Raw genomic sequence first — 72,089 nt, 5'->3', positions numbered from 1 at the left:
CCAAGAGCAAGTCAATTTCAGGTAAGTGTGCGCCTTTTTGGTTGTTTTTCAATGTTGAAGAATAAACGCTTACTAATGCTGCTTCTCCGTTCTCTTTCTTCCCAGGTTGCGGCTTTCAAGATTGAGCAAGCAGTCGCCGAGATGCTGGATGTTCGGGATTCTGGATCGGAGGACAGAAGCAGAATACTAACAGTGTTCTTGTTCTTGCGGGTAATCGGGCCAGGAATGCAGATGAGGATTCCAACAGACAGTGGTGAGCGTCACACTGCGACCAGCCGAGTGGGCCTGGCTTATATAGCCTGCAGGTATCCCAGGTGTCCCCAAGCCTGACCACACCCTAAATGCTAGACCGCATGGCTCAGTTCTGGAACTGCGCCATGCAGGGGCATCCATGTTGTGTAAATGCTATCTCTGACTTCCCATTTGAGCCTGGCACAAAGGAGCCAGGAATGACTCCAAAAGAATCTTGGGGGACATGATGGGGCCTTTGAGGCCATGATGGAAGATTGTGGTGCAGCCCAGATGTCTTGTCTGCCAAGGCCAGGGCCAGGGGTCATGACAGCACTCCCCCCCCAAAGCCCCTCTCACGGTGGTTCTCCCGTTTGGTCCTGGCTTGGTGGGATAATCACGATGGAAACTCTGTATCAAACGTGGTGCATGGATATAGTCACAGGGTTCCCATGTCCTATCGTGCGGGCCATACCCCTTCCAGTCCACTAGATAGTATAGTTTTGCTCTGACGTACATTGTGTCCAGGATGTTCTTGACCTCAAATTCTGGTTTTCCTTTGACCATTACTGGTTCGGGTGGTATGGTTACCCGGGTTCCAGGTTGGACTGGTTTCAAGAGAGACACATTGAACACAGGATGAATATGCATGTTGGCTGGCAAGGCCAGTTTAACTGCTGCTGGGTTTACAATAGATTTGATGGTGAAAGGTCCTAAATATCATGGGCGAAAATGTCGGGGTTCCTTTTATAGGCACATGTTTTGACGTTAACCAAACTTTGTCTCCCACCTGGTAGTTGGGAGCCCTTTCACGACGCTGGTCTGCGTATTTCTTTTGGCGGTCTTTGGCTTGATGTAAATGTTCGACGGCTCTTGTGAAGGCCTGTGAAATTATGGTGTGCAGGGTTTTAATGGCCGGCATTTCCAGAGTCGTGGGCACGTCCAGTTCGGAGGTGCATGGATGTCCTCCGTATATTGTGTAAAATGGGGTCTGTCCCGTACAGCTGTGCAGGGAATTATTATAAGTATACTCGGCAACAGCATTTTCTCCAGAAGTTGGATACGAATTGAGTACCTCGATCAGAGATCAGCACTGACGGGAACCCATGAAGTCGTACAATGTGTTCGAGGAATACCTTTGCCAGGCTGGATGCATTTGGGAGACCATTAAATGGCAGGAAGTGGGCCATTTTAGAAAACAAGTCTACGACCACTAGAATGGTATTGTATCCTTGACTGGACGGTAGGTCGGTGATGAAGCCAAGAGATAAGGTATGCTAGGGCGCCAGTGGAATTTATAGTGGTCTAAGGAGTCCAGCTGGTTTCTGCTTAGACGACTTATTTTGTGCACATACGCCGCAAGGGATGATGAATTGAATAACGTCCTTACACCACGTGGGCCACCAGTAGCTTCGCTTTACCTTGGCTAGAGTCTTAGCAATTCCAGGGTGACCCTCAATTAGGGAGTCATGATACCCTGAGATGACCTGTTCCTTAAGCTCTTTCTTGGGCAAGAATAGACGGTTCCTGAAGTATGGAAGTTGGTCCTTGATCGCATAGTGTTCTCCCCACGAATTCCATTCTTGTAACAACTCGTAAGTCATCACGTGTCGGATCCCTTGCAGTAGTTCGTCCTGAGTCATCGTGGTTGTAATGCCCAGGAGCTTGTCACTCGGGATGATGGCCACAGGATCGGGGGTCGTGTATACCAGTTCATCAGTACCCGTGCGGGAAAGGGCATCGGCTTTTCTGTTTTTTACCCCGGGTCGAAACGTGATCACATAATCATACTACGCAAAGAAAAGGGCCCAACGTAGCTGTCGTGAGGATTGAGCCTTTGCTGTTTTCAGATATTGTATATTTTGATGGTCAGTTATCACAGTGATAGTGTGCCTGGCACCTAGAAGATAGTGTCGCCAGGCCTTAAAGGCTGATTTGATGGCTAGGAGCTCCTTGTCCGTGATAGCGTAATTGAGTTCAGGTGGTTAAAATTTACGTGACCAGAAAGCTACAGGATGTAGCTGGCCGGTTTGTGGGTCCTTTTGTGAGAGCACAGCACCCATCCCCGTGCTGCAGGCGTCTGTTTCCACCACATACGGAGGATCTGGGCGAGGGTGTCGTAAGATCGGGGCAGAAGTGAACCTCAACTTGAGTTCTTGGAAGGCCTTTTCTGCCTCTTCCGTCCACTGGAACTTCTTGTTGCACTTCCTCAATAATGATGTGATTGGATGCACTATTTGAGAAAATCCTGGAATAAACCGGTGGTAAATGTTTGCAAAGCCCAACATGCTCTGGATCCCTTTGAATGAACTTGGGGCTGGACAGTTTAGAATGGCGTCAACCTTGTGCACATCCATTCGGAATCCTTTTGGGGTGAGGATGAAGCCGAGGAACTCTACCTCGGTGATGTGAAATGAACATTTACTGAGTTTGGCATAGAGGTGATGTTGGCGGAGCTTCGTAAGGACGGAACAAACATGCTTGACGTGGTCCTGTTTTGAAGGCGAGTATACTAGGATATCGTCTATATAGACCAGGGCACAGACGTCAATCAGCTCTCTCAAGACATCGTTCATGAAATACTGAAATTCAGCGGGGTAAGTCAATTTCAGGTAAGTGTGCACCTTTTTGGTTGTTTTCCAATGTTGAAGAATAAACGCTTACTAATGCTGCTTCTCCGTTCTCTTTCTTCCCAGGTTGCGGCTTTCAAGATTGAGCGAGCGGTCGCCGAGATGCTGGATGTTCGCGATTCTGGAGTGGAGGACAGAAGCAGGGCTCAATCATAGGTAAGCGAATAATAACAGTGTTCTTGTTCTTGCAGGTAATAGGGCCAGGAATGCAGATGAGGATTCCAACAGACCGTGGTGAGCATCACGCTGCGACCAGCAGAGTAATGAGAAGCGTGTTCCTCAGCTTGGGCGTGGCTTATATAGCCTGCAGGTATCCCCGGTGCCCTCAGGCCTGACCACACCCTAAATGCTAGACCGCATGGCTCAGTTCTGGAACTGAGGCATGCAGGGGCATCCATGTTGTGTAAATGCTATTGTAAGTTCCAGTTCTCTGACTTCCCATATGAGCCTGGCGCCAAAGGCGCCAGGACTGACTCCAAGAGAGTCTTGGGGGACATGATGGGGCCCTTGAGGCCATGATGGAAGATTGTGTGCAGAGCAGCCCAGATGGCTTGTCTGCCAAGGCCAGGGGCAGGGGTCATGACAGCACTCCCCCCAAAGCCCCACTCAGGGTGGTTCTCCCGTTTGGTCCTGGCTTGGTGGGATAATCACGATGGAAACGCTGTATCAAACGTGGTGCATGGATATAGTCACACGGTTCCCATGTCCTATCCTGCGGGCCATACCCCTTCCAGTCCACTAGATAGTATAGTTTCGCTCTTACGTACATTGAGTCCAGGATGTTCTTGACCTCAAATTCTGGTTTTCCATTGACCATTACTGGTTCGGGTGGTATGGTTACCCGGGTTCCAGGTTGGACTGGTTTCAAGAGAGACACATGGAAAACAGGATGAATATGCATGTTGGCTGGCAAGGCCAGTTTAACTGCTGCTGGGTTTACAATAGATTTGATGGTGAAAGGTCCTAAATATCATGGGCGAAATGTCGGGGTTCTTTTTATAGGCACATGTTTTGATGTTAACCAAACTTCGTCTTCCACCTGGTAGTTGGGAGCCCTTTCACGACGCTGGTCTGCATATTCCTTTTGGCGGTCTTTGGCTTGACGTAAATGTTCGACGGCTCTTGTGAGCCTGAGAAATTATGGTGCGCAAGGTTTTAATGGCCGGCATTTTCAGAGTCGTGGGCACGTCCAGTTCGGAGGTGTATGGAAGTCTGCCGTATATTGTGTAAAATTAGGTCTGTCCCATACAGCTGTGCAGGGAATTATTATAAGCATACTCGGCAACAGCATTTTCTCCAGATGTTGGATACGAATTGAGTACCTCGATCAGAGATCAGCACTGACGGGAACCCATGAAGTCGTACAATGTGTTCGAGGAATACCTTTGCTAAGCTGGATGCATTTGGGAGACCTTTAAACGGCAGGAAGTGGGCCATTTTAGAAAACGAGTCTATGACCACTAGAATGGTATTGTATCCTTGACTGGACGGTAGGTCGGTGATGAAGTCAAGAGATAATGTATGCCAGGGCGCCAGTGGAATTTCCAGTGGTCTAAGGAGTCCAGCTGGTTTCTGCTTAGACGACTTATTTTGTGCACATACGCCGCAAGAGATGATGAATTGAATAACGTCCTTACGCCACATGGGCCACCAGTAGCTTCCCTTTACCTTGGCTAGAGCCTTAGCAATTCCAGGGTGACCCTCAATGAGGGAGTCATGATACCCTGAGATGACATGTTCCTTAAGCTCTTTATGGGGAAAGAATAGACGGTTCCTGAAGTATGGTAGTTGGTCCTTGATCGCATAGTGTTCTCCCCGCGAATTCCATTCTTGTAACAACTCGAAAGTCATCACGTGTCGGATCCCTTGCAGTAGTTCGTCCTGAGTCATCGTGGTTGTAATGCCCAGGAGCTTGTCACTCGGGATGATGGCCACAGGATCGGGGGTCGTGTATACCAGTTCATCAGTACCCATGCAGGAACGGGCATTGGCTTTTCCGTTTTTTACCCTGGGTCGAAACGTGATTGCATAATCATACTCCGCAAAGAAAAGGACCCAGCGTAGCTGTCGTGAGGATTGAGCCTTCGCTGTTTTCAGATATTGTAGATTTTGATGGTCAGTTATCACAGTGATAGCGTGCCTGGCACCTAGAAGATAGTGTCGCCAGGCCTTGAAGGCTGATTTGATGGCTAGGAGCTCTTTGTCCGTGATAGTGTAATTGAGTTCAGGCGGTGAAAATTTACATGACCAGAAAGCTACAGGATGTAGCTGGCCGGTTTGTGGGTCCCTTTGTGAGAGCACAGCACCCATCGCCATGCTGGAGGCGTCTGTTTCCACCACATACGGAGGATCTGGGCGAGGGTGTCGTAAGATCAGGGCAGAAGTGAACCTCACCTTGAGTTCTTGGAAGGCCTTTTCTGCCTCTTCCGTCCACTGGAACTTCTTGTTGCACTTCCTCAATAATGATGTGATTGGATGCACTATTTGAGAAAATCCTGGAAAAAACCGGCAGTAAATGTTTGCAAAGCCCAACATGCTCTGGATCCCTTTGAAAGAACTTGGGGCTGGGCAGTTTAGAATGGCGTCAACCTTGTGCACATCCATTCGGATTCCTTTTGGGGTGAGGATGAAGCCGAGGAACTCTACCTCGGTGACGTGAAATGAACATTTCCCGAGTTTGACATAGAGGTGATGTTGACGGAGCTTCGTAAGGACGGAACAAACATGCTTGACGTGGTCCTGTTTTGAAGCCGAGTATACTAGGATATCGTCTATATAGACCAGGGCAGAGACGTCAATCAGCTCTCTCAAGACATTGTTCATGAAATACTGAAATTCAGCGGGGTAAGTCAATTGCAGGTAAGTGTGCACCTTTTTGGTTGTTTTCCAATGTTGAAGAATAAACGCTTACTAATGCTGCTTCTCCGTTCTCTTTCTTCCCAGGTTGCGGCTTTCAAGATTGAGCGAGCGGTCGCCGAGATGCTGGATGTTCGGGATTCTGGAGCGGAGGACAGAAGCAGGGCTTACTCATAGGTAAACGAATACTAACGGTGTTCTTTTTGTCTTGCAGGTAATAGGGCCAGGAATGCAGATGAGGATTCCAACAGACAGTGGTGAGCGTCACGCTGCGACCAGCAGAGTAACACGAAGCGTGTTCCCCAATTTGGGCGTGGCTTATATAGCCTGCAGGTATCCTAGGTGCCCTCAGGCCTGACCACACCCTAAATGCTAGACCACATGGCTCAGTTCTGGAACTGAGCCATGCGGGGGCATCCATGTTGTGTAAATGCTATTGTAAGTTCCAGTTCTCTGACTTCCCATATGAGCCTGGCGCCAAAGGCGCCAGGACTGACTCCAAGAGAGTCTTGGGAGACATGATGGGGCCCTTGAGGCCATGATGGAAGATTGTGGTGCAGCCGAGATGGCTTGTCTGCCAAGGCCAGGGGCAGGAGTCGTGACAATGCCTTGAAGGCAGTACAAATCTTTATTTCTAGAGAAGTTGCAGAACACGATGCCAGGTGTCTCATTCATCTTGCAGCCTGTATGAACAGAGGACAATTTCAGGGGAGTTGGGCCATATTACGATGGAGATCAAAATTGTTGTTTCCATTCTATGATGATTATATCAAGACTGCACAGACGGAAAAGGAACCTGCATGTAAAAGCAAGATGCTCACCTATTCAGCGGCAGGACAGGAAGAGGTAGTCATTGCAGAGTTGAAGAGAATGGACTGCCCTGATAAAGTAGAAATAGCTGGATCGCCTGGATGTTGGGAACAAACACATGTCTTAGTCTATGGACGAGTGAAATCCAAGAAGGGATGGGAAGAGGGACTGATGTCCTTTGCAGTTCATCTATTTAACCCCAAACATGTACAACAGGTACAAAGAGTGAACAATGGATGTTTGAAGTCGTGGGCCAAACATGCCAAGCTGTTGACGTGGGTAGAAGATGTATCAGGTCCTATGGTTGTGATCCCATTGGCGAATGCAACATTGTGCTTCTGGAGACATGGAAAGAAGCATGTGGGAGATAACATAGACTGCAAGACTACAGTTGACGTTACTAGAACAGGAGCAGGGACAGCCGTCCTGATGGGTCGATACTGGGCTTGTGGACCCAGGGCCTACATTAAGCTCCCCAAGGATTGGAGTGGGACGAGTTTCTTAGTGCACATCCATGTTCCAGTGTTAGTGATTCCTCAGAGTGACCTAAACATTGGAGAATTTCCGAAAGTAGATGCCCATTTGAGAAGGAGAAGATTGCTTGAATTTCTCAATCGAGCCAGAAGAGAGAATTACTTCTCAGCTAAATCAATAGACGCATTTGACTCTATTCTGTATGACCACAAGTTCTTTAGCCAGACTGCTGCAATATTCTAGACTATCTTCATGCCTGGGATCCAGACGATGGCCAATGCCAAATGGTTGCAGATTACGAGATGGGAACTTTTGCAGAAGATCAACACCACTATAAAGGGAATCAATGCGATCACAGAAGAATTGAGGGCCATACGACTGATGACCCTGCAGAACAGATATGTCCTTGACATGATCACTGCAATGGAAGCAGGAGTTTGCGCCACAATTGGGCCATCATGTTGCACGTTCACACCGTCTCACGATGAGGAGAACGGGACCTTGGCAGAGGCCATACCGCAGCTGACAAACCTGAATAACAAGATGAAAGATGAGACGGAGGACATTGCAGATGACAGTTGGTTTGTGTCCATCTTCTCAAGTTTCTTGGAGCTCTTTTAGGGGTGGTGATGTTTGGGTTCTTTGTGATCAGGATAATAATCAAACAATGCAAGAAGACAGCAAAGAAGGCAGTAGGAATGAAGATCATGATCGATGTCGAATCAGAGTTTGGACCCAAAGAATTGACTGATAATGATATCAAGAAGTATATAGCAGCCAGCATCGTAGCACCCAAAGGAACAAAGTTCCTGTACCCAAAGAATCACCAAAAGTATGTTAGACGATGAGTCTATTATAATCCGAATGGACAGTGCAACTTCATGACCTAGAGTGTGGATGAACATGTTAAATCACCAGGTTCCCTGAAAGGAGTGATGAAGATGTGGACCCCAAAGAAACACTTCTTCAAAAGGAGATACCAAGATGTGGAGAATGGTGGATGTGTGGTCGATGACTCGACCAGAGGGGGAAGTGTAGAGGAGCAGCTAAGTGCCTCTGCAGGATGTCCCGACCCCTACTACCTATATGCTGGCAGCCTGAAATTGTGCCATGTTTAACACCCTCGAATATGACCATTTCACTGTGAATCTTCGAAGGAGGGTATCCACTAAGAATAGCCTATGAGATGTATTCCCGGAGAGATGACAATCTCATCGAGGAAGTTCCTGAAGAAATATGAAACGAACAAGAGAAGGAATTGGTGACATCATAAGACACGATCATGATCCACGGAGAAGACTGGTAGAAGAAGACAGTGTATGGACCTTATAGAAACTGATGACGAAGTGAGGAAAAGTAAACTTTCATATACAAAATAAAGGTTGCACATGTGAAGAGCCCTGCAGAAAATGCAAATCATTTAATAAACTGTACAGATGCAGAAACGCAAGTAGATCAAGTAATCTTAGAAGCTGGCTATACGTAGTGAATAGGATGCAGGCGAAGCCGCTTTTATATAGAAGTTGGACATCAGTGTGACAACTTTAGTAAGTTCAAACCCATGGAGAGAAGGATAGAAAGCTGTGTCGCAGCAAAGAATTAGCTGGGATCGTGGAAGAGTCGGGAAGGGCTGTCTGGCCTAGTGTCAAGGATGACGCAGCCAAGATTGGTTATCTATTCTTGAAGGCAGTGACCGTGAGACGCTGAATCATCCGTTATTAAGGTGCAAAGAAAGAACATCATGAATGCCAAGTGTTATTCATTTAAAACATTTAAATGCTGCAAAATGGGCCGAATTGTGGTCTCCTGTAATGTGAACCAAAGATGAAAATAGAGTTGGGCATACAGTTCCAGAACTAGGATAAGCATGTGCCCACACTCCCTTATATTCTCAAAGACAAGAATACATTGCAAGGCAAAGTTCAAAGACAATTTTCATGGCAGACGGCAGGGGTGATGAGAGATGTTGGGCTAATTGGGTGGGGAGGTACAGTCCAGTCCACCTCCTGACACCTGGGGTATGAGCTTACATGCTGCTAGTGAGCCGAATGTTCCAGAGTGGCATGAACATGCCAACCAATTGTAGAGGGCCTTATCACAAATATAGTATGAGTTAGTTTATAATTTTGTAAATATATATAGTTTGAGAGCCAATGATGTGCTGTGTATCTAATAAAGGTTGAAGATGACTTGCACTAGGGGTGGACATGAGTTGTCCACTTGACAGTAGATGTCCAATCACAACCCAACCCCTTATAGAAAGTGTACTTAGATGTTCCCCTTGATCCTATCACAACCCCTCATAGGTCTTTCTTATTTTCCACGTAGTATGATGTCACTTATGATGAATTTCTGCTATAAAAGTTTGATTTTTGTATGAAATGCTTTGAGAGAATGCTGTGTGATGCCCGTTGATGTCCGTTGTAGCTCCCAGTTTTAGAAAATTGATATTAAAACAGACAAACGTGCCATCTTCCTAAATTGGTTCCGTTATTTTGTGTAAGAGTTCCTCTGCTTCCCATCCACTGCATGATCCGCTATCTAAAGGACCTTATGTTCACTTGCCATCCAGCTGTGTAGCTCTCGTTCGTCTTAACTTTGCACCACAGCAACCTATTTTCCACTGTCAGTGTATTCTTGTTCTGTTGCATTATGATATAGCTTAGTCCCTAGTGCCCCATCACAACTCCAAGACAACAAGTCACGTCCAACATTTCTTACAAATATCCTACTTGTACTCTTCTCTTGAAATGCTAACTCAGTCAGAATTTCTCCTATAATGTCAATTGGATTTTCACCATAAGCATTCACTTTAACTTTAGCCTCTCGCAGCGTGCAATGTCCCAGTTTGAATTCCCAGGTCTCTATACCAATTGGTGTATAATCAGCTCCACTGTCAATTAACATCATAATTCCTGCCCCATTTACTTTAATCAGATGTCTAGGTTTCTTTATCTTGACCTCCATGACTGCATTAATAACTTGTATGATTTCTAAACCATCATACATCCCAGATTCTGTATCTTCTTCACACGCATTCTCATTCACATTACTAGGACGATGTGATGTCAATCTGCAGCATTTGGCCAGATTACCTCTCCTATAACACAACCTGCATTCAACATACACCGCAGCGCACTCCTTGTATATGGCAAGATGCTGTGTGCTGCCACATCTATAGCATTTTGTGGTTTGATGAGTAACCTGATGATCATTATATCCCTCCTTCTTTAAAACCAAACCTCTCACTTTCCCTTTGTCTTTAGTTCTCAAATCAGCATCTTTCTTGACCCCATTATCTTGGTACAACATGCTCCTCCCTTCATGCACCACATTGGTTTCCCCTGCACTTTCATCTTCCTCCTTGCTTAATGTAATGCATAAAACGGTATTTTCCACTTGTTTGGCAATCTCTTTACCCCAATCTGTGAAATTTGATAGTATGCAGAAGCCTGGTTTGTTATCATTATGGAATCATTACCCATTGTTAGAGAATCATTACCCGTTTAGGGATCGGTTATCCATCATTGCATCCTGTTTAGTTATCCATCATACATTCTGATTAGTACTGATTAGTAGTTACATGAAGTAGTGACATCATTAGACTATCCAAATTATTCTGCCACATATATGTAGCCATTTGTAATTTGCAATAGAATGAGGCCTGTTATATTTGAAGTGCCATTTAGAGACACATGTAGAGATATGTTATGTATTATGTATGCATTGTAGAGAGGCACGCATTGAGTGTGCACTTAGAATATACATTGAGCTTTGAGTAAATGATATATGATATATATGATAGGTTATTTATAACGCGCTTAATACCCAGAGGTTTCTAAGCGCGGACCCGGGAATCGAACCTGTGTTACTCCGTGTCATCTTGCTTCCAAGGCAAGCACGTTACCCCCTGAGCTATCCTCCCTGGAGTATAGGGCGGAGGAGTTGTTATGAGTTACAGTGTACAAGTATGCGTAAACAGTTGCTTGGCAGACAGATAACGTGACCTTTGTCCGAGAGGGAGAAGGCATTGTGCCTTATCGGGGCCTCAGCTGTGCTTCTCAGACAGAGAAAAGGTGGGGGCAGCGCCATGGAGAGAGGGAGAGCCTGTGTAGGCAGAGACATGCAGAAGGATAGAGGGATTTGAATGGAGAAATATGAGGAGATGGTGTTTGTTAAGGCAGACAGAAGAATGCCATGGCATAGATATGGTATAGATATGATGACAAATGTCACATTGACCAGAACACGCAGTGATTGAAAAGTAAAAGTGCATGCATCACAGACATTTAGGCACTGCTCGGATTTAGAAATGCTGACAGACAGAAAGAGAGGCATTTTAGCTTGAGAGAACGAGTGTAACCATGGATATCTGTACGTCATTGAATAGTATAACCAGAGGTGAGGAGATTGTAGTTTTTAGAGGTAGATGGAGTTGACTTGGAGAGAGACGTTTGGTTGGCATGAGATCGAGAGGCGAATGAAAGGAAGTTGCCAGTGAGGGAGAAATGTTTTTGGTGCAGCAGAATCCAATGGCTTTGGGAGTTCAGAAGCTTGGGGAAGCATTCTGATGAGAGCAGAGTTCGAGAGCTTGGCAGAGGCATTGAGGCAGTTTGAGTGACCAGACTGGCAGAGTGAGCTGGAGAGGGGAGTATTGCTGAATAAGGCATGTGCATGTGGAATTAGAACAGACACTCACACAGAGCTATAGATGGGGTAATCAGACAGGGTTTGTCTTAGAGAGTGTGAAGTATGGTGTAGAATGGAGAGGAATGGTGTTCCTATTAGACTACTTACATTAGAAGCCTGTAAGGCCTACAGTTATTGCATTGCATGGTAGATTTGCACCAAAAGCATACAAGGTGCAAATTCGAGATTTGCATTATAGTAGTGTTTGCATCATGCATTGCTATGTATGAATAAAAGTGTTTCTATTGTTTAATTGATTCATGTGTTTTCTTTGTGTCTTATGTTAATGTGTCCATTGGCGTAAGAAAGGAGTAATCTAGGAGTAACACAGTGCACAAAGGCACTGAGATACAAGAGCAGGGGGATGGGGCATAGTGATCCATACCCCCCTAGGAGTTTGTCTAGAGAGACATCATGGTCGCCCACTAGGGGCTAGGCCAAAGATAGATTTGTCTCACTGTTCCACAAATCCAAGTTGGAATCCGTAATCTTCCACAATTCCTCCCGCACTCGATCATTAGCACATTTGATCATAAGATGATCCCCAAGATGTTCTTCCTGGCAATGTCCAAATTGACATTTGATCGCACAGCCTCTCAAAACTGTCACAAACTCTTGAATGGTCAGCCCTCTTTTTAGTTCTCCCGTGGCAAAACGGTACGTAGCCAATAGTTTTATTTCACTTCAGAATGGTTGTTCAAACCCACTCCATCCTTTTGCTGCTGTGGATCAGATAACCCTTTGACTATATTTTAATACATATTTTGAATAGTATGATCAAGATGATATTTTAATTTGGATATGTGATGAAGTTGAGCATGATGACTGACTGGAGAAGGTGTTGGAGAAATTGGTATTGTCAGGACTCATTTTGATGTTGGAAAAGTGCAAATTTAGGAAGTCAGAGGTGGACTATTTGGGTTACAATTTAACTGGTGAGGGAGTAAGACCAAAATTTAGTGCAGTCTACGCCATAGCTGAGATGGTTACTCCCAATAACAAGATGGAAGTATTGTTGTTCCTATGACTGACAGGATACGGTGCTAAATTCATCAAACGCTTATCAAGTAAAACAAGTAATTTGTGGAAACTGACCAGAAAAATGGGGACATTTGATTTGTCAGAGAATCGTGAAACTGAATTTAGATGTGTTAAAGATGATATTGTGAAAGCACCCATTTTGAAGGGTTACAAGGATGAATTGAAAACCATTATTTAAACGGATGCATGTGAATTTGGCTTGGGAACTGTTTTGAATCAAGAGGAAGGCTCATGAAATTCAAAGTGTATTTGCACGGTAGACCATTTGTTCTCTGGATCGATCATAAGCCTCTTAGAGCGATATTCAGCAAGAGGGATTTGGATGGTGTGTCGAGAAGCATTGTTAAGTAGGTTACTAAATTACAAGGGTTGAATTACGTGATTCAGCATGTATCTGGTAAATAAAATGTAGTTGCGGATGGTTTATCCAGGAATCCAATTGTCGATGATGATGATAGTGAAGCGATAAGCTCAGAAGGCAATATCAGAGAACTACTTACTGTGGAAGAATGTCTCAAAAGGAGGAATGGCTCATTGCATGTTTGAAGGATGAGATTTATCAAGAAATTAAGAGGAAGGTCAGAAACAAATGGGTGGAGAAGGGTGATGAGGGAGTTGAAGGTGATTGTGATATCAAGAAATATAAAAGAGTGAAGGATGAGTGTTCAAGGGGAGTATGTGTGTAGGGGACAAACAGCCTCATCACGAGTCTGGTGAAATACCAGCAGTAATACCACTTGGATACCATCAGCACAAGTAGCATTACCGCTACTCGGTCCGGAGCTATTCATGTCGGATCACGAGTAGCCAGCTAATGGTTATTTCCCATTCCCCATTGGGTCCATTGGACCCAAAAGGGGTTTCATGGTGCTATTAGCGCTGGCAGTAATAGCGCAAAAATTGCCAAAATGGGAAGAAAGATGGATTTTCACCTCCAGCAAAAAGCTGGAGGCAAAACTCGAAACTTTCCCCCCAACTCATGATAAGGCCAGCTTTTAAATGCAGCGGTAATAGCATTACTGCCACATTTAAGGGCTACCACCCAACTCGTGATGAGGCCCAAAGATCATTGGTGCCAGATGGGATGAGGGAAGTGATAGTGCAGGACAAAGTCTATTATAAGAACAGATTTTTGGTGGCCGGAGATGGATGAATTCATTGAGACTCAAATAAAAGAATGTGATGAATGTAGACACAGTGACAATGTTTCAGAGACTAGGGTGCCTCAGATGGTTATTCCACAGATACCTGGAGCTCTGTGGGGGACTATTGACATTGATATATTGGGTCAGTTGAACTTTGTGGGTGCTTTAGATAGTTATGTCATAGTGGTGACGGATATGTTATCCAAATGGCCAGAGGTGGGAGTACTGAGAGATGTCACATCAAGGAGCATAATTACATTTTCAGAAAAAGTGTTTTGGAGCGAAAGGTTCCCTTTGAAAATTGTAAATGGCAATGGTGCTCATTTTATTTCAAGAGAGTTTCAAACATGGTTGAGGGATGTGGGGATTGTGCATAAGAGGACCTCTTTGTATCATCCCCAGGGTAATGGGTAATGGATGTTTCAAGAGGTTTAATAGGACAGTGATGGATGGTATGAGAATTTCAGTCAAGATGAATGGGAACTGACAAAGGTCATTAAAGTGGAGAGTGTTTCAGTAAAGAGTAACTCCACCTGGTATAACTGGTGAATCTCCTTTAGAAGTGTTTAGAGGTCACAAATCAAATACAATGTTGATGCCGGCTAAATTTGTCTAGAATGATAATGTGACACGTGGAGTGTATCCGGGATCGGATCAATGAGAGTGGAGAAATGTCTAAATTGAGATATGATCGCAAGTTTGGTTGTAAAAGTGAACATTTGTATCAAGGTGATAGAATAGGGATAAAGTTACCAAGGAAAGGAAGAAAATGTGAGTCCTGATTCTCTGATGGCAAGATAGCTAAGGCAGATTATGGAAGTGCTGTGAGGGTGACAGAAGGTGAGGTCTGGAACAAAGAGAGAGTGGCTAAATTGAAAATATGACTGCTTTCAGGGTCACACAGTAGTTGAGTAAACGAGTAAAAATTATTTTATGTCATATATAACATAGGTTTAAATGTCAGTCAGAATTACTTTTTGTGACATAACTCCTATTGTACATACTGTTAATATTTCATGTTTAAAAGTGGATAGGGAAGGAGATGTGCTATATAGTTATCCTAAAAGATGTCGTTTATAAATATGCCATTTAACAGAACATCATGTTGTGATAGTTCTTACATATTAGTTTAGGGTGTCGTAAGATCGGGGCAGAAGTGAACCTCAACTTGAGTTCTTGGAAGGCCTTTTCTGCCTCTTCCGTCCACTGGAACTTCTTGTTGCACTTCCTCAATAATGATGTGATTGGATGCACTATTTGAGAAAATCCTGGAATAAACCGGCAGGAAATGTTTGCAAAGCCCAACATGCTCTGGATCCCTTTGAAAGAACTTGGGGCTGGGCAGTTTAGAATGGCGTCAACCTTGTGCACATCCATTCGGATTCCTTTTGGGGTGAGGATGAAGCCAAGGAACTCTACCTCGGTGACGTGAAATGAACATTTCCCGAGTTTGACATAGAGGTGATGTTGACGGAGCTTCGTAAGGACGAAACAAACATGCTTGACGTGGTCCTGTTTTGAAGCCGAGTATACTAGGATATCGTCTATATAGACCAGGGCAGAGACGTCAATCAGCTCTCTCAAGACATCGTTCATGAAATACTGAAATGCAGCGGGGTAAGTCAATTGCAGGTAAGTGTGCACCTTTTTGGTTGTTTTCCAATGTTGAAGAATAAACGCTTACTAATGCTGCTTCTCCGTTCCCTTTCTTCCCAGGTTGCGGCTTTCAAGATTGAGCGAGCGGTCGCCGAGATGCTGGATGTTCGGGATTCTGGAGCGGAGGACAGAAGGAGGGCTCACTCATAGGTAAACGAATACTAACAGTGTTCTTTTTGTCTTGCAGGTAATAGGGCCAGGAATGCAGATGAGGATTCCAACAGACAGTGGTGAGCGTCACGCTGCGACCAGCAGAGTAACACGAAGCGTGTTCCCCAATTTGGGCGTGGCTTATATAGCCTGTAGGTATCCTAGGTGCCCTCAGGCCTGACCACACCCTAAATGCTAGACCACATGGCTCAGTTCTGGAACTGAGCCATGCGGGGGCATCCATGTTGTGTAAATGCTATTGTAAGTTCCAGTTCTCTGACTTCCCATATGAGCCTGGCGCCAAAGGCACCAGGACTGACTCCAAGAGAGTCTTGGGGGACATGATGGGGCCCTTGAGGCCATTATGGAAGATTGTGGTGCAGCCCAGATGGCTTGTCTGCCAAGGCCAGGGGCAGGAGTCGTGACAATGCCTTGAAGGCAGTACAAATCTTTATTTCTAGAGAAGTTGCAGAACACGATGCCAGGTGTCTCATTCATCTTGCAGCCTGTATGAACAGAGGACAATTTCAGGGGAGTTGGGCCATATTACGATGGAGATCAAAATTGTTGTTTCCATTCTATGATGATTATATCAAGACTGCACAGACGGAAAAGGAACCTGCATGTAAAAGCAAGATGCTCACCTATTCAGCGGCAGGACAGGAAGAGGTAGTCATTGCAGAGTTGAAGAGAATGGACTGCCCTGATAAAGTAGAAATAGCTGGATCGCCTGGATGTTGGGAACAAACACATGTCTTAATCTATGGACGAGTGAAATCCAAGAAGGGATGAGAAGAGGGACTGATGTCCTTTGCAGTTCATCTATTTAACCCCAAACATGTACAACAGGTACAAAGAGTGAACAATGGATGTTTGAAGTCGTGGGCCAAACATGCCAAGCTGTTGACGTGGGTAGAAGATGAATCAGGTCCTATGGTTGTGATCCCATTGGCGAATGCAACATTGTGCTTCTGGAGACATGGAAAGAAGCATGTGGGAGATAACATAGGCTGCAAGACTACAGTTGACGTTACTAGAACAGGAGCAGGGACAGCCGTCCTGATGGGTCGATACTGGGCTTGTGGACCAAGGGCCTACATTAAGCTCCCCAAGGATTGGAGTGGGACGAGTTTCTTGGTGCACATCCATGTTCCAGTGTTAGTGATTCCTCAGAGTGACCTAAACATTGGAGAATTTCCGAAAGTAGATGCCCATTTGAGAAGGAGAAGATTGCTTGAATTTCTCAATCGAGCCAGAAGAGAGAATTACTTCTCAGCTAAGTCAATAGACGCATTTGACTCTATTCTGTATGACCACAAGTTCTTTAGCCAGACTGCTGCAATATTCTAGACTATCTTCATGCCTGGGATCCAGACGATGGCCAATGCCAAATGGTTGCAGATTACGAGATGGGAACTTTTGCAGAAGATCAACACCACTATAAAGGGAATCAATGCGATCACAGAAGAATTGAGGGCCATACGACTGATGACCCTGCAGAACAGATATGTCCTTGACATGATCACTGCAATGGAAGCAGGAGTTTGCGCCACAATTGGGCCATCATGTTGCACGTTCACACCGTCTCACGATGAGGAGAACGGGACCTTGGCAGAGGCCATACCGCAGCTGACAAACCTGAATAACAAGATGAAAGATGAGACGGAGGACATTGCAGATGACAGTTGGTTTGTGTCCATCTTCTCAAGTTTCTTGGAGCTCTTTTAGGGGTGGTGATGTTTGGGTTCTTTGTGATCAGGATAATAATCAAACAATGCAAGAAGACAGCAAAGAAGGCAGTAGGAATGAAGATCATGATCGATGTCGAATCAGAGTTTGGACCCAAAGAATTGACTGATAATGATATCAAGAAGTATATAGAAGCCAGCATCGTAGCACCCAAAGGAACAAAGTTCCTGTACCCAAAGAATCACAAAAAGTATGTTAGACTATGAGTCTATTATAATCCGAATGGACAGTGCAACTTCATGACCTAGAGTGTGGATGAACATGTTAAATCACCAGGTTCCCTGAAAGGAGTGATGAAGATGTGGACCCCAAAGAAACACTTCTTCAAAAGGAGATACCAAGATGTGGAGAATGGTGGATGTGTGGTCGATGACTCGACCAGAGGGGGGAGTGTAGAGGAGCAGCTAAGTGCCTCTGCAGGATGTCCCGACCCCTACTACCTATATGCTGGCAGCCTGAAATTGTGCCATGTTTAACACCCTCGAATATGACCATTTCACTGTGAATCTTCGAAGGAGGGTATCCACTAAGAATAGCCTATGAGATGTATTCCCGGAGAGATGACAATCTCATCGAGGAAGTTCCTGAAGAAATATGAAACGAACAAGAGAAGGAATTGGTGACATCATTAGACACGATCATGATCCACGGAGAAGACTGGTAGAAGAAAACAGTGTATGGACCTTATAGAAACTGATGACGAAGTGAGGAAAAGTAAACTTTCATATACAAAATAAAGGTTGCACATGTGAAGAGCCCTGCAGAAAATGCAAATCATTCAATAAACTGTACAGATGCAGAAACGCAAGTAGATCAAGTAATCTTAGAAGCTGGCTATACGTAGTGAATAGGATGCAGGCGAAGCCGCTATTATATAGAAGTTGGACATCAGTGTGACAACTTTAGTAAGTTCAAACCCATGGAGAGAAGGATAGAAAGCTGTGTCGCAGCAAAGAATTAGCTGGGATCGTGGAAGAGTCGGGAAGGGCTGTCTGGCCTAGTGTCAAGGATGACGCAGCCAAGATTGGTTATCTATTCTTGAAGGCAGTGACCGTGAGACGCTGAATCATCCGTTATTAAGGTGCAAAGAAAGAACATCATGAATGCCAAGTGTTATTCATTTACAACATTTAAATGCTGCAAAATGGGCCGAATTGTGGTCTCCTGTAATGTGAACCAAAGATGAAAATAGAGTTGGGCATACAGTTCCAGAACTAGGATAAGCATGTGCCCACACTCCCTTATATTCTCAAAGACAAGAATACATTGCAAGGCAAAGTTCAAAGACAATCTTCATGGCAGATGGCAGGGGTGATGAGAGATGTTGGGCTAATTGGGTGGGGAGGTACAGTCCAGTCCACCTCCTGACACCTGGGGTATGAGCTTACATGCTGCTAGTGAGCCGAATGTTCCAGAGTGGCATGAACATGCCAACCAATTGTAGAGGGCCTTATCACAAATATAGTATGAGTTAGTTTATAATTTTGTAAATATATATAGTTTGAGAGCCAATGATGTGCTGTGTATCTAATAAAGGTTGAAGATGACTTGCACTAGGGGTGGACATGAGTTGTCCACTTGACAGTAGAAGTCCAATCACAACCCAACCCCTTATAGAAAGTATACTTAGATGTTCCCCTTGATCCTATCACAACCCCTCATAGGTCTTTCTTATTTTCCACGTAGTATGATGTCACTTATGATGAATTTCTGCTATAAAAGTTTGATTTTTGTATGAAATGCTTTGAGAGAATGCTGTGTGATGCCCGTTGATGTCCGTTGTAGCTCCCAGTTTTAGAAAATTGATATTAAAACAGACAAACGTGCCATCTTCCTAAATTGGTTCCGTTATTTTGTGTAAGAGTTCCTCTGCTTCCCATCCACTGCATGATCCGCTATCTAAAGGACCTTATGTTCACTTGCCATCCAGCTGTGTAGCTCTCGTTCGTCTTAACTTTGCACCACAGCAACCTATTTTCCACTGTCAGTGTATTCTTGTTCTGTTGCATTAGAATATAGCTTAGTCCCTAGTGCCCCATCACAACTCCAAGACAACAAGTCACGTCCAACATTTCTTACAAATATCCTACTTGTACTCTTCTCTTGAAATGCTAACTCAGTCAGAATTTCTCCTATAAAGTCAATTGGATTTTCACCATAAGCATTCACTTTAACTTTAGCCTCTCGCAGCGTGCAATGTCCCAGTTTGAATTCCCAGGTCTCTGTACCAATTGGTGTATAATCAGCTCCACTGTCAATTAACATCATAATTCCTGCCCCATTTACTTTAATCAGATGTCTAGGTTTCTTTATCTTGACCTCCATGACTGCATTAATAACTTGTATGATTTCTAAACCATCATACATCCCAGATTCTGTATCTTCTTCACACGCATTCTCATTCACATTACTAGGACGATGTGATGTCAATCTGCAGCATTTGGCCAGATTACCTCTCCTATAACACAACCTGCATTCAACATACACCGCAGCGTACTCCTTGTATATGGCAAGATGCTGTGTGCTGCCACATCTATAGCATTTTGTGGTTTGATGAGTAACCTGATGATCATTATATCCCTCCTTCTTTACAACCAAACCTCTCACTTTCCCTTTGTCTTTAGTTCTCAAATCAGCATCTTTCTTGACCCCATTATCTTGGTACAACATGCTCCTCCCTTCATGCACCACATTGGTTTCCCCTGCACTTTCATCTTCCTCCTTGCTTAATGTAATGCATAAAACTGTATTTTCCACTTGTTTGGCAATCTCTTTACCCCAATCTGTGAAATTTGATAGTATGCAGAAGCCTGGTTTGTTATCATTATGGAATCATTACCCATTGTTAGAGAATCATGACCCGTTTAGGGATCGGTTATCCATCATTGCATCCTGTTTAGTTATCCATCATACATTCTGATTAGTACTGATTAGTAGTTACATGAAGTAGTGACATCATTAGACTATCCAAATTATTCTGCCACATATATGTAGCCATTTGTAATTTGCAATAGAATGAGGCCTGTTATATTTGAAGTGCCATTTAGAGACACATGTAGAGATATGTTATGTATTATGTATGCGTTGTAGAGAGGCACGCATTGAGTGTGCACTTAGAAAATGCATTGAGCTTTGAGTATAGGGCGGAGGAGTTGTTATGAGTTACAGTGTACAAGTATGCGTAAACAGTTGCTTGGCAGACAGATAACGTGACCTTTGTCCGAGAGGGAGAAGGCATTGTGCCTTATCGGGGCCTCAGCTGTGCTTCTCAGACAGAGAAAAGGTGGGGGCAGTACCATGGAGAGAAGGAGAGCCTGTGTAGGCAGAGACATGCAGAAGGATAGAGGGATTTGAATGGAGAAATATGAGGAGATGGTGTTTGGTAAGGCAGACAGAAGAATGCCATGGCATAGATATGGTATAGATATGATGACAAATGTCACATTGACCAGAACACGCAGTGATTGAAAAGTAAAAGTGCATGCATCACAGACATTTAGGCACTGCTCGGATTTAGAAATGCTGACAGACAGAAAGAGAGGCATTTTAGCTTGAGAGAACGAGTGTAACCATGGATATGTGTACGTCATTGAATAGTATAGCCAGAGGTGAGGAGATTGTAGTTTTTAGAGGTAGATGGAGTTGACTTGGAGAGAGACGTTTGGTTGGCATGAGATCGAGAGGCGAATGAAAGGAAATTGCCAGTGAGGGAGAAATGTTTTTGGTGCAGCAGAATCCAATGGCTTTGGGAGTTCAGAAGCTTGGGGAAGCATTCTGATGAGAGCAGAGTTCGAGAGCTTGGCAGAGGCATTGAGGCAGTTTGAGTGACCAGACTGGCAGAGTGAGCTGGAGAGGGGAGTATTGCTGAATAAGGCATGTGCATGTGGAATTAGAACAGACACTCACACAGAGCTATAGATGGGGTAATCAGACAGGGTTTGTCTTAGAGAGTGTGAAGTATGGTGTAGAATGGAGAGGAATGGTGTTCCTATTAGACTACTTACATTAGAAGCCTGTAAGGCCTACAGTTATTGCATTGCATGGTAGATTTGCACCAAAAGCATACAAGGTGCAAATTCGAGATTTGCATTATAGTAGTGTTTGCATCATGCATTGCTATGTATGAATAAAAGTGTTTCTATTGTTGAATTGATTCATGTGTTTTCTTTGTGTCTTATGTTAATGTGTCCATTGGCGTAAGAAAGGAGTAATCTAGGAGTAACACAGTGCACAAAGGCACTGAGATACAAGAGCAGGGGGATGGGGCATAGTGATCCATACCCCCCTAGGAGTTTGTCTAGAGAGACATCATGGTCGCCCACTAGGGGCTAGGCCAAAGATAGATTTGTCTCACTGTTCCACAAATCCAAGTTGGAATCCGTAATCTTCCACAATTCCTCCCGCACTCGATCATTAGCACATTTGATCATAAGATGATCCCCAATATGTTCTTCCTGGCAATGTCCAAATTGACATTTGATCGCACAGCCTCTCAAAACTGTCACAAACTCTTGAATGGTCAGCCCTCTTTTTAGTTCTCCCGTGGCAAAACGGTACGTAGACAATATTTTGTTTTATTTCATTTCAGAATGGTTGTTCAAACCCACTCCATCCTTTTGCTGCTGTGGATCAGATAATCTTTTGACTATATTTTAATACATATTATGAATAATATGATCAAGATGATATTTTAATTTGGATATGTGATGAAGTTGAGCATGATGACTGACTGGAGAAGGTGTTGGAGAAATTGGTATTGTCAGGACTCATTTTGATGTTGGAAAAGTGCAAATTTAGGAAGTCAGAGGTGGACTATTTGGGTTACAATTTAACTGGTGAGGGAGTAAGACCAAAATTTAGTGCAGTCTACGCCATAGCCGAGATGGTTACTCCCAATAACATGATGGAAGTATTGTTGTTCCTATGACTGACAGGATACGGTGCTAAATTCATCAAACGCTTATCAAGTAAAACAAGTAATTTGTGGAAACTGACCAGAAAAATGGGGACATTTGATTTGTCAGAGAATCGTGAAACTGAATTTAGATGTGTTAAAGATGATATTGTGAAAGCACCCATTTTGAAGGGTTACAAGGATGAATTGAAAACCATTATTTAAACAGATGCATGTGAATTTGGCTTGGGAACTGTTTTGAATCAAGAGGAAGGCTCATGAAATTCAAAGTGTATTTGCACGGTAGACCATTTGTTCTCTGGATCGATCATAAGCCTCTTAGAGCGATATTCAGCAAGAGGGATTTGGATGGTGTGTCAAGAAGCATTGTTAAGTAGGTTACTAAATTACAAGGGTTGAATTACGTGATTGAGCATGTATCTGGTAAATAAAATGTAGTTGCGGATGGGTTATCCAGGAATCCAATTGTCGATGATGATGATAGTGAAGCGATAAGCTCAGAAGGCAATATCAGAGAACTACTTACTGTGGAAGAATGTCTCAAAAGGAGGAATGGCTCATTGCATGTTTGAAGGATGAGATTTATCAAGAAATTAAGAGGAAGGTCAGAAACAAATGGGAGGAGAAGGGTGAGGAGGGAATTGAAGGTGATTGTGATATCAAGAAATATAAAAGAGTGAAGGATGAGTGTTCAAGGGGAGTATGTGTGTAGGGGACAAACAGCCTCATCACGAGTCTGGTGAAATACCAGCAGTAATACCACTTGGATACCATCAGCACAAGTAGCATTACCGCTACTCGGTCCGGAGCTATTCATGTCGGATCACGAGTAGCCAGCTAATGGTTATTTCCCATTCCCCATTGGGTCCATTGGACCCAAAAGGGGTTTCATGGCGCTATTAGCGCTGGCAGTAATAGCGTAAAAATTGCCAAAATGGGAAGAAAGATGGATTTTCACCTCCAGCAAAAAGCTGGAGGCAAAACTCGAAACTTTCCCCCCAACTCATGATAAGGCCAGCTTTTAAATGCAGCGGTAATAGCATTACTGCCACATTTAAGGGCTACCACCCAACTCGTGATGAGGCCCAAAGATCATTGGTGCCAGATGGGATGAGGGAAGTGATAGTGCAGGACAAAGTCTATTATAAGAACAGATTTTTGGTGGCCGGAGATGGATGAATTCATTGAGACTCAAATAAAAGAATGTGATGAATGTAGACACAGTGACAATGTTTCAGAGACTAGGGTGCCTCAGATGGTTATTCCACAGATGCCTGGAGCTCTGTGGGGGACTATTGCCATTGACATATTGGGTCAGTTGAACTTTGTGGGTGCTTTAGATAGTTATGTCATAGTGGTGACGGATATGTTATCCAAATGGCCAGAGGTGGGAGTACTGAGAGATGTCACATCTAGGAGCATAATTACATTTTCAGAAAAAGTGTTTTGGAGCGAAAGGTTCCCTTTGAAAATTGTAAATGGCAATGGTGCTCATTTTATTTCAAGAGAGTTTCAAACATGGTTGAGGGATGTGGGGATTGTGCATAAGAGGACCTCCTTGTATCATCCCTAGGGTAATGGGTAATGGATGTTTCAAGAGGTTTAATAGGACAGTGATGGATGGTATGAGAATTTCAGTCAAGATGAATGGGAACTGACAAAGGTCATTAAAGTGGAGAGTGTTTCAGTAAAGAGTAACTCCACCTGGTATAACTGGTGAATCTCCTTTAGAAGTGTTTAGAGGTCACAAATCAAATACAATGTTGATGCCTGCTAAATTTGTCTAGAATGATAATGTGACACGTGGAGTGTATCCGGGATCGGATCAATGAGAGTGGAGAAATGTCTAAATTGAGATATGATCGCAAGTTTGGTTGTAAAAGTGAACATTTGTATCAAGGTGATAGAATAGGGATAAAGTTACCAAGGAAAGGAAGAAAATGTGAGTCCTGATTCTCTGATGGCAAGATAGCTAAGGCAGATTATGGAAGTGCTGTGAGGGTGACAGAAGGTGAGGTCTGGAACAAAGAGAGAGTGGCTAAATTGAAAATATGACTGCTTTCAGGGTCACACAGTAGTTGAGTAAACGAGTAAAAATTATTTTATGTCATATATAACATAGCTTTAAATGTCAGTCAGAATTACTTTTTGTGACATAACTCCTATTGTACATACTGTTAATATTTCATGTTTAAAAGTGGATAGGGAAGGAGATGTGCTATATAGTTATCCTAAAAGATGTCGTTTATAAATATGCCATTTAACAGAACATCATGTTGTGATAGTTCTTACATATTAGTTTACCTGTTGAGTTTAGGAATGCAAGCAAGAAATTGAAACTGTAAGGTGTGGGCAGTTAGGACCTAAAGCTTTAAGAGAGAGGTTGCACTGCAGTTGCTCTATCAACTTACTTAAAGAACTTATCGTCGATCAAAAGGTTCTTGTTTTTTATAAAACTTGGTTTTGCCAATCCATGTTGGTTTCAGTTTGTCTCCCTAAGTGAAAGTGTATATGCCCAGATGTGAGTGATTTGCTTCCTTCACCTAGAGAATCAAGTTGCCTCTGCACTTCACTGAGTTGGTCCAACAATGCTTTCCTGAACATATCATGGGTAGGATGGTATATATGAGCCCGTTTCACATCTTCTGCTCATCAGTACTTGCCAGTAGTGCTCTGACCTAAACAGAATGCATTATTGGTGTCTGTCTGGATCCAGGGCCTGCGCAGCCAGAACAATTAATGAATTACATTGATAAGTATTGACTTGATAAACTCATTCGCTTTGAGTAGCTGCAAACATGGTTTGTATGCAAACAGAATGGATCATCTGTATTGTGGGTCTTAGAAAGTATGAAGTAAGTCCTCGGTGCTGTATGTTTAAGCTGTGCCGGAAATGGAAATGATTTACTGTGGGATGTGACCAGTGCCTGGGGGGCAGGACAGGAGGATTGTTCCCACTTCCAAAAAACCTTTGCCTCTCGAAGATTAATTATGAATACCTGTCAAATAACACAAGAGAAGAGAGTTTCCTATAATGTTGCTATAAAGTAGAAAAGGTACAAACCTTTTTTTAAAAAAAAAAACGGTATATAACAAAGGTGGATTTAACCGTTGCAAAAGGAGCAAAGGCCCATGGGACCCCCCTCTTCAGTCTCTCCCTACAAAGACAAACTGTCGGGGCTGCACAGGCGCCTCCAATAAGGCCTCGTCATTTTAGCATGTCTCAGCAGCAGATTATGCACAACATGAAGTGATTAGACAAGGGAAAAGGTAACTGGCCGTGACCATTGCTGTGGCGCTTCTTCTTAAAATGCTATAAGATTTTAATAAGCTATTTAAGTGTGATTGTTGGGTGATTTGAAATTACGGGGATACAATGGCCATCTCATGCATGTCATTTTGCATTGTGTCTTTATGCCTGCATGCTGGAGCTTGCAGGCTTCCATTCAGGGTGAGGAAAATAACGATGAAACCATAGGTGGTCATTTTCTCAATCAAGCGGAGTGGAGAAGGTGGCGCTGACCGTGATGTCCCTGCCCTCTCTCTATTTTGTTTACACTTGCACATTATCTTTATTTCTGCATTTTATGATGTATTCTTGTTCCTTCCATAGTGATCTTCGCCTACACAGTCCACCGCAGGATATAGGTTATTGCAGCAAGTTTTTTTCAGTTTCCATGACCTATTTTTTTGTTGTTGCTATTTTTATTAGCATTGCTAAAATGTGTGTCTATGAGATATGACTTATGTTGTTTTCTAGGCTCAACATTAAAAGAAACCTAGATTGAACCGAATTGATTCTCTATGTATGTTGCGGAGGCACCATGTGAACTTTCATGGTGCGGTCGTCGGTTACATGTTGCTGTAGACCAATCGCTCATTATTAATATTCATGATGATATGCATATATTTGACCTGTCATGAGATTAGATTCTTTTTGATAATATGTTCTGCTATGTGCTGTACAAATTAGCTTTATGTGGGATATTGCAATTTACTACATGTTGTTCTACAGGCTGGAACCCGAAAAAACTTGCAGGCCGATTCATGGAATAATTAGCGTGGCGCAAGTGGGCAAAAACGTGCGAATCGCAGTGGAATAGCGAAAATCGCAGTGCAAGTGCGAAAATCGCACGAAAAGCAGCGCACGTCGATTCATGGAAGGCCATGCGCGAGAAAACCAGCGGATGTGCGATAAAAAAGTGCGCGGCGCACGTTGGCGCACAGGCCATCTAACAGCGGGCGCCAGGTCACAGCGAAAATCGCACAGGCCACAGCGAAATTCGCACATAGCGCGGCGCACGCAACAAAAGTAGGCGGAACACGGGCGTAACACTCGGAATGGGGAACAACTTGCCAAAACGTGGGCGTCACGGGGGAAGTACAGGGCACAAGTGCGCGGAACGCCCACACGCTCGCCTACAACACGTATTCATGGAATAGAATAGGGGAAAAAAGCGCACGCTCAAACCAGCGCACAGGCACAAACACGACCGCCACAAGAAAGCAGGCGGTAGCGTCTCTGCGGCTGTAAGAAATGTGCGCCAAAAGGTGCGCCAACAAATAGCACCTATATACTGCCATGATGAATGTCCCATACTGTGGCCCTCCAGGAAAAATGACGTGCAAAGGGGTACCCACAAACACGGACACCCGCTGACAAAAAATACGTGTGCGTGTATACCGGGGTGCGCGGGAAGTCTCACACGCGATTTCAGCAGGGTACGTGCATCACAGGGGTTCGCGTGAAGTTATTCACGCGATCGGGCCTGGGGGAGCGGGCTACGTGTATTTCAGGGGTTCGCGTGAAGTTTCTCACGCGATCAGGGCTGGGGGAGCGTGCTACGTATATTTCAGGGGTTCGTGTGAAGTTTCACACGCGATCGGGCCTGGGGGAGCGGGCTACGTGTATTACAGGGGTTCGCGTGAAGTTCCTCACGCGATCGGGCCTGGGGGAGCGTGCTACGTGTATTTCAGGGGTTCGCGTGAAGTTTCACACGCGATCGGGCCTGGGGGAGCGGGCTACGTGTATTACAGGGGTTCGCGTGAAGTTCCTCACGCGATCGGGCCTGGGGGAGCGGGCTACGTGTATTCCAGGGGTGCGTGAGAAGTTCCACACGCGAATAGCCTGGGCGCGTGTATTTCAGGGGTGCGCGGGAAGTTCCACACGCGAATAGCCTGGGCGCCTGTATTTGAAGGGTGCGCGGGAAGTTCCACACGCGAATAGCCTGGCCGCGTGTATTTGAGGGGTGCGCGGGAAGTTCCACACGCGAATAGCCTGGGCGCGTGTATTTGAGGGGTGCGCGGGAAGTTCCACACGCGAATAGAGGAGGGTTCTGACCCTGGTGCAGGTGGGTGAGACAGAACAGAATCCCTCCCTGGAACACTCACCTGCGACGGCACGTAGGTCTCATCCGAATCAACACCTGAGTACAGCTCGGGGGAGGTGCAGCCAGAGACACCCCTTGAGAGCACGACCTGCAGCACTTGTGGGTTCTCCCCCACCACCACACCACGTCCCTCACTGGTGGTTGGTCGGCCCTCGGACCCCTCCTGGGTCTGCACCATCTCCACAACCCCAGCAGTATCAGGTGCGTCTTCCCCTGCAAAGACATGAAAACAAAGAAATGGAAACAGGCATTAGCACCATGGCACACAATGAGGGCTGAGAAGCAAGAGAACCAGTACTTGATTGACACATGTCCCACATGACTAAAACCCTCCCATGCATGCACCCTCACTGCGTATGAAGTGCAGGCAAATGGCACACACTGATGACACCAAGATGGATGATGAACACATTTTCTGCATGCTGCCTGGCAGTGGCATCACACATTGGCCTGTGATTGCCAGGTGAAACACACATGCCATCACACAGATGGCATGTACCATTGCTATTGAGTGAAGATGGAGAGGGGGGCAGCACCTATTCATTCAGTCCAGTTCCCGCATGTAATCGCTTTTCTAATTCTAACAGGTCAGATTTTTCACCTGGAGCTGCCAGTCTGAAATGGTCCAATTGCACAGGGACATGTGTGTACAAATGATATCCAGGTAACAAAGTCACTCCACTTTACCATAGCCATGTCAGACATGTGACTAGTGGACAGCGACATGCCTAGTAAAAGTGGTGGAATGCAAACAAACTGACTGAATGAACAGTGAAAAATAAGCAACTATGTTGTGGCAAGGTGACACTTCAAGGGCAACTGGCGTGCAGTTGGGCTAGATGTCTACTGTTGGCAGAAGGGATACTGCTATGGCCAAATGCAGCTGCGCAGGAAGTATTGCATGAAGCACATGGCTGACCCATACGACTCAGGCGCACACACTCTCACCTGGCACACAAACAGAAGCCCTCACACACACACCATGCACATGGATGACACACACATGCATGTGCACTCACCGGACAATGCCTCGTAATCAGCCAGATCTCCCACGCCTTGGATCTGTTCCTCCGTGACGTAGGTCCCAGCGACTGACTCATGTGGAGTGAGTTCCATGTCTACTACTGGAGACCCACCTCCAGTCACTAGAGTTGCGGCATGACTTGAGGCCAGCTTACTCTTTGCCCTGCGCTTTAGGTCATTCCAGCGCTTATAGCAATCATTGGCTGTGCGCCTCACGATTCCAAGGGCACTTACGATGTCCGCAACGGTCTGCCAGTGTGCCTGGCGTTGTGCAGGTGTGGTCTTGGATCCTGCAACAATGACCATCTCGTTGTCATGTCCGGACACATACTCGACAAGTGCATTCAGTTCGTCATACGTGAAGCTGGGCTTCCTGGATGGGCCGGACTGTGTAGCCGTGTCTGGGGCATCAGCCTGTGCCGGACGAGCACTCTTCCTCTTCCGCTTGGAAGGTGGTGGTGATCCTGAGTGTCCTGCGCCGCTCTGGACACTAGGGGCAGGAGCCCTGGTGGACTCTGTATCAGGAGTGTGGGATTGCACACTCAGCATGGGAGTTGGTGCAGGCATTGGCTCTAGTGTGATGGTGTCAGGGGGAATGTCAGCAGCATGGACTAGGACCGACACTGTCCTGGCTGGGTGTGTGAGGGCTGGGGTGGATGGAGCCGCAGCTGCCCCTGCAGCCTCTCCGCCCTGCCTCCTTGGTGCAGCAGATGACCTTGCTGGCCCAGATGCACGTGGCATGGTGACATCAACGTGCACCAGCGCACGTGTCATAGGCCTGCTGACCTGGAAGTCAGCCATGGAGTCAGCCAGATCTGGTGCCACAATGGGCTGGTCCAACAAGGGCTGAGCATGGATGGTGTCAGCCACATCAGCCTCAACGGGAGGGGGGGGGGGATTATGGGTGCCCTTGACTGGTCCTCCACACATGGGGGGACAGGCTCACCCTGCAAGTAACAACCACGTCCCCTACCGGATCCACCACGGCCACCACTTGTGGCTCTTCCACCTTTGCCACCCTTACGGAATCCTCGCCTCCCAGCCATGGCACTGATGTAAATGTGCGTATGGGAGTGGCTGGAAACTATTGTCCTGGGCAATTGGGGGTCAAAGGGGTTGGGTACCAGATGGTAATTGTACCCTAGTGCTCTTGCAAGGCTGATTGTAACCCCTGGGGAAAGATGACGGGTCACGCTACGCACAGGAGCCCCAAAAAAGGGAGATGACGTGCACGCAACCCCTCCTAGACCACGTGTGCAGAAAGAAAAACCTGCACTACGCTGTGGCACCCAGTAACACAAGAATGAACGTATGCGTGTCACACGCAGCCTAGAATGACCTCTGAAGGGGTAGGCTACACACGGGGCAAGCACAGATGTTAGATACGTGCGTGACTCACCGTCTGCCTGGTAAACGAGCGTGTAAAAGGAGCATGTTTGGTTGGCAACACCCCCGCCAAAAGAAGATTTGTACGCTGTCTGAGGAGACAGGACAACAGTAGAAGGGAACACTGTTTGAGGGAACAGGCCCAGGTAAACCAGTAAAAGCGAAAAAAGAGAAAAAGCTGTCAGAGGTAACAGGGAATACGAACTTGAAACGCCGTGAAGTAAATCGCGTGTGAAACGACAAGAAGTACAGAATTCACCCACTCGCTCTCCACGAAAAGCACGTACAAGGAAAACGTGTTCTACACATACCTTTTATACAGGGCCACACGTCCAGCGTCACTTACGCGGCGTGTACGCGCTAGGGCCATTTCCACTAATTACACGCTTTGTCACTTCTGCGTGTAGGGACATTTCCACCAATTACACGCTTTGTCACTTCTGCGTGTAGGGCCATTTCCACCAATCACACGCTTTGTCACTTCTGCGTGTAGGGCCATTTCCACCAATCACACGCGATTACACTCTGACGTGCAGTCTTTCCACGTGTGCTCTGTCATCACGTGCTGTGTGGGAAACACCCGTGCGGGTCACGTCACAGACGCGCTTACGCGCTGAGGGCCTTTCCTCGGTTTTCACGCTGACGTGCAGGATTTTCACGTGCCAAATCACTCCGTACCAAGCTGGCCACGCCTACGCACACGGAATACCACGCTCCTGCCCGGAAGGCCGAACTACTGCCCCCCAGAGCCCCGAGCACGCTCCCACCTGCTGCTGCCTGACTGCCTGCTGCCCCTGCACTGCTGGGGGGTGGGGGTGGTGGGAGACATGGGTGGGGGCCTGGTGGAGGGTGCCCCTGGTGGCGGGGGGTGGGGGTGATAGGGGACATGAGTGGGGGCCTGGTGGAGGGTGCCCCTGCACTGCTGGGGGGTGGGGGTGATAGGGGACATGGGTGGGGGCCTGGTGGAGGCTGCCCCTGGTGGCTGGGGGGTGGGGGTGTGGTGGGAGACATGAGTGGGGGCCTGGTGGAGGGTGCCCCTGGTGGCTGGGGGGTGGGGGTGATAGGGGACATGGGTGGGGGCCTGGTGGAGGGTGCCCCTGGTGGCGGGGGGGTGGGGGTGATAGGGGACATGAGTGGGGGCCTGGTGGAGGGTGCCCCTGCACTGCTGGGGGGTGGGGGTGATAGGGGACATGAGTGGGGGCCTGGTGGAGGGTGCCCCTGGTGGCGGGGGGGTGGGGGTGGTGGGAGACATGGGTGGGGGCCTGGTGGAGGGTGCCCCTGGATGCTGGGGGGTGGGGGTGTTGGGAGACATGGGTGGGGGCCTGGTGGAGGGTGCCCCTGGTGGCGGGGGGGTGAGGGTGATAGGGGACATGGGTGGGGGCCTGGTGGAGGGTGCCCCTGGTGGCGGGGGGGTGGGGGTGGTGGGAGACATGGGTGGGGGCCTGGTGGAGGGTGCCCCTGGTGGCTGGGGGGTGGGGGTGGTGGGAGACATGAGTGGGGGCCTGGTGGAGGGTGCCCCTGGTGGCTGGGGGGTGGGGGTGGTGGGAGACATGGGTGGGGGCCTGGTGGAGGGTGCCCCTGGATGCTGGGGGGTGGGGGTGGTGTGAGAGATGAGTGGGGGCCTGGTGGCGGGTGCCCCTGGTGGCTGGGGGGTGGGGGTGATAGGGGACATGGATGGGGGCCTGGTGGAGGCTGCCCCTGCACTGCTGGGGGGTGGGGGTGGTGGGAGACATGAGTGGGGGCCTGGTGGAGGGTGCCCCTGGTGGCTGGGGGGTGGGGGTGGTGGGAGACATGAGTGGGGGCCTGGTGGAGGGTGCCCCTGGTGGCTGGGGGGTGGGGGTGATAGGGGACATGGGTGGGGGCCTGGTGGAGGGTGCCCCTGGTGGCGGGGGGGTGGGGGTGATAGGGGACATGAGTGGGGGCCTGGTGGAGGGTGCCCCTGCACTGCTGGGGGGTGGGGGTGATAGGGGACATGAGTGGGGGCCTGGTGGAGGGTGCCCCTGCACTGCTGGGGGGTGGGGGTGATAGGGGACATGGGTGGGGGCCTGGTGGAGGCTGCCCCTGCACTGCTGGGGGGTGGGGGTGTTGGGAGACATGGGTGGGGGCCTGGTGGAGGGTGCCCCTGGTGGCTGGGGGGTGGTGGTGGTGGGAGACATGGGTGGGGGCCTGGTGGAGGGTGCCCCTGGTGGGTGGGGGGTGGGGGTGGTGGGAGACATGGGTGGAGGCCTGGTGGAGGGTGCCCCTGGTGGCTGGGGGGTGGGGGTGGTGGGAGACATGAGTGGGGGCCTGGTGGAGGGTGCACCTGCACTGCTGGGGGGTGTGGGTGATAGGGGACATGGGTGGGGGCCTGGTGGAGGCTGCCCCTGCACTGCTGGGGGGTGGGGGTGCAGGGGGACATGAGCAGGTGTGCAGGGTAGTCCCCTGTTTTGTGGGCTGCCTGCAGGGGCCGTGGAGGGTGTACAGGGAACACCTGTGAGGACCCACCCAGCCTAATTGCGTGTGATAATTCCCGCACACCCCTGTAATACACGTACCTGGCCAAATCGCATGTGAGAATTCCCGCGCACCCCTGTAATACACGTACCCAGCCGAATCGCGTGTAGAACTTCCCGCACACCCCTGTAATACACGTACCCTGGCCAATCGCGTGTAGAACTTCCCACGCACCCCTGTAATACACGTACCAAGCCAAATCGCGTGTGATAATTCCCGCGCACCCCTGTAATTCACGTACCCTGGCCAATCGCGTGTAAACTTCCCACGCACCCCTGTAATACACGTACCAGGCCAAATCGCGTGTGATAATTCCCGCGCACCCCTGTAATACACGTACCTGGCCAAATCGCATGTGAGAATTCCCGCGCACCCCTGTAATACACGTACCCAGCCGAATCGCGTGTAGAACTTCCCGCACACCCCTGTAATACACGTACCTGGCCAAATCGCATGTGAGAATTCCCGCGCACCCCTGTAATACACGTACCCTGGCCAATCGCGTGTAGAACTTCCCATGCACCCCTGTAATACACGTACCAAGCCAAATCGCGTGTGATAATTCCCGCGCACCCCTGTAATTCATGTACCCTGGCCAATCGCGTGTAGAACTTCCCACGCACCCCTGTAATACACGTACCAGGCCAAATCGCATGTGATAATTCCCGCGCACCCCTGTAATACACGTACCTGGCCAAATCGCATGTGAGAATTCCCGCGCACCCCTGTAATACACGTACCCAGCCGAATCGCATGTAGAACTTCCCGCACACCCCTGTAATACACGTACCCTGGCCAACCGCGTGTAGAACTTCCCGGGTACCCCTGTAATACACGTACCCTGGCTAATCGCGTGTATGACTTCACGCGTACCCCTGATATGCACGTTACCCGCTTTGCGTTCCTTGTTTGGCAGCCCTGTAGACTGGTCCAGGGTTAGCGCAGCCCTTTGCGATGATTTAGCGATTTTGATGGCTTTTCCTTGCGCGAGGGCGTTCTTGGGGGCGTTACTGGCGCTGCTGCAGGGTCGCTGCGATACTCTGCGCCACGGCTGGTTTGGGAGCCTGAAATCCATGAATACGCTGTGCGCGGAAATCGGTTTTAGCACACGTGCCTGGCGCAGACAATCGCACGCGGACACTCTGCGCCAGCCGCTTGCGACACTTTTCTGCGAAATTCTATGAATTACCCTGTTGACCTCTTAACCTGCTGAGTGTCCTAATGTTAAGATATTTTTGAGGGTGATCCCATTGGAGTCAATAGAGATAGGCATTTTTTTAAGGGTGATGAATGTTTGCTGGTATGTTGTGATCACTAAAGTCTATGGAGAGAATGGGGTTTGTAATGTAGTGGAAAATGATTCCAGGGTGGGTGACCCTCTGCACGAAAGCGTGAGTTGGGTTGTATGTGTCGGTTTCTTTTGAAAGCTGGCTAAACACAAGCCATACGTGATTGACATAGAATGCATTGAAAAATGTGATGTTCCCTGGAGAAAAAAATACAATTTTTGAGAGGGTGTCGAGTGCTGGTATGGGATAATATTTGATGGATGGCAGTGGAGGATGGCAGAATGGACAGCATGTATGAAAATTGGGGAGGAATACCTTTTAAATCGCCCTAATTTGGTGGCCCCTTTATACTAGTTATACCTCTACAAAGAAACCTAAACTTCTATAGAGTTCGACAATGCCATCCTCCCAGCAAGCTCTCCAGCATGCAAAAAGGGATGTCCTCTCCTTTGACTTCAATGGAGCACTCCCCCAGTGTCTGTTTTCCATAGGACGTGAGACAGGCATTGGGCTGTTTGGCACAGCATGCAGGATGCCAGATTTAGGGACACATCAAGAGTCTGGCGGTAACCCTTAAATGCGGCGGTCGCGCTATTACCGCTGAATTTAAGGGTCCGCCAGTTCGCGGCATTGGCGGATTTCACCCCAGCTCTGAGCTGGGAGGAAATCTGCAGCAAATTTGCTGATTTTCGGCACTATTACCGCCGGCGGGAAATCCGCCTGCGGTAATAGCACTAATTTTCCCCATTGGGCACAATGGGGAATGAGTAATTCCCGAATGGTCCCAATGGGGAATGGGCGCTAACCATTCCACCAAACCCGTGATCCGGCGCTAATAGCGCCGGGGGCTTTGGCGGTAGGGTCAATAGCTACCGCCCAACTCGTGATGAGGCCCTTAGACTGCATAGTGGGAGTCATTACTCTAGATCTGGATGTAACTGGAGCATGATACCATTGAAGGCAATTTACAATGTCGATGAACATTTTTCTGGAGGGTGTTAGTTTTGCTGGAGGTGTGATCGCACATATAGATAATGAAATTGAACAGTATAGGATACATCATGAATCTGTTTTACAATAACTCCCTGTGTAGGGAAAAATAAACTGGGGAAATAGGCTAGTTGGGACGAATTACCGTATAGTGAATACTATTTAAAGGAAGCCGTTTACCCTCTTCTCCTACCACGGGTAAAATACGTGAGCAGAGTTTTCCTTAACGTGAGAGTGTTATTCCCCAGTTACAGACATGCCGGCTTATTCCAATTTTAGGTCTGCGCATTATCGCCCTGACACGTGCAGATATCTAGAGTAGGGGTGTACCGAACTTCGGCTTCGAGTAAGTATTCGGCCGAATTCCGGCTGAAAAAAAGCTATTCGGCTCCGCCCGAATAGTTTCTTACTATTCGGCTCTTGCTGAACTCTTTAACATTCTCATTTGAATACAATACAACATGAACTCAGAAAGGTAAATATAGGGCCTCATTACACGGAAGGCGGTGAGCCATGGCGCTATTAGCGCCATGGCTCATGCCGGTAAAATACCGGCACCGCCTTGGCGGTAAGGGGATTTACCGCCCCATTCCAAGGTTGGTGGGGCGGTAAATCCCCCTTCCGCCATTGCCCTTCCCCATTCCCATTTCTGCCCCATAGGGCTCTATGGGAACGGGGAAGGCGCTAATTACAGCACCGCAATTTTGCGGTGCCGTAATTAGCTCCGAGGTCCCTTAGCGGGTTCGTTTTTAACGCCTGCAAAAAGCAGGCGTTAAAGCACCAACCCGCTAAGGGACCTCGTAGTAAGGCGGTAATGGTTAACGGTCACCGTTACCATTAACGGTGGCCGTTAACCATTACCGCATTCCGTGTAATGAGGCCCATAGACTTCAGTTTGCAAAACTGAATAGAATTAGACCAGACAAATTGCTATCACACAGCTGAAAAATATCTTATATTGTAATCTGCTCTTTAGGACATGTTTTGTTACAGATTCTTAGACATAAAAGGTGCTCATCTTTTATACTTAGCCTGCGACAATACAGGAAAATCTTTTCTTATGGCAAATGTTTATATGCAATGTGCACTTATTTCAGTTGGAAAAGACAAACTGAAAGAAATGTGCATAGAAACGTTCAGTGCTTGTCATGTCACTTCCCATTGCATACGTCATAGTCCCCCCTTTTCTTTTTTTACAAACTTGAGCCCTGAGTTTAACATTATCTGATATTTTATCAGGAATGATAAGTTGCATATGTTTGTGTATTGGCGAGAAGGAGTGGCTAGGATAAGTGAAAAGTGAGCAGCATTTGGTTGGGTGGGGTGAATAGTTGTGCGATGCAGTTCACACATTTAAGATTTCCTCTTGACTTGTGTCCTGCATGAGCCGACATGAACCATTTTATACATTTCTTTGTGAGTTTCGAAACTAGACTGCATCGACATTTCAACTGGATAGAGAATGCAATGCATCTGATTCACAAAGGCAGTTCTTTTGCATTTGTGAAGCCTCCTACTTTAACTGGCACTGAATATGCAACAATCTTCTGTACATTTGGTCCCTTCATTTTGGTTAAATTTGCTTTTTTCTGGCTTTTATACTTTAGATAAAGATGCTACATTAATTACAATGAAGAGAAATAAAAGTATTGAATTCATTTAAAATGGTGCTTTAATTGTTTTTTTAATAAGTGTGTTTTTTGAAGTTTGGAACATGATTTACTAAATAAAGCAACTATTCGGCTTCATATTCGGCGTCGGCCGAATAGTTGACAAACTATTCGGTATTCGGCCGAATAGTAAATATGCTATTCGGTACAGCCCTAATCTAGAGAAATGGAATTTCAAAACGTAGGACGACAAACATGAATTTTCCTGCAGAAGGAACCTTTGATTTAAATAAGCTATTAAGATAACAAGTGCTCGAGTCAAAGAAAGGCAAAGTACTCTGGAGCAATGTAATTGTAATTGATAACTCGCTTAATACCCAGGGGTTTCTAAGCGTGGTTCCGGGGATCGAACCTGTGTTGGTCCGCCTCGTCTTGTTTCTAAGTCGAGAGCGTTGCCCCTGAGGGGGTTGGGGGGGCGCATTTCTTGACGGCGTCTAAATGACTAGGGTAGTATCAGGTAAGGGAGCTAAAAGATAAAAACGAAAACATTTTAAAATGTCCAACATAACACAAAAGGAGCTTAACCTCCTCCACAACACAGTTATCAGATTCGTTTACCTACCGTTAACGCAAGGGTGTACTTGTGATTTCTTTAGCAGTATACTATTTCTAACTAGCCTGCAGGGCAAGACCTGCAACATTAGAGCGCACCCCCCAAGTCCCTCCTCAGCAATTTCAGCTCCAGACAGCATCTGCACCCACAACACAGCAGTCGGAGCCCCCTCCAGCATGTACCCCTAGCGATTACGTGAGCACCCCCAATAGAGCTGTTAGTCACACCCACCTGTGCAGGTGCAGTGTACTGCTCTCCTGCCCACTGCTTGCAAGAAAGCTGTTAGGAGTTAGTTGATGCAGATGGATCAGGTACTTTTAACAGTACACGTCCCTTGTACACCAGGGATCTTAGGCATTTCTCAATAGACTTCCCAGACATTAAGATGTTGTAGAACTGCACTGTTGTACAATGCCATACTCCATCATGCGCAGACATGAATCAATTGATGCATGTGATAATGCTAGCAGAGGTGGCACAGCCTCTGCTACAAGAAAGTGGTTGGCCCGCACTGAATCCAGCTATAGGTGCTGCATTACCATAGGCAAGAGAACATTTGGCACATCGGGCCAATTCCTTTCTAAACACCCTTGCAGTCCTCCTGTCGCAGGGTAGATAACCGTCTATCGATATTTTCTTTTCGAATCCTGGCTCACTAATGCCCTGATCCCCCTCACACCATTTAGACGTGTGTCTCAGAGATCAGGCTGCACCCACACACCCTCCCTCAAATCCCTCAAATCCATCAAGCATCGACTAGAGCGAGCATGGAGGGCTAACCCAACTCCTCAAAACAAAATAGCTTCCGCACGGCTAAATATGGTTACTTAACCAAAATAAAAAAAAGCCCAACAAACCTTCTATGGTAACTGGATTTCCAACTCCAAAAACCTGAGCAGGGAACTATACTAAATCATATCTGAAATCCAGACCCCTAGCAGCTCGACCCCTGACTCATCACACTCACAAGCTTTCAGCGACAAATGATACAACCACTTTTACAAAACCGCTATGGGAAGACAGCGCCTCATCCTCTCCAAACTAGCTGTGAGCCCCCCTCCTTCTCTTCTATCCCTTCTTGGCCCACTAGGCCAGTCCTCCCCTCGTTCACACCTATCTCCCACACAGAGATCCTCATACTCCTAGCACTAAGCCGGCCCTAAGGTTCCCCTGGAGATCCCCGTACCACCTCACTTCTCAAAAAAATCCTTACTACAACATGTGCTGGGAACGCTGCTTGGCCAATTATTAACAACGCTTTCTCCTCTGGTATTTTCCCGGAAGCCTTCAAAACCTCATATGTCAAACCTCTTCTCAAAAAACCTCCCTTAACCCCCTCCTTCCATCTAACTACAGACCTATCTCCAGCACCTGCTTATTGCTAAACACCTTGACTGTGTGGCCTACAAGCAACTATGCCCTTTCGCCGAAGCCAACATGCCCCTCAACTCAGCCCAATCTGGCTTCAGACCCCTGCGTGGAACCAAATCGGCTCTCGTGCCCATCTGGGACAACCTAAAAAGAACAGCTGACTCTAAAGGATGAGTGGCCCTCATCCTGCTCGATCTATCTGCCGCTTTTGACACCACTGACCACACTATTCTCATGGACAGCCTTCACACATTAGGCATCAGAGACTCTGCATGGAAATGGATCTCATCATTCCTTTCGATTTGATCGCAAATCATGCTCCTCCCGCCTTTCACTTCCACCCCTCACCCTGTCCCATTTGGGGTCCCTCAGGGATCCTTCCCTTCTCTTCCTCAGCCCACTGCCGGAACACATCTGCTATCAGAACCTATCAGAACCTCTCATACTATAACTATACAGATGGCACCCAGATCATTTTTAAAATCCCCAAAACACTTACCTCCTCTCGACCCTACCTCTCCTGCCTCTCTGCAATCGATCACTGGATGACAGCCAAACACCTTCTCCTCAACCCTGGCAAAACGGAGAAACTTACATGCAGCAACACCGCCTCATGCGCCAACGAATACCATGGCCACACGCCTGGGGAGCCTCACTGACAGTTTCCGCTTCTGTAAAAAAATCTGAGATGCACAATGGGCTCTGAGCTATCTGTGTCCCAACACATCAACTCTGTGTCCTGAACATGCAACTTCTACATATGCATCCTAAAGCAAATCTTCCCTTACCTATACTACCCTCATAGACTTTCTGCAATACTTGGCATTATTCTCTACCGCTTAGATTATGGCAGCTCCATCTATCTAGGCATGCCAGCACATCATCTCAGAAAACACCAACAAATCCACTCTGCGGCCAGACTCCTGCTCGCCCTCTCACCAAGAGAAAATATTACCCCCACTCTCAGAACACTACCCTGACTCCCTATCAGCTGATGCACCACCTTTAAAGCAATGTGCATCAGTCACCGCGCCCTACACTTCACTGGGCCAGAGTTCCTCCAGGACAAGATCACTCGCTAACATCCAACCAGATCTCACCAATCAGGCTCAGCATTCCTTCTCATAATCACCCGCCCCCTGCAGCTCTACCAAATTCAGAGGATCTGCTTTCTCTATCCAAGCCCCCTCCATATGGAACTGCCTTCCTCTACACATCCGCTGCAATGAACACTACCTTTCTTTCAGAGAGGATCTAAAAACGTGACATCCTGAGGCGAGTAGTGGAAGGGAATCCGTCCACCAACTCCAGCCCGACATCATCACTCTTCCAGCCACATCCACGCCCTCTACCCAAACTTGTCAGCTCGGAAAGATGTAGCACGACACGGACCAGCCATCCCCCTATAACGATGGGGCAAACTCCTGAGGGTCATGACATGCCTGTTATCGGCACGCACAAACCACTATCAACAATATGCACTCCTACGCTAACTACGGTCATGCAAGGTTGTGGCCGATGCTGCTAATTCAGATCTGCCATAGGTATGAAAGGCCTCACTTGGATTACTGGGTGTAGGATATGTATTACACTTAGATGGGCTGTGAGGGATAGGAATCGTGTTAGACTGAAAGGGACCATTGGGGCTAGGAAATGTACTACACCTAGATGTTCTGCGAGGTATAGGAAAGGTGTTACACCAAGATGGATTGCTCAGGGTAGGAAGTGCACTAAACTCGGAAGGTTTTGTGAGGGACAGGAAATATGTGTCGCACCTGAATGGATTGTTGGGAAATGAAAATTGTATTGCACATGGATGGAACTTGCAGAGGAAAAAGATTGCCACGCTTGGATGGTTTTGGGCGTGGGAAGGACATTGCATTTAAAATGACTGCGAGTGTAAGCTAGCACGTATGTTGCACCCGGAGCAAACAGTGTAAATTACAACAAGCACTGCACTTGAATATCTAAGATTAGCACTGGCTTGGCACTTAGAAGATTCTGGTAACACAGCATGTAATGTTTAGCCCACCTTTACTCTCCAGATCTACACTGGTAACCCTCATTGCACCTATAGATCGTAAATCAGCATTGGTATCCCGATCCTGCAGTTAGCAGAGGACTGATAATTAGCGCCTCTAGAACTGAGAAGATAGTTTCAGTAAAGCTTTCAAGGTAGCGTGTCTGACGCTTTCAGAATACTACACCATAGATCGGTGTCCGGTCAAATGTGCGAAAACAAAGGGTCGAATGACCTTTTGTTCGAAAGTAAAAGGATCGAAAAAAAGGTTCGACATTTTTTAAATGTATTTATTTATATCTTTTTTAAGTTTAGAATGTAAAGAAAGTTTTTTATAAAAAGAAAACGAGGGGCTGAGGGGACCCCCCCCCCATAAAAAAAATAAAAAATGAAAACCTTTTTTACGGTCCTTTGACTGTCAAGAAAAAGTCATTTGAGCCTTTTGTTTTCGAAACTTTGACTGTGAACCCCATAGATCCCATGGCAGTCTGCTTGCACTTAGAAGTCTTGAGGGCAGCCTGCCAATAATCCATAGAAGAGTCTAGGGATGCTAGCAGGCTTTTTGGCCCACACAGATGATCTAATGACACAGGAGAATCAGAGGTGAGCTACATCGGAGATCCAGGTCCCTATAAACGCACCATTCCGGTGGACATCTGTCGCAGGCACGACTAACCAGCCATGCACTTTAGGATGCAGCTACAGCCTATGACAAAATTTGGTCTAGCTGGACACTTAATGTTTTTAAGCTTTCCCTCCCCAGACTTGCCTCAACACCTGTGCCATTGGAATACTGCGACAGCCTACGACATAATTCCTGTTCACTGGACACATAACGAGTCTCTAGCACCCGCACACAATCGTGACCTCCCTCAGCACCCAACTACATGCCCGACCTCTTGGATTGCTTACAGTTGTCTAGCCAGTCCAACCAATCCCTAATCTTGGTCATATGCACACACTCATTGTAAAATCTCTTACAGAATTCCCCGTACTCTGGACTGCAATCCCCAAGGGCGTTCCCACCGCAAGCGCATTGAAACTATAGTAATGGCAAAAGGGCGCTATATAAATAACAATTAGAATTACAATATCCGTGGTGTGTCAAAGAAGAATGATTGGCCTAAAATAACTATTGTCCCACAGAACAAGATTTATTCTACAGCTGATTATTTCAATCAGTTGAAGATTGAAATCGCTCAGCATTCAGATTTTAACATACTTGCGGAAACTGTCCAAGCGGCCCTGGCTGTGGCATTTGTTCAAGGGTTTTCATGTAAGTTACAACAACAAATTAAGGTGATATGTGTTGGGTGGAAAATGAAGCCTGCAGTGGGAGTATTGACGGTCGGGAATCATTGCACGTTTTGTCAGGAATTGAAATGTGAAATACATGAAGTTAAACTTATGACGCTTCAAATGCAGAGTTTACAAGAAAGAGGAATAGGGGTAAGGGCAAACACAACCCAGGGATCTGGGTGGGGCAGGGGCCCGGGTAGAGGATGTGGTGGTACAGATGGATTTCAAAATGCACCGAGTTTTCAAAATATGCCTATTGTAAAGGTATTGTACGTTTTCACCGAGTAAAAACGTCCGCAAGCATCAAAAGTCCGAAAATGCATAGCACCAAAGGTTCGAACACCAAAAGTTCGAACCTTTGGTGGTATGCATTTAAGGTAGGTTTAAAAAAAAAAAACGGGAGCTGCGGGGGTGTCCCCCGCAACACCCCGCTCACTACACTTTACAGTATAGTGAGCGGGGGTTGCGGGGGACATGTATTTCGCATAGAAAATGTACGAACCTTTTGTGGTTGCGTACATTTCCCATACAAACTTTTCAGTCGTGGGAAAACTATCCACGGTCGGATCACGCATATCCATTGTAAACAATACAGCCGGCCATTATTGTAAACAGGAAAGGGATTAGAAATGTGATTGCACGAATAGATAACTAACCCCCTGACCCTCCCAACCCCCTCCACCACCTAATAACTAACCCCCTGCCCCCCCCACCCCTCTCCAGCACCGCCTTTCCCAAATACACATGCACAAGTATTTCAACCGCAAGCAGTAGTGGCACGAAATGAAATATGGGACACCCGGGGTGAAGGCAACATCCTCAAGGTCATTTATTCAATGTGTGTTTGAAGGCAAGAATGTACCTGGCTTATTGGATACTGGAGCATATCTCTCAGCACTTCGACCCAATGATTTTCCAAATGTGCCTCTCACTATTACTATTATGAAAGCTGTTGTCATTTCTAATAACCTTGCATTACATCCTATTACCTCAGCCCTCTCTGTGACCCTTGGTCGGATATCTGACCAGCACCCAATTCCTATTGAGTCTCTCTTCTCCTGTTCCTTTATTAGGGTGGGATTCATTGCGTCAATTACATTTTACTGTGCACTGTACACCATATGATGTGTTGCTAGATATCCCCCAGATATTGTATTGGTCATATTGCAAGAAGAGTTAAAACTCCACCCCAGAGAAGGTATGTTTAATCAGGACCTTGTTGAGTTGATATCTGAAGTGCCTGAATGTTTTGGTCACAAAATACTAATGGAGTAGGGCTTATTCAAAATGCTGAACCTGTTTGTATATATGTGGACCCTTCCAAACCTCTCCCAAGGGAACCACAGTATCCTTTATAACCTGAAGAAGACAAAGACTGACTACGGAAACAAGGTATAATTTTCCCAGCAACCAGTCCATGCAATACATACATTCCTGCAGTTTTGATATCAGGTGTTGGGGGGGCTGTTGCACGTGCAGCAGGATGTCTGCATCTTCATTAGGCTCCCAAACTGAACTAAAATATCCTGCATGATTATCCTACTGTCGCTAGCAAATCGGCCCTGAAGTTGCACTGCATGACTCCTGAGCCCTTGGAGCTGATCTCTGATGAGCCCTGATGGTCCGCAGTCATAGACCGCGGCACTGCACGATGGCAAAGTGCCGACGCCTGGCCAGGGTGTGAGGAAGAGTCGCTGGCCGGGCAGAGCAGGGACACAAGTCCAGACAAGTCTTACTGGTAGGCCCTGGGGGGTGGCTCATGACCCGGTCACTCGCCCTGGAGGAGATTGCACCGGGTGATCGGCAGGTCAGCCAAGCAGATCAGCCGAACAGGGTGTGGTGAGAACTTGGAAGCCCGAATGACGTACAGCCCTTGGGCACGTCACAGGAGGGAGGCGAGGATCAGGAATTAGGCCTGGACGCAATGAGACATCACTGTGATGTCGGCTTGCTGGGTTGCATGCAGGCCCGATATTCAGGGGTGCGCCTTGCAGGCCGCTGGTAGTGCGCAGGGCAGGGGCGTCGCAGGCAAGGACGACACGACCACTTGGTTGGATGCATAAACCCGGACTGGCGTTCTAACGCCAGTTCCGGTGATTCCTTTATTTCCGGTGTGTCAGGTGACCCGGAACTAACGGGGCACGTGACACCACATTCCTCCCCAACTTGGAGGCGTTTATACAACTATTAAACATCAACAATTAACTGGGCATTACATAGTCAGATGTCTTTGAGTTCATCTTGGCAGGGTTTTCTGGAGGTAGACTCCGTCTACTATGTATCCTTGGAGACGGGATGACGGTCTGGGCCTTTCCCTCAAAAGGTATCGTGTGCCGCTTCTCTCGGGTGCGTCCGCTCTTGGGGTCACAGGCTCGGTCTGGTCTTCTTGCGGGTGTGGTGCTTCAGTGGCACGGGTCATGGGCGATATTTGGCCCCGGGGTGTGTGAGGTGTTATCGCCTCGCTTCTTGGGGACATTTGGTGCTCTTCCCATAGTTCAGCTGGTACCTTCCTGAAGTGTGACACGTTTCTTGTCACGGTCTCGCTCCCTCGGGTGGCGGTGACCATGCTGTGGTTTGTTGCGCTGACCGTCCATGGTTGGAGCTCAAAGTTGAGGGACATTTTCTTGGGCGTTGCTCGGTTTTTGATGATCACAGTATCACCCGGTGTTAGCTCTCTGTGACGGGCTCGCCTGGCAATGCTCTCTTGCTCGTTCCGCCTCCGTTGCACGGCATCTATTGCTGGGATGTCTGGTTCGGGAGCTACCCACTGAGGGTGTATGGGAAGCTCTGCTTGTATAGGTACCCCGAGCATCAGGGCTGCCGTGCTGATGCCGGTGGAGGAGTGCAGGGTTTGCCTATGTGTCCTTAGGAATCGGTATACGGCTTTCAGCCATGGATGTCCTTTTTCTTTGGCGATGCGAATGACTTTATTAAGTGACCCCATGAATCTTTCTGCGTCGCCATTCACTTGGGGCCATCTTGGGGTGATTCGTTGGTGTTTGACGTTTATGTCTTTGAAGAACTCCCGCAATTCTTGGCTGGTGAACGAGGGACCATTGTCGCTCTTCACTTTTCTCGGGATTCCATGTGTCGCGAAGATCTTCTCTAGCGTGAGGATTGTGGTCTCCGCGTTAGTGGACGCTACGTGTTCTACTTCAGGATATCTGCTGAACTCGTCGATCACCACGAGTAGGTATCCTTCGCCGGCAATTGTGCAGTGATCCATGCTGACTGCGTCCCACCGCTTGCTGCTTCTCGGGGCGCTGCTGATCGGCTCTGGGTTCTCGGGCCTCCTGGAAGCTTGGCAAGCAGCACAGGATTCCACTAGCTCCACTACTCTTTGTTGAATGTTGGGCATCCACATTCTGGACTTGAGGTATGCCGTTGTCTTGATGACGCCCTGGTGTCCGCTGTGTGTTAGCCGGAGGGCTCTCTCTTCAAGTGACGCAGGTAGCACGATGCGGTGGCCTTTGAGGAGCACTCCTTCAGGGGCTACGGTGAGTTTGTGTCGTATTCCGAATAGGTGTCGTATTCCGAATCTGGTGTCCGCTGTGTGTTAGCCGGAGGGCTCTCTCTTCAAGTGACGCAGGTAGCACGATGCGGTGGCCTTTGAGGAGCACTCCTTCAGGGGCTACGGTGAGTTTGTGTCGTATTCCGAATAGCGCTCGGAGCTTGGCCTGAGCAGATGTGGTGCGTTGAGCCATGGACGTGAGGTAGGTCTTCCAGTTTCCTGACTGGATGGCAGCGGTGGTGTGTTGCAAGATGGTGTTTACTTCTGTCTCACATGCCACTTCCTGTAGAGTCATGGCCCGTGGTCGGGCGCAAGCGACCACATGGCATACGTGTTCGTCAGTTTCTCTTGAATGGCGTTGTTCTCCTTCGGTGGCAGGCCTCGGGTGACGGGACAAGTAGTCCGCTGGGTTATCTGTCCCTGGGCGATAGTCCACCTCTATGTTATAGGGATGCAGCTGCAGCATCCACTTCTCAATGCGTGCTGGTGGGTGAGGAGCGGATCCTCGGAATATCGGGATCAGGGGCTTGTGATCCGACAAGACTTTTGCTTTCTTTCCTAGCAGGTATACTTTGAAATGGCGGCAACCCCACAGGATGGCGAGGGCTTCCTTCTCTACATGGGCATAGTTCTGTTCTGGTTTGGTGAGTGCTCGACTGGCGAATGCAATGGGGAACACATTCCCTTCACTGTCCGTCTGGGTTAGTACCGCACCCAGGCAAACCGGGCTGGCATCCACAAGGAGCTCGGTGTGTCTTTCCACGTTGAAGAACGCCATGGTTGTGGATGCTGACAAAGTGTCCTTAATTTGTTGAAATGCCTGTTGGTGGGACGATGTCCATTCCCACTTCTGGTCTTTCTTGGTCAGTTCTCGGAGTGGGCTTGCGATGTTGGCGAGGTCTGGAATAAACCGTGCGCAGTATGTCGCCATTCCCATAAAACTCCTCACCTCCGTGGCAGACTGAGGAGCTTTTGTGTTCTTTATGTCATTGACCTTGGCAGGGTCAGGGGATACGCCTTTTGTACTGAAGATGTACCCAAAGAAACATAGTTCTTCTTTTGCGAATTCACATTTTTCTGCGTTCATCGTCAAACCTGCTGCTTCTAGTCTGCCCAGGACTGCTGCCAATCGTTTGTGGTGCTCTCTCTCATTTGACGCGTACACCAAAATGTCGTTGGTGATGTTGGTGGTGCCTTCTAGGCCAGTGGTGACCCTGCGGATTTTGTGTTGGAATACTTCTGCGGCTGAAGAAATTCCAAAATTAAGCCGTTTATACCTCATGAGACCAAGGTGAGAGGAGAATGTGGTGATATATCTTGAGTCTCTGGTCAATCTGAGCTGGTGGTAGCCGGATCTGAGGTCAAGTTTGCTGAATATTGTGGCTCCTGTGAGCTCTACGATGAGCTCATCTATCGTTGGGGTTATGTGGCGTTCTCTTCCAATCGCTGCATTGGGAAGTCTCATGTCTATACAAATTCTTACTGCGTTGGGTTGCTTAGGTTTTTGGGCTACCACCATGGGCGACACCCACAGGGTTGGTCCTGATGTTCTTTCAATTATTCCTACTTCTTCAAGCTTTGCCAGTTCCTTTTCTACTGCTTCTCTCAGATGGAATGGTATCCGTAGGTGCCGTACAGCTTTCGGTTCTATGGTAGGGTCTATATGAAGCTTGATTGTTCGGCCTTTTAGACATCCGATGCCTTGAAATAGTTTCTTGTGTTGTTGCAGTAGGTCGTTGAGTTCGTTGTGTTGAAGGTTGAACGCAAAGTGGATTAGTTTTAGCTTTTCCGCTGTCCTGCAGCTTAGCAGTGTCTCGCAGCCGGCATCTACGACATAGATGCACGCTCGACAATTGATATTCTTGTGGGCGAAGTCTGACTTGAAGGACCCTTGCACGGGCAGGGGTTTCTTACATCCATAGGCGTATAGCCGGACCTTCTTCTTGTGCAGCGTAGGCTTCGGGTGAAGCTTGCTGAATGCCATCACTGGCATTACGTTGCCCGTTGCACCAGTGTCAATGACTACTTTTAGTGGCTCACCATTTGAAATGACTGTGCACGATGGCCTCTTCCTTTGTCGTGACCGATGCGGTTCAACGGCAGATATGAGGTGTACCCGGTGTATCCGCTTGTTCCCTTTTCTCCGTCTGTCTTTCCTCTCGGGGGATGCACTGTCATCGCTGTCGTCGCTCTCGCTCGTGTCCGGGGACCTCTGAGAACGGTCCACTGCTCAGGCTTTTCCTTTCCGGTCTGATTGGTATGACGATTCTCTTGGTGCGAATTTCTTCCGGTGCTCTTGTGCAGGTCGCGAGGTGGGTTCCTTGTCGTTTCAGTTTGGCGGGTTTAGGCAGATGGCAGCATAATGATTGAGACGGTTGCATTTTCTGCACGTGGATCCCCATGCTGGGCAGGATTCTCCCTTGTGCCATGGGCCGCCGCACTACTTGCAGGATTTGTCTCTCCCTTGCGGCATGTTGGTTTTCTGGCCATGCTTCGTACGAGTGTTCTGGTGTTTGGAAATAGCTGCAATGTCTTCTTTGGCTTGGGATTGTCAAGTGGGTGGCTTTGGATCGCTGCTTCGATCACTGCTACCTGGTCTTCTGTCTGTTCACGCAGGCGTGCCATTTCCAGGATGTGGGACAGGCGAATTTTCTTCTCTGAGAGTACGGCTCTTCTTAATTTCTCGGAGGACATGCCGTTGATTATTTGGAGGCGGATGGCAAACTCTTCATCAGGGAACTCACAGCCTACTGCCATTTCGCGAAGGCGAGCATGAAATTTGTCCATTGTTTCTTTTTCCCGCTGCCTGGCCATGCAGAAATGAAAACGTTCATAGTCGGGGTTGAGATCTGGCTTGAACATGTTTGTTAGCACAGCCTTTGCTGCGTCGTAGTTGTTGTCGTCTCCACAGTCCGGCGTGGCGTTAAATAGGCGTAGGGCAGCAGCCCCGACATTGAGCAAGAGGAAGGTGCGCCTTTTCTTTGCTATGGTGATGTCCCTTGCATCGAGGTGCATTTCGAATTGTTGCAGCCAGATTTCCCATCTGATAGCTGCCCCTGAGGTAAATGGGTCAAACGGCGGCATGAGCGTGGTTAATGCTGGGTCAGGGTGGTCCATGGTGAGGCTCTTTCTGTTGGACGAGCTTGTGTTGGCCGTCACGGGGCTAGTTTCGGAACTTGACATGGTGCTGGGGTTTCTGATAGGATGTTACTTTCCTGTGGGGGTGGTTGCAGGGGTACACTCACCGGTGCGTGCTGCTCCCCGTGTTGGCGTTGGTTGTTCTGGGGCCTTGGGTACTGAATATCAGGGCAGCTACAGTCCTTCCAGAAGACACAAAAGGATCACATGTCTTTTCCCTTTGTTCTGTGGCTGGTATTATGCAGTGATAGGTTTGTGGCTGTTCATCCCCTTGGTCAAGTTCAGTGATGGTTCTATAGTGTTGGAAAATGACTGTGAGGGCCCTGCTGGAACGCGTGTCAATACGCGTCCCTTTGGAATGTTGGAGGACGTTTTCCAACGTCGTTGCAGCTGATGGACGTTGCGGTCGGAGCGCGTGTGTTGCATTGGCCGACACGCGGCCTTACGGGACGTCACTGCTGATGCGCGTGTTACATGCGGCCTTCTTACATTGCAGATGGTTCACGTATGCTACGCGGCCTCGTTCCTCTGATGGAACGGAGTGCTGGCGTTGCGCTGGCCGACACGCTGCAGACAATGTCCAGATCCGCAGCTGTGGGCAGCACGGGCCAGCCGGTGCGCGTTAGATCGCGCGGCTCCGCAGAGGCAACGGCCTCCGTACGATGAGAGGCAGCGGCCTCCGTGTGATGAGAGGAGGCGTGGTCACGCGTGGCTCTCACTGCAGCCTCATCGCCAGTGTGATGTCGGCTTCTGGGTTGCATGCAGGCCCGACATTCAGGGGTGCGCCTTGCAGGCCGCTGGTAGTGCGCAGGGCAGGGGCGTCGCAGGCAAGGACGACACGACCACTTGGTTGGATGCATAAACCCAGACTGGCGTTCTAATGCCAGTTCCGGTGATTCCTTTATTTCCGGCGTGTCACGTGACCCGGAACTAACGGGGCACGTGACACCACAATCACCACCCAGGCACAAAGGTGAAACATACATGGTGGAGCACAGACAGGATGGCTCAGGCCGGAGACCGCAGAGGGGCTGGTCTGTGTCTGAGATACAGGTCACACATCCCCCTCACCAGCAGCAGGGGTGAGCCCCTCTTAGCAACTGAGACAATAAACAGGCATTTCTCTGGACAGCAGACTCGTGCTCACCCCCATCCCTGTGTACACAGGGACTGCAAATCGTACAGGAGATCCTCAAGAGGCCTAAACAGGCATCAACTCATCCGAAAGCAGAGACGGGGCAACTTGGGGCAATTTTGATATACACACGCTGCCTGCACTTTCACACGTGTGCACGCAACAACTCATGGGTAACCCCAAGAAGCAAGCGAAGATGGACCATTATGCAACAGCAGGCACTCTGACAGAAACGAGTCCTCATGGGAGTGGGGAAGCTGCACCACTGGACTTCCAGGTGCTGAAACAAACCCTAGTGGCTTACAAGGACAGTATGGACCCCTCTAGGGCAAAACATCGACACTATAATCTGCAAAATGGGGAGCTCGGCCAAACAGCTCGAGAATTTGTGTGACCGGATGGGGGGAGCGGAAAAACACACCAGAGACAATGAAGATCATACAGCAAGTTTGCAGGCTGAGGTCGAATAAGTCCAACAAACGCTTATGAAGATGATGGCTATAAATGATGACCTGGAAGGCCGCTCGTTCCACACTAATGTACGGATTCTTGGCTTGCCGGAATCCAGGGCCATAGACAAGATGGAAGCCTTTGTAGAGCCCATGCTTCTGTAGATTCTGGGTAACTCCGAGGTGCACCAGATGTTCATAGTGGAGGGCACACATCATTCACTGGGGCCCAAAACCCCGCCGGATGCACCAGAATGCCCGATCATCACACACCTATTTAGCTACCGAGATAGAGAGGTACTTATCAAGCCAGTCAGGGAAAGAGGGGAACTGAAGTACGGATCATCATTTGCCTCTTTCCCAACTTCAGCCTGCAAGTACAGGAATCCAAGAAGCCATTTCAAGAGGCGAAAGACCTGCTCTGCAAAGATGGTACTCGATATGCCATGCTATACTCGGTTAAGCTGAAGGTCATACATAAAGGAAAATCTCACTTTTTACAGGCCCAAAGGCAGCGGCAAGATATGCTAGGGACCTGGTTAACATCAGGAGAGCCTCTCACCCCTATTCACTGAGGCAAGAAGAAACCTGACAATGAAGTCATCCGGCCGACAACTATGGCAAGCACATCAGCGCTTCACAGGGTTGTGAATAATGACTGGTGGACAACGAACAATGTTAGGTATATCAAGGACAGATGGTTCCATAATATACCACTGCGAGCAGATGTGGAGGCATATCTGCCCCCTCCCCAAGCAGTAACTGCTGATTACCATTGCAAGTTCTAAATGTGGTTGGGGAGGGCAAGGCCAGTAAGTTAGGGTTTCTGGTGCAGGACTGGGGAGGGGCAACAGTTGGGTCTTTATGTAGTTTTTGTTTTGTTTCAGTCCAGGGACTGCTGGAACGAGGGTTTAATCAAAGCAAATGGGAGAAATAGGTGGAAATAAGGTAGTCCTGGTGACCATATATGCATGAAACATAAACTCATCCGAGTACTTTCAGAAATGGACAAGTCATTTACACAAATTTCGAGGGTATGAGATCATTTGGGCAGGTGATTTCACACTCCCCCTATCATTGGAGTTGGATAGGGCAAACTCCACACAACTAACCCTTCCTAAATACGCCACAGTGTGGAAAGAGCTCTCACATTACCATAACAGTGTGGTTGCATGGCGGCACAGCAACTCCACTCTGCGAGAATACAGCTACCACTCATACATACATAACTGATCCTCACACATCGACTGCATAATGGTAACCCCAAATACCCTTGAGAACACAAGGGACTGCAGAATACTCACCAGAACCCTATCAGACCATTCCCTGATCATGCTCTCCATTGATTGGTTAACCCAGTATGCTAAGCGGGAAGACATTCAAACACACCTTAGATGGAAGAAGAAAATATTAAGTACTTGGGGGTATTAATACCCCTGATTATCATTGACCTCTACCAAGATAACTACAGCAAACATCTAGAAGCTTAAGTGGAGAGGCGGATAAAATGGCTGCTCACTCAGGCAGCAAGGATATCACTAGTGAAAATGGTAATTGTCCCAAAATTGCTATACATTTTTAACAATGTTTCCGATTATACCCCTGAGGTCCATTTGTCAAAGATCAAAGAGGATGATGGTTAATTTAATTTGGGGCGGTAAACAACTTTGAATATCACAGAAAATCCATACCAGACCGTATGAGATGTGTGGCCTTGACAACCCTGACCCACGTAGTGTGACGCTGAGCAGCACCCACATGTGAGGATAGAAAAAGCTGTGATACACCCGGCATACTGTGGGGAAGGAGAGCGCTTAATAGAAAAGAGATACAGAAAGTGCCTACAATTTTCAAATGCTTGTGACAGGATAGCAACATTGGTCGGATTAGATAGGATACACTCCCCAACCATCTTCATCGGTGATGTGGAGGGGATTGAACTGACACTGGGGAAAATATTCAGGGTGACTGGGTATATTTAGGCTGCAGAATGTATACATAGAGGGAAGCCAAACAAATGAAAGAAAAGGGAACGGTGAACAAAATTGGAGTTCTACTATACCTGAGACTCAAAAACGTGTAGAAACAACAAATACAGAATACACTAGCTGAACCCACAATGTCCCCCATAGCTGAACACATCACGATTCCCCCCAGATACACCAAGATGGTTTCTACCATAGACAAGGTGATTACAACACAGGAGGTATTCACACAAGATGGGTAACAAAGGATATGGGAGGACCTCCTTAGGGAGCTCTTCACGGATCAGGAACGGAGGTAGGCATGTTTATTTGCTCCCTTATTCCCTTCCCTCTTGCCTTGTGGTGCTTTGAATCACTGCCTGGTTTTATAAGCACCTTATAAATATCCACTAAATACATACAAACCAGAAGTGTAGCATTGAGCTGTCAGTTTAGACTCACTCACTATAAGTTTTTACACCAGTCATACCACACTCCAAGTAAATTAACCACATACTACCCAGACATGTCTCCAAACTGAAGCGGATGCTGCCATGGGGGGCGGGAGGTGCAAAGTTTTTACACCTAGAATGGGAATGTCAACCGGTAGATAATTCCTGGTATCAAGTCATCGGGGTTATCAATTAAATGATAGTGGGCACAATCCCATTGTTACCCTTGATGTGGATGCTTGGTATATTCTTTTTTATTTTATGTTGTATTTATTTATGTGTGTCATAGTTTATACAAACTTTTCACACAGTACCACAACCATTATACATAGAAATGCATCCCATAATAAAATTAATAAATCATCATTAGTGGGAAAATATCAATAAAATGCTATCTAAAATAGTTCTTAAAAACTCACTGTTTGTTTGTTTATTTAGTATGGCGCGCAAAACCCAGAGGAAACAGGGCGCAACAGAGAACAGGAAGATTACATAAAAGCTTAGGTGCAGGATAAGGCACAAATGAGTATAAAGTATAGCATTATATTTCGTAGAATCTGGTGAAAGGACATATTTACATATATACATACAGTTAATTACATTTCGGCAGGTCAGTTAAGGAATGTACATATATACAGTCAGGTTGGCTAGGGTATGTTAGTGTAAGAGGGCACGGTTCAGTCATGGGGATCATTGGATCGTAACCAGGTGAGCGTGTTTCGCCTAAAGCTGTAGTAGGATTGGTCTGTTCTGATGTTGAGTGGGAGAGCGTTCCAATGTTGGGCGGCCATAGATAAAGAAGTCTCAGAGCAGTTTAAGATTCGTAACCAAAAAGCATCCCAGTGTAAGGAGTCTTCACTGCTAACAAATTTGCTGAAGGTCTCTGTTTTGAGTATCCATTAACAAAGTGCATAAAACAAAAATAATCAGATTTTCTACTCTAGAGTTACGATACCGGCATTTTCTCTCATTTTAAGATATACCGTCTCTTGCACCAGTAACATCCCTAGTGGGATACAAATTCAACTTAAATCCTAAAATGGAAGTTCTAAAAACCCTTGAAGGTTTAATGTTCCATCTAAAGTGTTTGAAAATATGATAAGAAGTGACTTAACGCTCTAGTGCGCATCCAGTCTAATTCAAGGACTTGATATGTTAAATGAGGAGGACCCATGGAGGACCCGGTCACGCATAAGTTCCTATGTATAGAATCCATACCAGCCAAGCCCCTGCTGGTGAGAGACTGCTGCAGGGGACCTATACCTACACTTGAATCTTGGCTGTGCAATTTGTCATACTGTGAAGTGAACGAAGACCCAATATGGGCTCATGCTACTGGCACTGAGCAGGCAGAGAGACATTCTGGCTCCATTGAGAGAAAACCTTAGTCGGAAGGTGAGCACGGGGGATTCCAGCAGACCAATAGCAGGGGCGGACATGGACCACAATAGCAATATTTGAGATAGGATGCGCATGATGCCAATTGTGTTATGCAGACATGTTAACCGGATGGGCAGAAAAGGTGGGAAATGACAACTCGCGGGGGATAACTGTAATTCTTGTAGGTAAGAAAGGGATCTGGACTCTGGACTGAACTGTTTGTCTTGTTCAAGACATTTTTTATAAATAAAGTTGAAATAAGAAGGAAAGAAATCGGGTATAGGCATATAATATTTTGTTTATGAACTAAGCTAGGAATTCATTGGGTTTAACCTCCTTCCCAGTGGATCTGAATCCTGCAAAAATTCATCCTTGGGTTCCTTCTACGCTGTGTGTGTTAGAGTTGTTGATGTATGTGCTGCTTTCCACTCTATCCTTGTCTGATGGTCATCTTTGTTCGCTTTTACCAGCCTCGGTTTACATATGCATGGGCTAGGCTTCCACACGGGTACACGGAAAGCCCCAAACTCTGTTCTTAGATATGGAAAAAAGGCCTAGATGATATTGTGCTCCCAAGTAAATCTATCCTTGTTCAAGATTTTGATCAGCCCCGCGTTGCATCTCCCACTTATCAAGCATGAAAACAGGAACCTCGTATTCCTCATACCACATTAGCTGAAAATGGCCATAGTGCCTCCCATCAATAAATGCCATTGTACGGACATAGTGTCAATTATATAGGGCATGATATTATTTCAGGGGTACACTACATCACGGTTTCATGAGTGGCAGCAATCCTGAAAATAGGACAGAATAAAACACCAAGAAGTGGAAGAAAGACCAAAGGGAAGACTTGCAAATTCTCATGCTTGACCTGCCAAGATGAACTGCAAGCAGTACCTGTGCGGATGAGAAATGGATACTGATAGAGAAGGGTTCAAGGCGCTCTAGCCGGACTAACAGGTCTTCTGGTTGCAGCAGGTCCTTCAGTACATGGATACTTTCCATTTTAAAATGCCTATAAATTAGATAGTGGAAAACTTGTCCCGTATGAAGTATCCATGCGTCCTGTGACAGAGTCACTGAAAAGAGGCTATGGGGTGGGGCCAGGGAAGCCACTCACTACAAATGCTGGCAGCACATGTGGTATATCGGGGATTCCCCAAGCACCTCTAAACGATCTCTAGCATAGTAGGTCGTTTGGGCATACGTTCTTAATGGCCTGATAATGGTCCCCCAGTGCAGCGTACAAGTGAGTGGAAATCTATACGGTTTGAAGACGTGGTCAGTGGAACAGAAGAGAAAATCACACATGATGCAAGATTGTGGCCTATAGAGCAGAGCATGTGGCACATACAGTTCTGAATAAATCAGAGCAAGGGCAGGGAGAAGTGGAGCAGGGCCATGGATAACCATGGGGAGTTCAGGTAGCTGCCATGACAAGGTTAGAGCAAAACAAAAGGTGATGGCTAGAAGGTTTAGGATTATCGAACCCTGGCACAGCTTTGGGCAACCCCCCAAACCATTCTTCTTTACCGTGCCAAACCATTACATAATGGGAAAGACCATAAGCAAATAAGGCTTGCACCCCTCCCCCCACACCCTAAAAAGGGGCAGTCCAACCCAAACTGCTAGGTCACATGCCTTCTGCACATGACCACAAGCATCATCATACATCTTTTGGCCTCATTGGACATAATCAGTGAAGAGTAGCTAGCGTCTCTAGGCCCAGCAGGCTCGGGACACACGACTGGGCATACCCATCCAACTCAGGGTGACTATAGCAAAACAAAAGTTGATGGCTGGAATGTTTAGAATTCATATCAATCTCTGGTACAGCTCTAAGCAACCCTACAAACCATTGTTCTTTAACCTGCCAGGCTATTAAAGAAAGGGAAAATACCATATGCAAATTAGGCTTGGTCCCACCTGCCTGAACTGCTAGGTCACATCAGTGGTAGATTTGTGGGGGTGTTTACCAGGGTTCAACCCTGACACTTATTTTTGAGCTCCAGCACTTATTGTCTCAGACTCATTTTAATTATGAAGAGGTGATGCTCAGTACATCCATCAACCACAATAAGCAGGCGCCAACTGTAGTATAACATCAAATATGTTGACACTGTGGGAAGCAGCTATCAGTGGTGGCAGAAGGGGTGGGGAACTGCCCACCTGCAGTATTACAGGAGAGCTAGAAAACATTTGAGCCCTTGCACGCACTTCTTTACAAATTAAGGACTGGGTTACAGAATTTCTGCACAAGACCACAAGCATACCCAGGCATGTTTCGGCCTCATTGGATGTCATCAGTGAGGAGTAGCTTGAGTCTCTAGGCCCAGCAGGCTGGGGCCCCCGTCTGGGCATACCCGTTCCACTTGGGGTGACTATAGCAAAACAAAAATTGATGGCTGGAAGGTTTAGAATGAATCTCAACCTCTGGCACAGCTCTGGGCAACCCTCCAAACCATCGTTCTTTAGCCTGCCAAGCCATTACAGAAAGGTGAAAGGCCATATGCAAATCAGGCTTGGTCCCACCCCAAAAAGGGGCAGTCCAGCACAAACTGCTTGGTCACTTCCCTTATGTACTGAGACCACAAGCATCTCCAGAAATGTGTTGGCCGCATTGGACGTCATCAGTGAGGAATAGCTTGGCTCTCTAGGCCCAGAAGGTTTGGGACCCACGTCTGGGCATCCCCGTCCCATTCAGCATGACTATAGCAAAACAAAGGTGATGGCTGGAAGGTTTAGAATGAATCTTAACATCTGGTACAGCTCTGGGCAACCCTCCAAACCATTGCTCTTTAGCCTGCCAGGCCATTACAGAAAGGGGAAAGACCATATACAAATCGGATTTGGTCCCTTTCCAAAAAGGGGCAATCCAGCCCGCACTTCTAGGTCACATGACAAGGCTGCCTGACTCTGAAACCTTCAGCAAGCAGAGCCATCAGACACCTAACCAGCTTCAGATGATCAGTCCTTTCTCCTAAGAGGAAAATGAGAGGAAGGAAAGACACCCAATCCCAATCCGAGAATGCAAAACTCATTCTGGTGTCTCAAATGAGGTTCTTATGGGCTGATGGACCAGAGAGTGTGGGTATATAAAGATCCATGTCCCAGTCAGTGGAGTGGACGTTAGGAGATGGATTGTGAGGAGAGTCGAGAGACGGGCAGAGAAAGGATTTGAGGTTGAACAAGAAGGCAAAGAGGATGTCCATACTTGGAGGCAGGAATAAGGTCAAGAATGATAAAGGAGAGAGTGAAGGAGGGCAGAGGCTACAGAGAGACTGGAGGCAGAGAAGAATTAATATTTGGATAAAAGAAGGTCAGGAGAGTCAAGGAAACCAGTGAAATATGGCACAAAGAAAAGAGATTCCTGAGAAGACTGGATGAGGAAAGAGAAGGAAAAGAAAGTAGTGCCAGAAGGGCACAAGATCTGGGAAGAGACAACCTGGAGGAGGGTGATGAGGAAAGCCCCGACTACTTTATTAGAGAACTAAGGAGGAATTATTTGCTAAACAAAGTTCAATTACATCAGTGGTGCCATAACAGGCCCAGAGCTCAGGGACCATGTAGCTGAAACTCCGGTCCAACTTTAACCGTTACTCGGGAAGATGATAGTCCTGTGCCGGGGGGAAGGCAAGAGTGTCATGGGGTCCATTTAACTGGAAGATCCTGGTCACTGACTCATGTCACATGACCTATGGGCACTCAGGTGGTGATGCCTGGTAGCAATTCATCGAGGAGAACCGATGCAACACATCACCTGCCACCAGGGGACCACCAAAAACCAGAAAGAAATATTTTGGAGGTCTATAAGCCATCAGGGACTGTCTGATCTCTGCTCTACAGTGCCGGACTGCCCTGAACTAAGTTGAGGGATGACTTAGGATCTCAGTCCTTTGAAGTGTCAAACCTCACAATGTATGGTAATCCTTGATCCGAACACAGTTTTGTTTAGACCACCCTCCTCTTTATTTTTCAGGCATAGGACATCCTGGAAGGTTTTCCACCAATACCATTTATGAATTCCAACAAAAAGGTAAATCAAGTAAATATCTGTCCTGGTCATTTGTTGGCCCCTTTAACACTTCTCCTGAAAACTAAGCATAATGTTAATTTGCCCAATGCTGGTGGCTTATAGCTGGTTCTGATCACCCCCTGGTGCTGGCACTGGCCACCTGTCCAACCTCTTACTCTGTCTCATCATTTAAGGAACCAGAAGAATGGGTTCTTTGGTAGTCTTGGCATCTTACCAAAGGTCTATTTAGACCTTACTTGGGATCCTAGCCATACTTTCCCATGAAAGTGATTGTCCTGAGGGCAAGGATGAGAGTTGTCACTACTTTTCTGTCCAATTGACTGAGGGAATTCTGCCCTGGTCTTGTTCCTAGACTATTTGACTAGTGATGTTTGCAGTCTTTTTCACAGTTATTTTGATGCTTCAGGTCCTCCCTGGGGAGTGAGGGTGTAACAGGAAATCACGACCAAAGTTCTCCATACCCTGTGGCTTGCACCTAGACCCTTCAGCATCATTGTGATAGTTGCAAAACAACGGGGGTTCTGGGAGTCTCTCTACTGGCTCGAACACAGCCCATTGGCCTGTTCTTGGGTGGATGGCCCCCGGGAGAGTCTAAACCAAGTCTTAAACTCACTGTCTCTTTCATAGAGGAGAAATATTCCTGCATATCAGTCTTTGTCCTGCCCAGGGGCAGTCCAGCACCGAAATGCTAGGCAATTCTCTGGACAAGAGTACCAACAGCAACCCCATACACGTGTTTCAGCCTTGTTGGCATCATCAGTGAGGTGGAGCTGTGCCTCTCTGAGAACAGTGAGCAAGGGGTCCACGTCTGGATTCTCCTGGTAAGTTAGGGTGAGACCCAAAAGTTACTTAATATGCAAAACAAACAGGGTTCTGGGAGTCTCTCTACAGTCACGAACACAGCCCATTGACCTGTTCTTGGTTGGATGGCCCCCGGGAGAGTCTAAACCAAGTCTTAAACTCACTGTCCCTTTCACAGAGGAGAAATATTCCTGCATATCAGTCTTTGTCCTGCCCAGGGGCAGTCCAGCACCAAAATGCTAGGCAATTCTCCTCTGGACAAGAGTACCAATAGCAACCCCATACACGTGTTTCAGCCTTGTTGGCATCATCAGTGAGGTGGAGCTGTGCCTCTCTGAGAACAGTGAGCAAGGGGTCCACGTCTGGATTCCCCCGGTAACTTAGGGTGAGACACAAAAGTTACTTAATATGCAAAACAAAGGGGGTTCTGGGAGTCTCACTACCGGCACAAACACAGCCCATTGACCTGTTCTGGGTGGACGAACCCCAGGAGAGTCTCATCCAAGTCTTTAGCTCACTGTCCCTTTCACAGAGGAGAAATATCCCTGCATATCAGTCTTTTTCCTGTCCTGGGGCAGTCCAGCACCGAAATGCTAGGCAATTCTCCTCTGAACAAGAGTACCAACAGCATCCCCATACACGTGTTTCAGCCTTGTTGGGCATCATCAGTGAGGTGGAGCTGTGCCTCTCTGTGAACAATGAGCAAGGGGTCCACGTCTGGATTCCCCAGGTAACTTAGAGTGAGACCCAAAAGTTACTTAATATGCAAAACAAAGGGGGTTATGGGAGTCTCTCTACCGGCACAAACACAGCCCATTGACCTGTTCTTGGGTGGATGGCCCCCGGGAGAATATCAACCAAGTCTTTATAATTATTAAATGGTGCTCTGTCGTGAGCAGTGTTCTGAGCAGTGACACCTGTGTATCCTTCTCTCGACCAAATGTCATCAGCTCTCTCCCCAAGTATAGCTGCTAGATGACCCTTAATGTCCCCTATTGCTAATGTATTTACCCCTGGAATTTTCTCTAATTCATAGATCCATTTTCTGGCACCCGACGTCAAACTCAGGAGTTTACACCTTAAATTATCCTTATCCATCTGGGGCCAAGGAATATAGAGTGGTCTGACCCCTATTTTCTCTAAAAATGGGAATTGTGACATCCCAAATTCACATTCATCCCCTATTGTCTGTCTGTCCAGAGCAGGGACAATGGTTCTGAACCGTCTTCTTCTTACCAGTAATGACCTTAGTCTACTCACATAAGGTAACGAGTCCCCTCTCACACTACGGAACCGTCCTTTACGTCGATCTAGCCGCTCCATACGTTATGACGCTCGAGACTTAGGTAGGTCTAGATCTGACCATCTTACTTCTCTGTCTATCGGAGAACATCCTGCAGAACCATATACATTAGTTCCCTCCTCCCCACAGAAGGTTTCTCTATCTTCGTCTGACATATCGTGTCCCCAACTCGTGTGACTTCCCTCTTTCTCATCTCTATTCAGAGTCAGCATGTCCAAAGGCAAAGCTCTAAGCTCAAGGCTAAACAAACTTCCCTCTTTACATTGCGATTGTGTACTTTCAAATCGATCATTTTTTCCCTTATTTTTTTATTCACTTTGGTCCTCATGTCATGATAAACCTTATCAATTTTCTCCCCAATTCTTCTTATATTATAATCATCTTCTAGATTTGTTCTAGACGGACCTGGCATTGGTTCATGTGTCAGGAAGAATTATTCTATGTCCTCCCATGCTACTACTGGATTAGGTTCCATTTCTGATCGGTCACTTCTTTCCTTGTCCCGTGGACTTTAGGAATCACATTTCTTTCTGGAGTTTTTTTCGGGGCTCTCGTTGCTGCTACATGCAGGCGACTTATACGTTGGGTTACTCTACCCCGTCGTTGCCTTCAGTTCTCTCAAAGCATATAACCTTTCATCTTTTATACTATCGCCATTTACTTCAGGCACGGTAGGGGGAGCAGAAGGCTCTTCACCCCATTATTTACACTGATTAAGCATCCAGTCATCAGGAGGCGGGTCTTCCCTTTCCTCCTGGTACATTTTCCAGAGCTCTAAGCTCGCTAACCTTTTTTCAAACTTTTTGCCCGTATACGCTGCATGCAAATATGTCATCATATCTTGCAGGACCACTTTGGACAGCAATCCCCCTTGTGGCCATGGCATGAACATCTTATCTGCCATCCCCATAACCCATTCTGTACTATATTGTTTAAGCTTGGGTGCGTGTTTTGGCAGCTGGCTGCACAAGTGTATGAGCGGAGTAATATCCTCCATCATAACTTAGTCACAATTGACTGTCACTACTTACCATTATTTCACACAAATACTTTCCAGAAAAATAATACAATATGAGCGTGCACCAATCGTCACAGCTCCAAGCCTCTATATCACGTTTTACTTCAATCTACCTATTCACTGAACATTATCAGTTAATTAATAAATGAATAATCAAATTTAAAATCTCATCATTTCCACCATAGTCTATTTTTTTTCTTGTTTCTCAATAATTCATCTCTTTGTCACATATATCATGTACAATATTCAGACAAACAGACAATACTTGACAGACTGGCCGGCCCACATATTTGTTTTTGTATTTATTTTATTTGTAAAGCGCAGCCGAGCCCTGGGCCAACTGGGCGCTGAAACTTACATGTTACACAGGCATGAATGAATATACAGACAGTTTAGCAAGTTACATGGGTATTACAGTACCAACGCAAGCAAATGGCAGTGTAGTTCATAGAGTAGGTTGAGTAAGCCAGGATCAACAGGCAAAGTATATTGTTAACGTAAATGGTATAGAGTTGCAGAAAGTATTAGGCAATTTAACAAAAAAAGGCAATAAACAAATTCAAAAGCATATATACAGCAAGTGATGCTACTAGTGTAGCAATCTGGTGTAGTGTAGATAGTTTTAGACGATTAGAGGGTTCTAGGCCTGCTCAGAGAACCAGGCTTTGATCTTGTTACGGAATATCGAGAAGGATGGTTCCTCTCTTGTGGAGACAGGAAGAGCATTCCATTTGTTTGCAGCCAGGACTGGGAATCTGGCTCCCCCCGCGCATTGTTGGTTGAATCGCAGGATGTAAACGCAATGTGATTGCGCAGTTCTAGTTGGTCGTGTTGTACTGTGGCGTAAGAAGGTATCACAAAGAAATATGGGTGCCTGGTTATGAAGGCACTTGTGAGTAAGTGAAAGTGACTTAAGGTCTATTCTTTGTTTAATGTTAAGCCAGTGTATGCTCTGTCTGGTTGCAGTGATATGCTGTTGCCTCTGAATATTTCAATCCGATCTAACTTCGCTATTTTGCATAACTTGTAATTTGTTGATATTTTGCTGAGATGTGCCCAGGTAAAGTGCATTGCAATAGTCAAGCTTGGATAAAACTAGAGTTCTAGCAACTGAGATGCAGTTGGGAGCGGTCAGGAAGGGACGGCAAGTTGTGATAAGCTTGCAAGTATAGGCAGTAGATGAGGCTAGGGCATTAGTTTGTCTTCAGAGTGAGAGTGTTGAGTCAATGTAAATTCCTAATGTTTTCACATCATTGGCTACTTTAATGATATTACCGTCAATGTTAAAGGATTTGAAGAGGGTCCCTAGTTTATTCAATTTGTTGGGAGAGCCCAAGAGGAGTAGTTCGGTTTTGTAATGTTTAGCCATCCATAGTTGTATGGTGCTGTAGATATCATTAAGGGTTTTACTGTCTGCAACATAGTCACCAGTTATAGGGATGAGTATCTATGTGTCATCCGCGTAGTTAGCGTAAGTGACACCCAGATAATCAAGTATATCAAATAGAGGTTTGGTGAATATGTTGTAGAGGGTGGGGGACATGCATGAACCTTGTGGGACTCCACAGGTGACTGGCGATGGTATGGCTGATGCAGAGGGACCAAAGACCCTCATAGATCTGTTACTGAGGAAGGATTTAATCCAAGTGTTTGCCTGGTCCGAGAATTATGCAGCAGATGACAGGTGTGTGCATAAAATGTCATGGTTCACCAAATCAAAAGCCGCTGATAGCTCGGGTAATAATAGTAAGGCAGATTTACCCTTGTGTTTTAAAATCTGAATGTGTGTCTTTAAGTCAATGAGCACCGTTTCAGTCCCATGTACAGTACATTGATGCTACAATTAAGGTCAGCTAACCAATCTAGTATTCTGGCTTTATTGTGTGTGGGGTTGTTTATACGATGTGTGAACCCTAGCCCCGAAATTGTATCCTTAAGGCCAGAGTCTTTGGAGTCTTTAGAATCATTGAGACCTAGATTGAAGTCTCCTAAAATAAACACTTGGGATTTACTTTTGCTGTTGGCGGACAGTAGATGTGATACATCATTTTCAAAGGTGGATGTAGTACCGGGGGGTCGGTATATCAAATGCATGGGATGGTGGAGGTGGCAGAGGTGGATAGTTTAATTGAGAGTAGCTCAGCGGATGGTAAGTGTTGCTTATTGATCATTCTTAGTTTAAGTGCTGTTTTATAAATGAACGCAGTCCCACCTCCCTTAGTAGTGTTGGCCTCTCTATCTGCACGTAAAATGGTGTAATTGTCTGGAATGGCCAGTGCTAGTGATGGTCCAGATGTGGAACTTAGCCAGGTTTCTGTGATAGCAATGAAATCAAGGTCATCAGTGTCATTTACAGGCAAGATAGTGTGAGGTGCAGCCTTTCTGATTGAGGACGATGCTGTTTTAGCTTGGGTGTCAGTGTACTTTAAAATAGGGATTTGCGGAGGGAGCCTCAGTAGGTTGTGCGGGTAAGTGTTGAGGCATGGTGGTAAGAATTTTGACGGAGGGGTATCATCCGATCGTGGTAGGCTGGTTGCCATAGTGAGGTGTTATAGGTGTGTTGTGATATCTGTGAAGAGTGTCATTGGGTTGTAGGGTGCCTAATCTAAGTACTGGTTTGGTCGTGATAAGGTGTGTGATGCCGAGAATAAGGCGGCAGAAAAACACTAATCGGTGGACGCAACATGGTTGCCATTAGAATATACAAAGTGTTCTGAGTTGGCACCTTTGTATGAGCATATTGAAAAGGTAAGTTAATTACTCAGCATATTAGTTACGGCATAGACATAGCCACAATCATGAATGGAGTCTACTAGCAACAAATGTAAGATAATTTGAAATGCAAATGGCCACACGTCATGTCGTATGTATATTATGATCACTGCAGGCACCCACTGAAAAGATGCATGCTAATATTACGGTACAGTGCGGATGAGTAAGCACAGCGTGGAGCCGCCATGTGTTGCATGTACTTTATTCCACGCTCCCTGTGACTATATCTGCCCCTAAAAATGACTCTGATGGAGTATTTGCTGTCCTCTTTTAACAATGTCTTGATCGTTCGTAGCCTATATACGTCCACTTGGGACTTTTGGACAAGCTCATTCTAAACGTCCTTAACGTAGGTCTCTGGGCTTACTATATAGATCGCTCCACGTCTATATACCTTAAACTATGACACTCATCGTCTCACATTATGACGCTCCTCATCTTTAAATAAATAATAAAATACCCCAACCAACCCTCTGTTACTCTATCCCTGTTATCACTCTTCCCGACTCAGTGCTCATTCAATTTGCCACCTCACTCAGACTACTCGCCATTCGTGTTTTTGATTTCTGACCCTCGAGATCTTCTCCTCCTCAAACTAGCCGCTTCAACCTTCAGTCCGATCAGATTCCTGTAGATGTCAGGACGGGATTTCGCTTGAAAACGAGGGACCCATAACACCTGTACTTGCAAGGTTTTTAAACTAACGGCTGCTATCTACAGGGATCCTCACGGTCTTCCAGTTAAATGGCGGATGACGTCCGATATTTCTGGGACCCCAAAGCTTACTAGATGGATGGATTTTTAACCATCAGCTCTGCTACCACCTGAACTGGGGTGTCCGACCCAGCCCTTTAAGACGAGGCAGCAATACTTGGAGACAGATGGAGATGCAGAATATTCCTCAAACATAAATAATCAAAAGTGACTCAGGAAGTTGGCACGGTGCAAGTGTTTTAATATCAATTATCTAAACCAGGGAGTTACAACGAACATCAATGCGTATGCTCGTTCTTCACACTCAATGCAACACATAAAAAAAGCAGGTTGTATACTAAAAACGTGTCATTATTAACGTCAATCTACGTTGCAAACTACAAAAACCTACTGGGGATGGTGATAGGCTTACAGGGAACATCTAGGCATACGTTCCATGCTTGTCAGGGAAGGTGATTGGGTGTCTAACATCAGGTGGGGCAGTAAAGCCCTCTTGTAGTGCAGGTTTCTATGAACGTCATCAAATACACAACGTTCCATTGGTTATACAAACTATAGGGCTCTCTATTATGTGTCCCTCTATAATTGGTTGGCACCCTTGCACCCCTCTGTAATATTCCACCTACACAAGCAGCATGCAGGCTGGCACACAGGTGCTGGTGGGCTGGTCATAGCCATAGCTTCCCACCAACTTGGGCCTGGCATCCATCATCACTCTGCAGTCTATTAGTCAATTAAGGCTTTGAACTCGGCCTTGGAAATGTTCTCTGTGCTGGAGAATATGAGGGAGTATAGCATACTCTGTCTGCTTGGTTTCCATACAACTCATCATAGTGTCTATTTTCATCTGACCACGTGACTGTAGTCCATGTTTTCGAGTCTTACTGAATTTAAAATACTATTATTTGATGAACCTCTGACATATTCAATGTTCTCGCCCCCTCACTTAAGACAGAAGGTTTATTCTTTTCACACGTTCTGTAATTGCTTGCATGCACATCCTGGCCCATGGTGGCCTTGACTTCTTGGTGATGATCCAACCAAGCCTTTCTTTGATTTACCTACATGGTTAAGTTTTCCTGATTTCTAACTCCGACACACTGAAAAAGTCTTTCTGCTCACGGGATCCAGCTCTGCTAAAGTGCGTTGTGGAATCATCCATAGTCGTGGAATCATCCATAGTCCTTACATTTCCTGTGTATATACGTTGACACATCGCCGCAACCTATTCTCTACATAGCTAGCCTTTAAGAATACTTTGTCTACTTGCGTTACTGCATCTGTACAATTATAAAATGACTTGATATCTTCTTCATTATTTCTGTAGCATGAGCATCTTCATCTCGAGCCAGAAATGTTGCTCATCTTTAACACCTCCTCTTCAGAGCTTATAGAATATGTATGTTCTCTCGTCTATGCATCTCTTCTGGGTGCGTCAGCTCTGCTTTTCATGATGTCACCAGTCTTCCCTTTTGCTCAGTTTTCACACTTCCTCCGGGATTTCATTCAAATGGCCATCATATTGTTGTGTATGAATGTATGGCTTGCTCAAGGGGAATCTTACTTCCAGGATTCTCTTTGGTATTGGTAGCCTTACTGGTAATGCGCAAGTCTCACATTCTGGCTCCCAACATGTAGGCAAAATGGGGCAGGAGCTTTGGATGGAGGCACTTGACTCGACCTCTACAATGTGACTCCCTCTCCCCAGTCCCAGAGGGTGACATGCCATTCACTTACTATTCTGCGGTCCACGACTCATTTTCCTGCATCGATTTGATCCTAGTGGACGTGAACCTTAAAACATCAGATCTTACATACTGAGTAGTGCCGATCCCGTGGTCGGACCATGAGATCGTAACAATCCGGATTGACCGGGGAGGGCAGAAAGGCCACAGGGGAAATTGGAAATGTAATGACTTCCTGCTAAAAGAGAAAGAGGTGCAACAGGAACTGCTTATTGGAATAAGAGTATTTCCTGTTTAATGATACAGGAGAGGTCGGGATCCAATCGGCTTGGGATGGCTTTAAGGCAACCATACAAGGTACCCTTATGAGAATAGGCTCTGAAAAAAAGAGAGAGAGGGAGGAGAAGGAGGTTAAGCTCTGCAGGAAAATAGAAGAGATACAACCGGGGGGTGCACACAGGCAATATCTTTCACCAGCCAAAGCGATAGAGCTAGAGCGGTATAGGACACAATTGAAAGCTATATTGACGCAGGACACCGAAAAGAAACTCCTGTTCCTGAAACAGAAATATCAGGAGCAGGGGGACCATGCGGATAAGATTTTGGCATGGAGATTGAGGGAGGAGACGAAGAGGAGGAACATTGGGGCGATTAAGATGGACGATAACAGGTGTCTATGAGGGTATAGGGAACAAGTTTGTATAGTATTATAGGCCCCTCTACTCTTCAGAATGGGCTGGAGACGACGCTCAAATTGAGGATTTCTTGGATAAGCTACCGGTCCCGGAACTCCCTGAAAAGATAGGGGAAACCCTAGAGAATCACTTAACAGTAGACGAGGTCAAGCGGGCCATCGAGGGAATGAAGTCAGGGACCGCCCCGGGGGAGGATGTGTATACGATAAAATTCTACAAATTGTTTAAATCCCTGTTAGCCCCGCACTTGGCGAAGGTATTCAACGCGTGCCTGGAGGGTGAACCCCTTCCCCCACGATGATGGCAGCAACTATCGTTGCGATCCTGAAGGAAGCAAAGGACCCCACTAGATGCTCCTCCTATAGGCCTATCTCCCTCCTTAATAGTGATGTGAAGATATTGGCAAAGGTCCTAGGAACAAGACAGGAAGGAGGTATGCCACTCCTAGTGCATGGGGGCCAGGTGGGGTTTATCAGGGGGAGGCAAAGATGAGAAAAGACTATCAACCTGATCCATGGGACACAAGTGGGAGGGCTGGAAGCATGTCTAGTGACATAGGACTCGGAAAAGGCCTTTGATAGAGTCGAGTGGCTGTTCATGATGAAGGTGCTGGCGAGGATGGGGCTGGGAAGTTACTTTCAGCGGTGGATCTCCACATTATACAGTAGGCCATGGGCAAAGGTCTGGATAAATGGGGGGGCTAACAGAGGCGTACAAACTCTCGAGACGGACCAGGCAGGTATGTTCCCTTTCCCCACTCCTGTACGCCCTCGCAATGGAGCCACTGGCGATTGCAATTAGAGTTAATGAACAGATTAAGGGTATAGTGGGGGGAGATTGAATGTAAAATGTCACTGTTTGCCAATGACATATTGGCCTACCTTACGAAAGTACAAGTCTCTCTCTCAGCGCTCATGGAACAAATAGATGAGTACGGCTGCCTTTCGGGTCTCAAAATTAACGTGGGAAAGTCTGCAATCCTGCCGCTGCTGGCACAGAGCCCCCTTCTAGGAACTGAAAGCTATATGTGTATGAAGGTTAACCAGAGAGGCATCCGATTCCTGGGCATACTGGTAACAAGGAATTTGGGAGTGATGGTGGCGGTTAACTATAATCCGTTCCATGCTCAACTCACAGCCGACCTAAAGCGGTGGCTCACATTAATATTGACCTGGTATGGGAGGATGAGCTCCATAAAAATGAATGTCCTTCCCAGGCTGCTATACATGTTCGCATCCAACCCGAGCCAGCTCCCGGAAACGTTTTTTTTAGAAGTTACAGGGGAGCTTGGTAGATTTATATGGGGAAACAAGACCCCAAGGTTGAATATATGACCGCAGTTCTAATGTAACCCTGCGGACTCCTTTAAGTGTAACCATGCCTACACATTGTAATTAGAGAACCACACACTCTTATCTAGCCAATGAAGGACGACTGTAAAAGCCACTCACCTGACTATTGTATATACTTCATGTTTGCGGGCTAATGTAACTGATGAACCACCTGTGTGATGCAACTAAGACATATTCCTGTAACAGCACCTCAATGCCCCTGGGCTGTGTGAGCGCTTTTATAAATGCAAATAAATAAAATAAATAAAAATAAATAAATAAATAAATAAACAAATAAATAAATACATAAATAAAAAGATGAAAACCCTTACCCTACCAAGGGATAAGGGGGGGTTTGGTTTCCCGGATATCCCCCTGTACTAAAAGGCAGCACAAATCAGGGGAATGCTGCAACACATGAAGGAAGATCTGAGGACTTATTGGACCTACCTGGAGGATCTTACAGCGCACCCCTTGAAGGTCAGGGACTACTTCTGGTACCAGCCAGAGTAATACTGTAACCACCCCACAATAGGAGATTTTTGGTCGGTTTGGCGGGATTCTGGGGATGCACAGGGATATACTTCATGGCCCTCTCCTCTGTCTTCAATATTGGGACTGCCATTATGATCTGGGGCGCAAGGGATTCACGAATTCGCAAAAGTGGTCTGACGCGGGGCTGGAGAGAGTGGGACAATTCTTTGAGGATGGGAACTTCCATGACTTGGAAAAAGGTGCAAGATATTCTGGGAGGGGACTCAATATTTATATTTGAATTTCTTCATAATAAGGGAATCCTGACAGATCCAAAGTGGGGGTCAGGGGTGGTAAGGGAATTAACACCACTGGAAAAAGTCATAGATCAATCCGTCACAAGAAAGGGTATATTGTCCAAACTACATAAAGCAATGAATGAAACATGCCTAGAGGGGAGGCAAACCTTCCAGAGATATTGGGTGGAGTTAGTAGGTGAAGACATTTCAGGGGATGAATGGGTGCGCATATATAAGGTGGTCTTCCAGGGATGTTTGTTCACCTCCACAATAGAACATAACTTTAAACTACTAATGGGATGGCACAGGGACCCGGTGCGAGTGTCAAAGATGTTCCCAGGAACATCTCTGCTGTGCCCCAGGGGTTGTGGAAACCGTGGGACTCTAGTGGTGGCAGTGCCCCAAGGTGCAAATGTTTTGGAAAGAGGTGCTGAGCTGGATGGATGAGGTGACAGTGGTTGGGCTGGACCTAGACCCGCTGCAGCTGCTGCTAGGGCTCCAACAAAAAGACTGGGAAGAGCATAGACTTCTGGTGATGTGGGAAGCCATGTTGAGGGTGGAGAGATTGACCATTGCCCAATGTTGGAAAAACTAGTCACTCCCCACGAAAGTGATGTGGGAGGGGAAGGTTCAGAACATCATGGTCATGGAAAAATTCACTGCGGTGGTGAACGATAAAATGGAGAGATTCCATATTGAGTGGTCTGCCCTACTGGTTAAATGGGTCTGGGGGGCAGCCAATAGAATGAGCTATAGTGTGCTTGGAGTGGAATTGGACAATGTGGATTGGGGAAGTGGGCGGGAGAGCCTCGGAGAGGAGTTGAAATGAGGCGCATACAGACAATATGAGTGCCCTCGAAGCTGAGACAAAGACAGAAGAGACGCACACCATTGCATAAAAGTTGATTTTGACATGGGGTGGTGGGGAGGGGGTCATAGGGAGAGAGGGAGGAAGGGAGGGGGAAAGGGGGCCAGGGATAGTGGGGGTGTGGGGATCTAGACTTTTTATTAATGTGGGATATAAGTACTTACAAAAACGCAAATATATGTTTCAGGCAATAGGTTCACAGTCTAATGTCATATACACACATCTTGCCCTAACTGGGAGCTCGCATTCCGTTGGGTAAATGCTCATTTTCAGTAACACTAGCTCTCCCCATTGGTCTGCGGGTCTAATGGTAATATCTGGATCTGTGTATAGAGATCTGATCAGAGATGTTCCCTGTATACTGAAGGTGTTCTATATAACAATCATAGTACATCTGTAAGGGCGGATTTGTAGAAAATAAACACCCATAGCATTCGGTATTGGTGGTATGAAAGTTTCTTAGGCTTAAATTCAATTCATCTGTCATGGATATGTGTGATTCACCAGGGCTATCTACCAAGTCAGCAAAAAATAATTTGGGGCTAATTTTGAGCCCTGCGTAAAAGGGTGGGAATCTACAAAGTAAAGCCTTGTGCAAGGCTTTTACTCTGTACATTCCTGCCACTGCCCATTTTCCTGCATGTTTATGGTGGAGGGAAGGGGTGGAACGTGACTTATGTTTCCGCCGCCTCTCATCCTCTCCACCATGCAATTACTCTAGCATTTGGACCAGCATGCATTTGTATGCACGTGCAAATGCTGGGGATCTTTAAAAAGTCCCTTGCTTTTTGCACAATGCAGCCTTCATAGGGATACATTGTAAGCGCAGCCTGCCATGCATACATGGCGGGCGGCATTTACTCCGTTAGCACGGTGTAGTGCAAAAGGGGAAAATAAAAGGCGGTCTGCACACTTGTACGCCACCTTTTGCCCCCCTTTTGCATTTTCCTGTGCAAATTACCATGTACGCACTTGCCGCGGCACCAAATTACACGGAACTCAAATATGGCCTCTTTTGAGTCTCATTTTACAAGTAAATCTGTAAAAATCAACTTTGTTTTCAAATAATAAAGAACTGTATATTGGTACAACGATAAGTCCGTCTAAAGGGCATTGTGTTGTGGCCTAAATAGATGACAGGACGCTGTAGGGTTTCTAACAGTCTTTATTGACTGATAAAAGGGAGAAAGGCTCTAACGTGACCTGGTGGCGCTGGGCGCTTACTTACAGTTCATTGCGATCAAGTCCTGTGCTTTCCCAGTTGATTCACTGTGGAAAGGTTGTGCTCACCGGTGGCACGCTGTAAACTTCTAGGGCCCCCATGTAGCCTCCTGTGGCTGTGCTGTTATGCCCTAGAAGCTGTGGTATGAGTCCTGTGGCTCACTGCTTCTTCTCCTGTAATCAGGAGCAGTGCTCCTCTGTGACCGCTTCAGCTGGCCGAGCGCCAACTCTAAAGCGGGAACGTTTTCCCGCGGAGCGTGGACTCGCGAGATCCCGTCTCGCGAGATCTCGCGAGAACACACTCCCGCGATCATGTGATGTCCCCACACATTGTCCCCTTATCACAACATGATTTTTTTGCAGAATGCGGAAAATGTCATTATTTACTTTTTACTATACATTAAACAAACGTAGACGTTCGTTCAGGTAATTAGTAAAATAGTGGAATGTTGTCGGTTCCACAGCTAAGAAGACACTGGACCCAGGTGCCTATGGGGAGTGTATTATCTGCTGGTACACATCAGGTAAGTGACATACCAGTAGGTTCCTGGACAGTAAACACTGGCACATCCACAGAAATGATCGAAAAGATGTACCTAAAATGCTCAATGCACGTTTAGTGTGCATTCGGCAGAGTAGATTATATTGAAGCCCATAATACAGAACAGGGCAGTGGGGGTTGCGGGGGTCCCTTGCTCCCACAGTTCGATATTATGGGATGCAGGGGTGTTCCTTGCATACATTAAAGGAAGTGCGGGGGACAAACAATTAAAATCCCAAAAGATCGAATTGCAAAATGCAGGCAAGTGGGCTCTGTAATTTTGTAATTCTATAGTTTGAGATATGTTCTTTTAACGTACATCCACATACACACCTTCCAGCTCCAAGATGTACGTGCCAGCTTTAGAATGCCCAGCAGTCACGCACACCACATGACCTCCCTGCATTCCAGATACACTGCACTTGCATTCCCAGAGCAAGCCTGTTACACCTCATTGTTTCACAAACAAAAC

This window comes from Ambystoma mexicanum, chromosome 9, assembly GCF_040938575.1.
Source record: "Ambystoma mexicanum isolate Mex_15411 chromosome 9, UKY_AmexF1_1, whole genome shotgun sequence".
NCBI lineage: Eukaryota > Metazoa > Chordata > Amphibia > Caudata > Ambystomatidae > Ambystoma > Ambystoma mexicanum.
Note: the sequence above shows the minus strand (reverse complement) of the source record.